The sequence below is a fragment of the Emys orbicularis genome, chromosome 7, assembly GCF_028017835.1.
Source record: "Emys orbicularis isolate rEmyOrb1 chromosome 7, rEmyOrb1.hap1, whole genome shotgun sequence".
In the NCBI taxonomy this organism is placed as follows: domain Eukaryota; kingdom Metazoa; phylum Chordata; order Testudines; family Emydidae; genus Emys; species Emys orbicularis.
The window spans coordinates 19,864,467-19,936,555 of record NC_088689.1 but is presented as its reverse complement, the minus strand read 5'-3'; the positions used below and the strand labels follow the sequence as shown (position 1 = coordinate 19,936,555).

Below are 72,089 nucleotides of genomic sequence, written 5' to 3'. Positions count from 1 at the left end.
TAAGTACATGAAGGTGCACTGAGCTGGCCCATTCTCAGCTTCACACTTCAGACAGGAGCATCTATGCTACAGCTGGTCAACCTCATGTAGAAACTATTTATTTTCTTCTTGACCTGCTGCTTACAAACAGGGAAGAATTGGTAGGGGAAGTAGAAGTGTGTGGCACCTTAGGCAGCAGTGACCATGAGATGGTTGAGTTCAGGATCCTCACACAAGGAAGAAAGGAGAGTAGCAAAATACGGACCCTGGACTTCAGAAAAGCAGACTTTGACTCCCCTAGGGAACTGATGAGCAGGATCCCCTGGGAAGCTAATATGAGGGGGCAAGGAGTCCAGGAGAGCTGGCTGTATTTTAAAGAAGCCTTATTGAGGGCTCAGGAACAAACCATCCTGAAGTGCAGAAAGAATAGCAAATATGGCAGGCGACCAGCTTGGCTTAACAGTGAAATCTTCAATGAGCTTAAACACAAAAAGGAAGCTTACAAGAAGTGGAAACTTGGACAGATGACTAGGGAGGAGTATAAAAATATTGCTTGAGCATGCAGGGGTGTAATCAGGAAGGCCAAGGCACAATTGGAGTTGCAGCTAGCAAGGGATGTGAAGGGTAACAAGAAGGGTTTCTACAGGTATGTTAGCAACAACAAGAAGGTCAGAGAAAATGTGGGACCCTTACTGAATGGGGGAGGCAACATAGTGACAGATGATGTGGAAAAAGCTGAAGTACTCAATGCTTTTTTTGCCTCGGTCTTCACAGACAAGGTCAGCTCCCAGACTGCTGCACTGGGCAACACAGTATGCGGAGGAGGTGAGCAGCCCTCAGTGGTGAAAGAACAAGTTAAGGACTATTTAGAAAAGCTAGATGTGCACAAGTCCATGAGTCCAGATCTAATGCATTCAAGGGTGCTGAGGGAGTTGGCTGATGTGATTACAGAGCCATTGGCCATTATCTTTGAAAATTTGTGGTGATCGGGGGAGGTCCCTGATGATTGGAAAAAGGCAAATAAAGTGCCCATCTTTAAAAAAGGGAAGAAGGAGAACCCAGGGAACTACAGACCGGTCAGCCTCACCTCAGTCCCTGGCAAAATCATGGAGCAGGTCCTCAAGGAATCCATTTTGAAGCACTTGGAGGAGAGGAAGGTGATCAGGAACAGTCAACATGGATTCACCAAGGACAAGTCATGCCTGACCAACCTGATTACCTTCTATGATGAGATAACTGGCTCTGTGGATATGGGGAAAGCAGTGGATGTAATATATCTTGACTTTAGCAAAGCTTTTGATACGGTCTCCCACAGTATTCTTGCCAGCAAGTTAAAAAAGTATGGATGGGATGAATGGACTATAAGGTGGATAGAAAGCTGGCTAGATTGTCAGGCTCAACGGGTAGTGACCAACAGCTCAATGTTTAGTTGGCAGCCGGTATCAAGCAGAGTGCCCTAGGGGTCGGTTCTGGGGCTGGTTTTGTTCAACATCTTTATCAATGATCTGGATGATGGGATTAATTGCACCCTCAGCAAGTTCGCAGATAACACTAAACTGGGGGGAGAGGTAGATACGCTGGAGGGTAGGGATAGGGTCCAGAGTGACCTAGACAAATTGGAGGATTGGGCCAAAAGAAATCTGATGAGGTTCAACAAGGACAAGTGCAGAGTCCTGCACTTAGGAAGGAAGAATCCCATGCACCGCTACAGGCTGGGAACCGACTGGCTAAGCAACAGTTCTGCAGAAAAGGACCTGGGGATTAGTGTGGACGAGAAGCTGGATATGAGTCAGCAGTGTGCCCTTGTTGCCAAGAAGGCCAACAGCATATTGGGCTGTATTAGTAGGAGCATTGCCAGCAGATTGAGGGAAGTAATTATTCCCCTCTCACCGGCACTGGTAAGGCCACACCTGGAGTATTGCATCCAGTTTTGGTCCCCCCACTACAGAAGGGATGTGGACAAATTGAAGAGAGTCCAGTGGAGGGCAACGAAAATGATTAGGGGCTGGGGCACATGACTTATGAGGAGAGGCTGAGGGAACTTGGGTTATATAGTCTGCAGAAGAGAAGAGTGAGGGGGGATTTGATAGCAGCCTTCAACTACCTGAAGGGGGGATCCAAAGAGGATGGAGCTAGGCTGTTCTCAGTGGTGGCAGATGACAGAACAAGAAGTAATGGTCTCAAGTTGCAGTGTGGGAGGTCTAGGTTGGATATTAGGAAACACTATTTCACTAGGAGGGTGGTGAAGCACTGGAATTGGTTACCTAGGGAGATGGTAGAATCTCCATCCTTAGAGGTTTTTAAGGCCTGGCTTGACAAAGCCTTGGCTGAGATGATTTAGTTGGTGCTGGTCCTGCTTTGAGCAGACGACTAGACTAGATGACCTCCTGAGGTCTCTTCCAACCCTAATATTCTATGATTCTGTATTTGCACTAAGCTAAAATGACTCAATACTGAACACAAGATTTGATCCCCCCTCTTCTTTTTCAAGCTTAAGAACTTAATTCATGACGAGGGAATGGGGATTGAATCTACCTAAACTGCATAGACACCTCCTTCTAACCCTTTCCCTACCCAGTCTGGATGAAGTGATCTTTCTTGGAAGAATTCCTTGAACTTCCCCTCCCAGCCTATCACCTGCTATATAAAGACTTGGTCTCACACTCTGGGTTCTAGGTGGTCAGACCCAGTGGCTCCAGCAGTGGTTGAAGCTAGATGTAGGATCAGGACCAGGCCAGGGAAGCACTGGACCCAGGCTCTGGGGACAGACCATGTGTCAGAAGTGGGGTCAGAATCCTTGGACATGCCAAATCACGATTATAGTCAAAGTCAGGAAGCAGCCTAAAGATCAAAGCCAGGTTGGAGTCAATACTGAGGGTCAGAAGGCAGGTTCAGGGCTGGAGTGGGGAAGAGCAGAGACAAGGCTAAAGCAGGCTGGAACACGGCTCAGGCAAGGCTGGGGGCAGGAACAAGAATCAGATCAAGAGCAGGCTGGTAGCCTAGGGAGTCTGTAACAGTGCAAGGCAGCAGGAGGGTTTGTAGTCAAGTAGTGCTATTGCACAGACTGACAGCTCTGGCAGAGAGTCAGTCAAACACCTGTGCTGGGGGAGAAGGGTGGGGGAAGGTCATCTGATCCGGGCCCTGCTCACGGATAGGCTGCTGCAGCAGGCCTGAGTCACTGCAGGCTCTGTTGGAGGGGTGAGTCTTGGCACCTATTGAATTGCCAGGGATGGGCGGGCACAAGCCTGCCCACATCTAAATGTCCCCCCCGCCTAAGGGGAGAAGCCACTGGACCCAGGCATCAAAAGAGTTCGGGGGGGCAACAAATGACAAAACAGGGATGAGAGTGAAGTCACAGGGTCAAAATCAGGGAACCAGAGTGGGATACTGTGCAGAGAACAATGGACAACACCCACTGCTCCTCCAAGGCGTGCAGGGAGCCAGTGGACATGACCCAGAGGAACTCCACCCGGAGATGTGACCTAAGGGAGATTGGAAATAGGCTCCACAGTTGCAGAGCACCTCCCAATCCAGCTTCCTCCTCCTGGTATGGTGGATGGCCACCTTGGCCAGCACCAGGAGGATGTTGAGGAGGAGATCTTGCGACTTTGTGGGGTCACCGATGGGGTGTGCATACAGCACGAAGTGCGGAGAAAAGTGTAGCCAGAACCTGAAGAGAAGGTTTTGGAGAAGCCAGAAACAGGACTGCAACCTGGCACACTCAAGGTAGATGTGCGCCAGGGTCTCCCTCACATCACAGAAGGGGCAGGTGACAGGGAGGGGCTGAACTACACTGGGTACATGCCCATGCTCATGACTCCGTAAAGGAATCACCAACTAATATCCCCGGTGGCCCAGGGTAGATACAGACCCACCCACAGGGCACCTCACCCTCCACTGGTGGTGGGTGGTCCTGCCACATGCTGTTGGGGCGGGACATGAGGTTGAGGAAATGAATGGTATGGAGCATGAATGTGTGCAGTTGTTTCCTAGCCATTGTTCAGAGATGGACTGGCAGCAAATCCGGCAGCTCAGGTGTTACAGAGGGGATGGCCAGGGTGACACAGGAGGCAGGATCCCAAATGTGAGGTCCAGAGAGCCAGAGGTGAGGGGCAGGCGGGCACCCTCCTGCAGGACTTGCTCAAGGAAAGCCCAAGAGGCGGGCAGTAAGGCTACCTTCACCTTCTGGAGTATATGCTGGGGGATACGAGGTGTGGAGAGCCCCATGCAGTGGCCAAGCACCAGGAGGTCTACCCAGTCCCTCTAGTCATAGTCCAGGAAGTCTCTGATCCTGGTGCTACTTGCCAGCACATCAAAGGGTACTCCGCCACCTGCATACCAAGATGTCTCCAAGAGGAGGTTTTCCCCCTCGGCAGCCACCACAGACCTGGTCACCGAGACCAGCTTCCCGGGCCTGAAGAGGTCCTGGTAGAAGTCCGGCAGCTCAGAGTGGTCTTGCGGAAAACCCCTCGGAGATGAAAGAGCTGCCAGTTGTATTGGAGCCCTTGGAGGGAGCAGAGGAAGGCGTGCACCAGTGCACTCCATGCTGGACTACTTGCACCATAAAGGAGTCTCTGCAGGGCCTGGAGGTGGAAGACATGGACCTGATTGTGGAGGCAGAGCGGGCCCTGTTCACCTGCCTCCAGAGGGAGACTCAGGACCTCCGCAGAGACCCAGTGCAGTCCCGTCCAAAAGAATGCAAGAATTTTCTTCTGGAGGTAGGACAGGGCACCCAGGGGTGGGCTCAGGGTGTTGAGCAGTGCCACAGTATGGACAGGACCAACTGATTAAGGACCAGCACCCTTCCCTATAGGGAAAGGCACTGGAACTGTCCCGACCACCTCCCCAGCCGCTCAGACATCCTGCCCTCCAAATCATGACAGTTCTCGGGCAGGGAAGGACAGATGGTGGAAAGGTAGACCTTCTCTCCAATCCACCTCCCTTCTGAGAGCTTTATTAAATGTTACAGGAGAAGAGAAATCTAATATTTGATATATGGAACAACAAATTCATTTTAAAAAAGAAAAGAAACAAATAACCTGTTTCCCCCCTTTTTCGGAAAGAGTCCACATAGGTAGAACAAAAATGCACAAGAATCTCTGTACTGTAAATTCACTGGGTTGGTTTGTTTTATTTTTATGTTGATTTTGGGGAAGATAGGAAACACCATACTGTAAATCAATTTATATGTACAGTGGCAGAGCTCCAACTTTGTCTCCGTGGGTCCCACGCTTCCAGGTGGTTTATGCTAGCCTCAGAGACTCACTGCGACCCTCCACATAGCCCTTCTCTCTCTAGGGCCAGGGTTACAGTCTACTGAGCCCTTTTCATCATAAGCCAGCAAGGAGGTTGGTGAGAGAACTCTCTGTTGTCTCTACGGGCTATTCAAGAACAGTTTAGCCTCCTGTCCTGGCAGGGGCCTGTCTTCCCCTCCCAGGAGGTGTTTCCGTAGAGGCCCGCTCTCTACTCTGGGTTCCAGCCCAGGGACCCTAGTGGCAGTAGCTGTTGGCAGCCAACCTTTCACCGCCAGAGCTGCTACACTTCCCTGGGCCACTTCCCCAAAGCTCTCCTGCTTCTCTCTCCTAACGCCTTCTTCATCCTTATCTTAGGGCTCCCTTCCAGTGGCTTGAGGGTATCTTCATTATCCAGCCTTTCAGGCACACTTCCTTTCCTCTAGCTCCCTTTTCCTTCCCCCGGCCTGACCGGAGTGAGCTCTTTTACAGTATCAGAGGGGTAGCCGTGTTAGTCTGGATCTGTAAAAAGCGACAGAGTCCTGTGGCACCTTATAGACTAATAGATGTATTGGAGCATAAGCTTTCGTGGGTGAATACCCACTTCGTCAGACGCATGTGGTGGAAATTTCCAGAGGCAGGTATAAATATGCAGGCCAGAATCAGTCTGGAGATAACAAGGTCAGTTCAATCAGGGAGGATGAGGCCCTCTTCTAGCAGTTGAAGTGTGAACACCAAGGGAGGAGAAACTGCTTTTGTAGTTGGCTAGCCATTCACAGTTTAATCCTGAGCTGATGGTGTCAAATTTGCAAATGAACTGAAGTTCAGCAGTTTCTCTTTGGAGTCTGGTTCTGAAGTTTTTTTGCTGCAGGATGGCTACCTTTAAATCTGCTATTGTGTGTTCAGGGAGGTTGAAGTGTTCTCCTACAGGTTTTTGTATATTGCCATTCCTAATATCTGACTTGTGTCCATTAATTCTTTTACGTAGGGATTGTCCAGTTTGGCCGATGTACATAGCAGAGGGGCATTGCTGGCACATGATGCATATATTACATTGGTGGATGTGCAGGTGAATGAACCGGTGATGTTGTGGCTGATCTGGTTAGGTCCTGTAATGGTGTCGCTGGTGTAAATATGTGGGCAGAGTTGACATCGAGGTTTGTTGCATGGATTGGTTCCTGAGTTAGAGTTACTATGGTGCGGTGTGTGGTTGTTGGTGAGAATATGCTTGTCTGTGGGCGAGGACTGGCCTGCCTCCCAAGGCCTGTGAAAGCAAGGGGTCGTTGTCCAGGATGGGTTGTAGATCACTGATGATGCGTTTGGAGAGGTTTTAGCTGAGGACCGTGGGTGATGGCCAGTGGAGTTCTGTTGGTTTCTTTTTTGGGCTTGTCTTGCAGCAGGAGGCTTCTGGGTACACCTCTGGCTCTGTTGATTCATTTCCTTATTTCCTCGTGTGGGTATTGTAGTTTTGAGAATGCTTGGTGAAGATCTTGTAGGTGTTGGTCTCTGTCTGAGGGGTTGGAGCAAATGCGGTTGTATCTCAGCGCTTGGCTGTAGACGATGGATCATGTGGTGTGTCCAGGATGGAAGCTGGAGGCATGACTGTAGGCATAGCGGTCGATGGGTTTTCAGTATAGGATGGTGTTAATGTGACCGTCACTTATTTGTACTGTGGTGTCTAGGAAGTGGACCTCCCGTGTAGATTGGTCCAGGCTGAGGTTGATGTTGCGGTGGAAACTGTTGAAATCGTGGTGGAATTCTTCCAGAGTCTCCTTCCCATGGGTCCAGATGATGAAGATGTCATCAATGTAGCATAGGTAGAGAAGGGGCGTGAGTGGATGAGAGCTGAGGAAGCGTTGTTCCAGGTCAGCCATAAAAATGTTGGCATATTGTGGGGCCATGCGGGTGCCCATAGCGGTGCCACTGGAGGTATGTATTTTCACCAAATTTGAAATAATTGTGCGTGAGGATAAAGTTACAGAGCTCAGCAACCAGTTGTGCTGTGGCATCATCAGGGATACTGTTCCTGACAGCTTGTATTCCATCTGTGTGTGGGATGTTTGTGTAGAGAGCCTCCACATTCATGGTGGCTAGAATGGTGTTTTCTGGAAACTCACCAATGCACTGTAGTTTTCTCAGGAAATCAGTGGTGTCACGGAGATAACTGGGAGTGCTGGTGGCGTAGGGTCTGAGTAGAGAGTCCACATATCCGGACAGTCCTTCAGTGAGAGTTTTCACACCTCAACTGCTAGAAGAGGGCCTCATCCTCCCGGATTGAACTGACCTTGTTATCTCCAGACTGATTCTGGCCTGCATATTTATACCTGCCTCTGGAAATTTCCACCACATCCGTCTGACGAAGTGGGTATTCACCCACAAAAGCTTATGCTCCAATACGTCTGTTAGTCTATAAGGTGCCACAGGACTCTTTGTTGCTTTTTACAGCTCTTTTACAGTATCAGAGGGGCCTTAATTAGAGTCAGATGTTTATATTAGCTTAATGGCCTCACCTGACTCTTTTCAGGTTAATTAGTCAGGTGTTCACATTAGCTTAACGACCTCACCTGACTCTTTGCAGGCTAATTGGAGTCATGTGTCCACCCTAGCCTGGAGCAGCCCCCACTCTAGTCAGTCAGGGAACAGAAAACTGCTTATCCAGTGGCCAGTATATCTGCCTTCTACTACACTGCTGTACCCAACTGGCCTGGGTCTATCACACTACTAAGAATTCTGTTTGCTCTCCAGCTTTTCTGCTGGTTGTTATAGCCCTTTTCCTTTTTGGCACTGAAAAGTATTAGGCAAGCAACAGACACCACCAATTTGGTCGACTTAATATACCCTCTCTACCCACATGCATATAATTTCTAGTTAACATCATTATCATCATCTTGTTCATCATTATGATCTCCATCGAGAGTGAGTCAGTTACCAGAGTCTTCACTGCTCTGGCATGAACACAGTTTTGTGCAGGTAACATTGTTTTGAATACAGACACAGTTGATTGTGCAGCAACCCGTAAAGGCACAAATAAGGTCTTGTAGAAAATCAGATGCCATTGGGCCCTTGTAAAATACAGGAAGGAGTTCATAGTCCACATTCTTCCATCCATGTTGCTATGAAGATTGAATATCTGGATTACCTATGTACAAAGACATCCAAATTTTTGTTTGCCAACATTCTCTTTTGACATGTTCTTCAAAACTGTCCTCATATGGTGGGAGTTTAGCCAATGACTTGTCTTTTCTGATGGCTAGATTGAGGCTCAAGCAGTTCAGGTCTCTGTGGGTCTCCATTTTACTTTCTTGCTCTGGCCAGTCAGCACAGCTACCAACCTCTTAGCTGCAGAAATTGCGACTTGTCTGTCACCTCTCCCAATTTGGCAAGATCTTTAAAGCGGTAAGCTCCCTTTGTTTTGACAACATTAAACACAGATTTTTTCCCAGTACCAAATAGAGATGACACAGAGTCACATTCTGTCAATGTGTGTACAGCAGGAAGTATGTTGCAGAAGTCAGGAGTGAGTGTATCGCCAATTGCAAGCACAGGTATGAAATGATGCTTGTCAGATGTCCTGTTGTAATGGTGCCTGTTTAATCCACGTTATCTACGTGTTCCACAGTAATGAATGGCAAGGACCAAAACATATCGATTAGGTGACCTAATTACTATCGTCCCTTTGACACCAAGAGACCCAAATACCATATTGGCATATACAGCATGAAGAAACATCCTGGCGTCCGCTTCCTCTTGAATACCGTACTTTGCTACTTCACCATTGGAAAAGCTTCCAGCAAGAAGGAGAGTTTGTGTTGGGTGTGCTCCTACACTCTCAGGTGCATTTTGAACCACATATTCACAGAGGAATTTTACGAGTGATGGCTTGTTGGATCCAATGTTTAGAAACATTTTCCATGGAAGCACAGGGCAATCACCTGGTATTTCTTGCATCCAACCTTAGATCCTGTCCGGTGCTGTCTTTCTGCAGTTTTCACAGAATTACTGTTGTCATAGCTGTCAAAGAATCCGGTTACAGAATTAGCCTTGTCAAATCCTTAGGATCTGCCTCAAGTGCTCAGCAGCCAATTCTTAGAATGGGTTGAATTTGTTTCCAACAATCATCTGTATGACAGCCACGGCATCTCTGATGTACACGATGGTTTCTTTGTTTCATGCTCTTAGCTCACGGATACTTTCAGTTTGAGCTTCCAGCTGATGCCCTAATTCAGCGTTATCATTCTTCTCATTGTTCCACATGCATGGAAGAGAGACATAGGGACACGTCCTATTGGGTGACTAGGAATCAGTTGCCACTGAAACATCAACTATGCATCTTGTTAAGGAGAGGGCTCTGCGGAAAACAATTTCTGGACTGATAGCTGCTGTGATTGTCACTCTCTTGCCAGACTTAAATTTGGTCTTTTTGGCCATTTCAACAAGTGTTTTGATGCCAGATTTCTGGGCTGAAGAAGCTACCTGCCCCATCAGTATCAAGTGCACCTCTCACAAATATCTCTATGTATTCTTCAGCTACATCTGCTGTTTTCAGTGCAGACTCTTATATCCCTGATGTTACATGCAATCCAGTGGATATGTTGATAAGCACTTCTAGATGTGATGTAATACATTCACTCCTGATTCACAGTCAGATGGGTTTGTCATATTGTTGATGACATGGCTGGTAAGAGCTGTAACATACCCTTCATTCCTCTTCAGTGCAGAAACAAGGACTTGTTTGTGGACTTTGTCTTCACTACTTCTTGTTAGGCCACTTCTTTCTCTCATAGCTTTTCATATTCACTCGGGACGTGTCTTGTGAGGGTCCATCTGACAACAGGTGGCTTCTTTCTTGTCAGTCCTACAATCCCACTGCTGTCCTTTGAGTCTTTGATGACAGTTTTCCTCTGTTCCCATGTCACTCCAATTTCCATTGAAAGAACCAGGAATCTGACACACAGCAATTTTCTCCAATTCCAAGGCACGGTGTACTACTTATGGGAGATTTAACATGACAAGAATGTAGACTGGTATCCACCTGGCGTAGCTGGGCCTGTCCACAGTAAAGAAGTATGGAAGCATGGCACACTGTGTGAGTGTGCAAAGTTTCCAATCATCCTCACGCTGTATGGACATTTAGAAGTAGTGTCTGCATAATCTGCAGAAAATGATCCCATGTATACTCCCGTGTCTGAAATTCCTCCAATGGTGGTAGAATGTGCTGAGTTGCAGAATCATCAAGATCTTTAATAACTCAATGTCTTCAGACTCAAACATCTTTTTAAGTGTCAGCCAACATTTGCTAGGCAACTGATGGAACTACATGAATACTTCCTCCCTGCTCACACCATTTAACAAATAAAGTTTTAGAGTACTTGGGGCCTTAAATGCTAGTGTCATGCTAAGTAGAGCATGGCTGAATTGTTTACAAGCAAACATTTGATCTGCAGTAGAAGCTGAATACACATCAGAATCAACAAGAAGGTCTAGCAATCTTGCATCTCCCCAAAATTTCTCAATACATGCAAGAAAACAGCACAGGGTTTGAAAGCCACCCAGGTAACCATGTTTATTTGGGAGAGTCTGTGTCACTTGCTAAGCAACAGCACACAGCTGCTGATCCACGGTCTGAAATGAATGCTGCTGTCCTACAGATGCTGACATTTCCTTACTATACTATACTATGCATTGTACTATAGACCGTAGCCATATCAGCTGGTTCGGCATCCACAATAGGTGCATATGCAACCGCTGTGTAGCTGCTCTTCTTTGTTGCAGCTTGTGTTGAAACCAGTCCAAAATGGAATCACCTGAGTATAAACAATATCAATATCATTTGGTATTGGTAGGATATAATGAGGTAGTAGTCTTAAAAGACACCAGGAGAGATCTTGGACATCCTTCATTTATAGGTGACAAGAATTTTTTTTCTCAAGTATTTTTTCATGGCCAGAGGGTTCTGGACATGGTCTAAGTTTTTCAAATGCTGCACACTACATAAGAGACTCTGATTGCCTGGGGAGAGTAAATGACTTTTCTTTCCCACGCTTCAGTGATATTTCTTGTGATGCTGGACTATCTGCAGACTGTTCTTGAAATACCACTCTAGCCACTGAATGGAAGGTATTCTATCAATGGCCTCTACGCTGATGTCTATATTATCGTCTCCTTCACTGATGAGATTTCCACCAGCATGAAGTGGTATAATTCCATTTGGAATGGGCACATCTCCCTGGAATCTGCGCATAGGAGTTACTGAATTAAAAAACTAGTTTCTAGAAAATTTCAAAGGCTAGTACTGCATGCACAGAGAATTATTAATTAAAACCTTCTACCAGACTAGATCTACATTGTATGTACAAAAGCTTACAAATGGAGGATCGTTACATTAGGAATTCATGCACATTTATATCTACAGACTGTGCAGTACAAACTCTGGGAGTACAATCTACTGCTACTGCTGCACAACCTTCATTGTCAAGTATAAGAGGGGTAGCCGTGTTAGTCTGAATCTGTAAAAAGCAACAGAGGGTCCTGTGGCACCTTTAAGACTAACAGAAGTATTGGAGCATAAGCTTCCGTGGGTGAATACCCACTTCGTCGGATGCAAGCACCTGCTCCAATACTTCTGTTAGTCTTAAAGGTGCCACAGGACCCTCTCTTGCTTTTTACAACCTTCAGTGTGAGACTGTTCTGGTCAGCAACTTTCAGTTGAAAATAAAGAAAACTATTATAACTTGTGAGATACTTTGACAATTAAGAATATGCAATGCAAAAACATTTCATTTTAGTATATGGCCAAACATTGATATTCATCATTTTTGCCACATGCTAATCAGCTTCATCATTTCTGAAAACAAATACTTGTCCATGCAAAACCAATACAAATCTTTTAATACATTGTTGTTTGGTAGCTTTGACCAATAAATGCCACATTAAGGTGTTGAAATTAACTTAAACAATAAAAACTGTAGTCATAGTCATGTCGCAGTGTTTCTGGAACGGTGTAAAAAATGACACTCAGTTTGGGTACTGTTATTTCACCTCGCCTACAGGCTTAGGGCACTACTTGCATTGGAGGTAACTCATGGATCTTGGAACCAGTACAACTGGAATCTACAGACAAGGAAAATGCTGGAGGTTAAGAAAAAGAAAAAGAAAAAGAAAAAGAAAGAAGATTCGCTGCATCTCACTTGTCCCACTCCAGCCTACCCAAAACTCTGTGTCTCCATTACCTCCTCTCATGTCACCTTGTATGCTTAGAAGTTTTCTATTAGTATTTGTCACTCTCTATCTGTAAATCCACCTATTCCACTAAATGTTCTGCTTTATAGGCTGCTCAGCAATTTGTGACTGCCTTTACAATTGTTAACCTGGAGCCAAACCCTGTTCACCTTAACCACGTGAATTGTCCATTAACTGAAATACAGAAATACTCCTGAATAAGAAAGATGAGTAGGATTTGGCCCTTTATTTGTGTTGTATTGACTCATGACTTTAGCGTACAAGCTCTTTGGCATACGACATTGTTGTAAATCACAGGATGCACCCAGAGCCTCCTCTGTAAGTGGTTCACAAATGGGAGACCTAGAATATTTTATGTTTTTCTAAAAGAGTATTAAATTAGGTTGGTCCTTTCTACACTAGCTAGTCAAACCATTGTTTGATGTTTAGATGGCACAGTATATAACCCTAATCCAAATTTGGGTTTCAAACATGCAGCCTAAACCTCAAGACTGTATTCACATAAGTTGCTCCATTGACTACTACTTAACATGAGTATGGGCTTGGAGGAACTAGTCTTTGTAAAAAGCCTAGTGTAGATAGGGTCCAACAGTCTGGCTTAGGGTTTGAACACAAATGGCTTCTGGAGCTTTGGGAGACTTGTTACTGATTAGATCAGCAAATATGCTTAATCTGTGTTCTACTCTTACCATCAATCTTTCTATTCAAATGCACACATAAATAAAACTAGGATAAAGTATCCCTCTACTCGTTCTCTCTCCAAACAAGGAAATAGACCATAATGGAGTTAAAATCTTCCTAAATGTTTGGAAGCCAGGACATATTTTATATTATGCAGTCCATGTTATCTAGGTTTCCAGTATACAGATGTGAATATTCTGAGCCAAATTCAAACCAGATGTAACAAGATCCATTTCCAGTACCTCAAAACTTAAGATGTTAAATAACTTCTGAGTAGTGTAATTCAGAACAAGATGTTCAGAGGGAGCTTGTTCCTACATCCAGTTTACTATATGGTGATTGATTTCAGCCCATCAGACTCTTTCGCAACAGGTAGAGGGCTAAAGAGAATGTGGTGTTCTAATGATTTTGAAGTATTTGTTGATCATAATAATGAAGGTCCTTCAGTGGCTTTCTTGTACTCTGAATTAATCAAAGAGATGGTTGTGAAGAAGCAGGTCAATATTCAACTATAAAAAGCTTAAATTGAGGAGAATGGTTTGGAATAAGATGGACAATTAGCTTGAAATCCATCGGTGTGAATGAATTGCTTACGTAAGCAGCAACGGAAAGGGCAGAGGAACATAACAAAACTTGTTGACTAGATAAATGCTATTTGGCTCATGATCTTTTTTTTCTTGCTTTGCTCATTTAGTTATCTGTCCCATCAAATATAGTGCATTTCTGCACAGCAATTTCACATCACTAATATACTTACTCTCTAACAATTCACTCTGCCAATTTACAGCACAGTGAAGCTTCTGGCTGTTCATTGCTCCCCTGCTTACCCCAGATGACTCTGAGGGATATGACAAGGTTATTCAGAGAGGGGAGCCAGATCAGACACCTGGCCAATGTAAGGCCAGATGGGTGGATGCCCTGAGACTTTATAAAAAGGGTTGGTTCCAGAAGACAGTCTCTTTCTCTATTTTTCTTCCTCAAGGTGTCAAGTGAAAGAAAGATCTCATGGCTTTCTTATGGCTTATATCTGGAAGGAACCTATGAGATGGCCAAGGATAGATTAGGAGATGGCCAAGGATAGATTAGGAGAGGACAGGAACCTAATTAAGTGGGGCAATCAGGGAGGGAGGAGAGAATAAAGAGGATGAAGAATGGAAACAGATAAAAGAGCTGAAGAAAACAATGGGAGACCTAAAGGAAGCTACTGTAAAGTACAGCCGAGAAGAAGCAAAATGTCCGCAAGGGGAGCTGGAGCAAGGGATTCTAGGGACCTGAAGAGACAGGAGTCAGTAGCAGGATCCACTAAAGGAAGCTGACCAGCAAACTAGATACCATAGGAGGAGCTGGAGGTTTGAAAGAACTGACTTGAAATTATGAGGGATACACATGAGACTTCCTGACAAAAGGTGCGTATGCAGGAGTGTTCTAGTGATAGGGAGCCATATAAGGCACAGGTAGGTTAGAATGGTGGGCAACACAATAAACCCAGAGGAAAGGTCTCCTCCACCTCTTAAAGAAGCAGCAGAAAAAAAAAAGATTACTTTACTCTTAAAGAGGCAGAGCTTCACCTTAATAAATTGACAATTAGAAATGTTGCTCAAACCGCCCACCAAACGTTGCCAAAATTTACAATCTCCATGTAGTCACAATGCAATTTTAAAGCAGTAGTAAATTACACTGGTGCAAGCCACAGATTGTAGTGTTTTTGCCTGTGCCCATCCGGGGTGTGCTCTAGGGCAACTATACCAGTGGCTGAAGTCCCCAGGGTAGATAAGGCTTTAGAAGCCTACCTTTCATGCATGTATACAGAACCTGATCCTGGAAGGTACTAAGTGCCCTTTAACTCCCAGTGACTTGAATAGGAGTTGAGGAGCTTAATACTTGCAGGATCAGTCCCATAGAGGGAGAATAGCTGTGAATGTCCCTTCATTTGGATGCCTACAGAAAGTGCTGTAATACAGATTGTGAAAAATAAAATTTTTGCTGCAGCCACCTACTGTTGTCATTGTAACTCTTGTGAAAAACCTAGATTTATGAATGGAAAATCTATTACTGTTCATTGTCTGTGATAAAGTTTAGAATCTTTTCTCTTGTGCTCCATCTTATCCATAATATTTTGCTAATTTACATTGTATAATATGATCTTCTAGTGTAAGAGATTGATCAGATTTTTCTCAGGTACAAGGCTACAGATGAGCTAGACTAGGTATTATAGGACAGAGTATTGTTGACATACATCAACAGGGCACTAAAACATATTAGAGATCAGAAGGGCAGGATGCTTATGTGCAATGAATGGGAGTAGAGAAAAATTAATAACTTTTGTGGTGGTTTCTCTGCCATGTCTTAGTGCATTAAAAAAAACTTCTAAATGTCATTATGTATAAAACAATCCCATTAAATTGCATTTTGCTATCTGAGGCCTCTGTATAATTTTTAAATGTCTAATATATTTAATAACCTTATTATAGAGCACAGGGTTGACACTTCTTGTTCCAGTGCTGGGTGAGTCTCAGCTCCTGAACCACAGAAGAGAAGCTCACAGCATTGTTTTTTTTTTATTGTTTTTATTTTTTTTTATTCTTTAGCCTTGTAACAAATCTATGGCTTTTTGAGAACTTCACAGATGTTACTATGCTTGGTGCCATGGCCACTTAGGACTGTATAGTGACAGCGGGGACATAATTCAAATTGTCATCTTCCAAAAGCACAAGCCTTTACCACTTGAACCAAAGAAAAATCGCTTTCAGCTGTTACCAGTAAAAGGGGGCCTCATCAGCACACAGCTGAATAGTTCTGATTCTATACCATAGAGGGCAGTGGTAAACATATACAGCCCGTCAGTCCACTGACAAACATATGAGGCTGAGCTGGCAAACCAATTCTCAGAAGACTCGTTTTTACTCAGGTGAGTAGTCTTATTGACTGAGGGATCATTACTGGGACTATCCACAGGAGTAAGGATGCACAGGATTGGATTCATTATGGAACTTGCTTCTTGACACTAAGCAATTTTTGCCTAATGATTTTACCTGAAAAATACTGGAAAATAAAATCAGTCTATCCGTCTGTTGTCATATTCACATTGTAAGATCTTTTGGGGGGAGGGACTGTCTTTTTGTGCTGTGTTTGTACAGCACCTAGTACAATAGGGTCATGGCCCATGATTAGGGCGCTGAGGTGCTACAGTAATAGAAATAAATAATCTCTTTGGGTCAGGGGCTGTCTTTTTTGTTTTGTGTTTTACAGTACCTAGCTCAATAGGGTCCTGGTCGGGGTGAAAATAGGCTGGTACGGCGTACCGGTAAGAAGTGGCCGCCGGTATTGGCCTGTACACAGCCAACGTTAAAGCGCTGCTGCCCCTTTGCCGCCCACCCCCCCATCGGCAGCCCTGCTAGTAGGGACCCTACCGGCAAGGCCGCCAACGGGGGCGGGTGGTAAAAGGGGCCACTGACCCAGGGCCCAGCGATTTAAAAGGGCCCAGGGCTCCCAGCTGCTGCCACTACTGCAGCAGCGGCCGGAGCCCCGGGCCCTTTTAAATAGTCACCAGAGCTCTGGGCGGTGCGGGCCAGGCAGCGCAGCTGGGCTGGCTGGGGGAGGCTGACTCCCAGCCCCACCCCTTGTGCCCAAGGCCCCACCCCTTCCGGGTGCCCAGAGCCAGACCCCCCCATACCAGGAAGTCTTCTATGTTACTTTCATCCTGGTCCTGGTCCATGAGTAGAGCTCCTAGGTGGTCTGGTTATACAAACATTATGTTTTAAAGCATGACATTTAATAGTTTAATTAAATAATTCAGTTAATACACTCAGTATTTTATTGATGAATATATGGTGGTTCCAAAACTTGACTTTACTGGCTTTCAATGTCTGTTTCATGGAATAAATTCTGATTTTGACTGCTTAGTATCTATTAATGGAATTGTTTTTGTCTGAAACATTTAATTAAATTAATTTTGGAAATGCTCTTCTTTAGAAAAAAATAAGAGCATACTAAAAGCAGTCATAAAAACATGTCATTCCTGAGAAGTCAGAAGAACGTTAGGTTAGGAAGCATGATCATCATACTCAGATATTTATGTGGAGAATATATATTTTAGAATAAGCTGACAAAATAATTGGATTATGCACGCACAATTCAGACTTTCAGATAGCAGGGTGCTTTCTGGCTCCTGATTTCTACAGAAAAGTCAGATTTTTTTGTTCATTATTCCTTAAGAGCGTGTACTACTTATTTACATATGAAAAGATAAGTTTATAAAAGAGCTTTCCTATTTTACTACATCTAATAGTTCATAATTTAAATCTGTAGCCATTATCATATAGATTGACACAAATGGCATATGGATCATTCAGGAGATGAGGGTTAGTTTCTTTTAAGAGAGAATTGTTTTAGTTTTTGCAGGAAATTAATCAGGGGAATGGGTTTTGTGGAGCATGTAGCAAATCTAATCTGTCCTTTGTTCAAATTTGCCTTGCTCCAATTCCTAGCAATTGTAGACAACATGCTCTTTTGTTCAGGAGCCACTTGTTACATGCATAATTAGAGACTGCAGTAGTGTGTTTAAAGAAAAACTGTTTTCCAGTGTAATGTGTGATCTTGATAATAGTATTTTCATCAAAGGTAGCAATTACATTCATTAAGCTGGGACTGGCATGGCAGCAAGGAAATTAAGTGGAAGGTGAATAAAAAGCTCCCCATTTCTTTTAAAAATCTCTCTCTCTAAGTTGAAATGCACCATGTTGAGCTGTAACTGGAAAATACATACTGAATATAAAAAAAAATAAAGTCCTTCTTAACCTTTCTGAATAATGATCCAGAAGATATCCTAGGGACAGCTACTATAGATGCACTTTTCAAATTAAAAGGCTTTATTCTACATTAATTTCTTATGCAAGTTTTAAACGAGCTCAACATATGATTCAGGGCTTTAAAGGCTCCAGGGCTCTCTAGGATTAATTCATTGTTCTTTTCACACATTAATTAATTGTTTTGTATTCTCAAAAACTGCAAACAGCCATAAATCAACCTGTTTAGAGGTGAGACAAGACCAATACTTTATTTAAAAAAAGTTACTCCTTAAGTTATCTACTTATACTTTATTATAATATAATTTATTTTAAGGAACTGCTATAAAAGTAGACCACATATTTTATTAATTATAAACAGACTTCTTGAGTATATAAGTAGACATGAGAAATTTAGTTCTGTGAAAGGTAAGTTCTGGAGCTCTGAAAAATCTCTCTCCCAGTACTCTGCATTAGATTATACCCAGTTAATAGTTAGGTTAAATGAGAAACATTTTCAAACAAGTTGGTTTGTAAACCATAAAAAATAGCTTTAAAAATATTATTGAAAGAATGTGAATGGCAGATGGAAAAGTTACAAAAATATTTAGATTTTGTACACTGTTGAATGTGCAGTTAAGTGTAGGTGGATTGTCATTAATGTCTATAATACTTCAGTTTCTGGATCCAGAGTTTATGAGCCTGATCCTTAAGTGTTACACTTTCAATAATGCTCTTAAGTGTTTTCCACTAGGTGGTAAATTTTGTACGCTTATCATAATCTGACAAAATAATGCTGGAAATAGGATTGAAACTGAAAATTAACTTTTAAAAATTGTCAAGATGTAAAAATGCAGTTTTTGGGAACGTACTTAGCTGTCTACAGCAAATCCCTTCCCCTACCCCACCTGTCACCTTACTCCCAAATTAAAAAAAAAAGGAAAAGATCTGTGACTGTAGATCCACAGTAAAGTAGAAAACACATGCTGAATGAACCTTACAAGGATGAAAAGTCACTCTAATCATCTAAATCAATCTAAGCCAAAGAGAAATTATTGTGAAGCTTAAATGCCAACTCAGACATGAAATTCATTTGTGTGTATTTTGGTAAAAGAAAGATTTCCTGAAAGTTTTAAAATTAATATTTGTGTGATTTCTTGTGAGCATGATTTACATTCTAGGCTTGCATGAATGTGTACCTCTGCCCTCTACTGTACAGAATCAGATGTGCTCAGTTTGGGAATGGCTTGCCCTCTAGTGGCTGGCTTGAAATGGGAATAAAAATCTTACTGGAAACAGTTTTTCTTTAAACACACTACTGCAGTCTCTAACTACTGTGTGAACTGTAACTAGTTAACTAACTAGATCTGAATTGCTTGACTTTTTAAATTAATTTGCTTTGGCCATGTTTATGCCTCTTTTGTATTTGCTTTCCACAAATATTCACGCAAGTTTTACCAGCAAAAATGTTTATGGGAAGATGTGTGTGTGGCTATTTGCAGAAAGTGAATTTCAAAAGGTAGAATGTGAATATTCATGCCCAAAGTGCTTAGGTTCATCATACTGAAGAGAGAAACAAAATAACATACATAAGCATGAGGAGGGATGGCTCAGTGGTTTGAGCATTGGCCTGCTAAACCCAGGGTTGTGAGTTCAATCCTTAAGAGGACCACTTACAGCTCTAGGGCAAAATCAGTATTGGTCCTGCTAGTGAAAACAGGGGGCTGGACTCGATGACCTTTTAGGTCCCTTCCAGCTCTATGAGATAGGTATATCTCCATATATAAAGCAATATAGCTTGAATTCAGAATATTGAGGACTGAACATGAGCAGCAAATTATTAAAAGTTCCGAAGGAGGAGGAGAGAAGTATCACAAAAGGCGTCTAAATTCACCTGCAAATAAATTGAAGGAAATTGTGAAATTGCCATGGATATTCCATGAAAAGGATAAATTCATCCAATAAATTGTTCATTGCAAATCATTCGCTCAACTCTGACAACTAACAGAGATTCTGTTAGCTCAAAGATTGTGAATTTTTTCCTCAGGATGCATGAATTGTATTTCCATCCCAGATGTTTAGCTGGGAAGAAGGTCATCTGTATGCATGTGACTGTATAGTCTGATGGCACCCCAGTTACTGGGCTGAACTCCTTTAAATCCAAGAGCTCAGCCTTAATTTCTGGATGAGGACAGAGAACATCTAAAGTTAGCCTATAGTATGTGTATTACAGCACTTTGGTCTTCAACTATGAAGGAAAGAGCAGTCTTCAACCCATGTACAATGTATACTGTAATAATAATCTGATCTATAAGTGATGAAAGCAAGATCAATAGCAACAAGATCTGTATCTAAGGAAAGATCAGTCTCCTTGACAAACAAAGATGGAAAAGAAAAGCTACTCCTGGATACCACCACTACATGGACATTGAGAATCAACCACAGTGGAACAGGAACCTTGACTAAACCTTCATAACAAAAGCAGGTAACTTCCCCTGAATTGAAGGTAGAGATATCAACTTTGCTCTTTCCAACTATTTCCCCCAGTCCACCATCAACCTCTGTTTTATATGGATAGAACTTTAGCTGGCTAGTTTTCCTCCAAGCCCCAAACTCTGCCAGAAAGTTAAAAATCTGAGCAACCACACTAATCTGTTCTGAAGTAATAGAGGAGCAGAGTAATACATATACAAAACGTGGATTAGGCATACTGCAACCAGATGGCATCAATAGCTCCTTTAGGCTTTGTCTACATGAGAAAAATTAGTACCCATTTTTCAGCACTAATGCAGTTGCACTGTTGCTGTCAAAAACAGAAGAAATTTCTTATTATGGCAGCCTCCTTTGTGGCCTCACATATACACTGTACAAGAAGAGCTGCAATACTCTTTCACTACTAGACAGCACTTGGGGCAAAGGAACGGTCACCCACTCTAAACCTCTGGGTCATCTCAGAGAGAACAGAATGGAGCCAATCAAGAGAAATTCCTGCCAGTCTGCCCATGTTCACATCTCTCCATCTCACATCTCTCTCAAAAGCAGTTGACACTTGTTTGGGCAGGTTTTATTTTGACTGATTTTATAACAGAGAATGTTCCCTCCACTCCGTTAATAAATAGGGATGGAAGGGCCTAGGGTTCTGATTTGCAAGAGTAAAAAAAAAAAAAAAACTGGTATAAGATGCCACATTGACTTGGCATCAGTGGCCAGTATGACATTCCAAAACAATTAATGTTAACAGGCCCTCAATTTTGTTGGATACAGAAGCACGGCATTCACTTTTCTGCCCATAAATACCGATTTCCTAGGCAGATGGCCCTGCTTATTTGCCAACATGGCTAAGGATTTTTATTGTCATATTGCAGGTTTTCCTGTTGATGAGTTTTATCTTTTTCTTGTCTCATAGCACTAGGGAAAACCAATAATTGTTCTTTCTTCAGTGTGATCCATCAAGCCCCTTTTAGATGTTTTTGGCCTGATGTTCAATTGCTCAGCACATAGCAACTCCTTCTTTCAATGGGAGAGTGAACCTTCATGGTTCTCACCGGGAGCTGCTGGCGCTAAGAACTTGATAATCGGATCCCTATTTAGTTACTGTACTGTACAGTGGCTTTTCCTTCAGGGCTGAAGAGCCTAGGGCTAGCGAACATTGATTATAAAAGAGCCACAGGTAGGATCAGGTGGTTCCACTCTAGGAGCAACAGGAAGCTGCAGTGAAGAGGGCAGGGCTGAGCTGTGTTGGGTTGGGTCAGGTGAAGTGAAGTGAAGTGTGGTGCTGAAACCGTCAGAGGCTGAAGGCCTGGCAGTAGGCTGTGGACAGAACTCAGGACCACCATAGTAATTGCTATATTGTTTTCACTTTTGGCTTGCTGTACTGGGAAAATGAAAAAGGAACAAAAGTCTGTTAGTTTGGTGTGAATATAGTAAGGGAGCCCTGAGGAGGGGAGGAATTGTTAGCAGGGCACTGCAGTGGCAACCCTGGCCCTGAGGGGGCGCAGATGATCCACTGGGGGTACTTAAACATTTGGAGAAAAAAAATGATTCATTGACTATTGAGGATTTATTTATTTTGCACACCTAGCTCAATATTTTCTGAAGTCACTTTGAGATTAGATACCTGTTTAGCTAGTAGAGCACTCACATGAGGGCCAGTTTCAGAGAGACCCAACAAGTCGTCTACTAATCCATGTAAAGATTTTAAATTCAAAACCTTTATGATTTTATATTTATTTTTTAAAAAAGCTTCATGTAATAATGGAATGTTGCACATACGATGTTCTATTAAACTCTTATATTTTAACAAAAAAATTGAGTCATTAGATTGGTTGCACATTCATACATTTTTTATAATATCTGCTATATATTAAGCAGAGCAGATCAAGTAACATGACAGGTTCCCCTACCCCTGAATCTTTTATTCTGAATACTGCCACTGGGTTGCACTGACCCAGTGGCAATTTGGCTGGTATTCGCAACATACTTGTTACTACCGAGTTAATATATGTGGTCAGAATAGTGTTTAGCGTAGAGAAATGCTGCTTCTCATTGCTAAGACTAATATAACGCCATGATTTTAAAGCAGCCTAATATTACATCTATTATCAAATAGCGAAGTCCCGAGCAGGACCGGCTCCAGGGTTTTGGCCACCCCAAGCAGCCAAAAAAAAAAAAAAAAAGCCGCGATCGCGATCTGCAGTGGCAATTCAGCGGGAGGTCCTTCGCTCCGAGCCGGAGTGAGGGACCGTCCGCCGAATTGCCGCCGAATAGCTGGACCTGCCGCCCCTCTCCGGAGTGGCCGCTCCAAGCACCTGCTTGCCAAGCTGGTGCCTGGAGCCGGCCCTGGTCCCGAGTCAGATATATAGTCACATGAAGCATTTTTATACTGTATAATTTTAGAATTGGCACTTTTCTATTGAAATAGATATTCCAATTCCTTTTTCCTATCTATGTTAGAATGAAACTTCATGTTAGCTTGGCACTGAGCTTCAAAATGTCGTGTGCAGTGCTGTTTAGCCACGTTGGTCTGTGGATATTAGTGAGACAGGGTGGGTGAGGTAATGTCTTTTATTGGGCCAACTTCTGTTGGGGAGAGAGACAAGCTTTCGAGCTACATAGAGTCTGCTTCAGGTCTCGGAAAGGTACTCAGGGTTTGTTTAGTGCCGCTGCGATGCTGTACTTCTTAGGGCATGTCTACACATACAGCAGAGCAGCCAGGGTCAGCCTGAGGGAAAATGCTGCCCTAGGTGAACTTATATTTTGGCACCCATGGCTCCTCTGGGTCCCCCCCCATGACCCTTGGTCCATACAGGCTCCCCACCCCCACTTCGCCCCAATCCCTGGACTCCCCCTCCTGCGCCCCAGCCCCTGCACTCCCCCCTTTCACCCGTAACCCCTGCACCCCGATCCTGCGCCATGTGGGGAAACTGACCTGAATGCATGGAGCAGCTGGCATTGCTGCTCACTCCCCCCAACCCCCCCCAGAACGCTGCTCCTCCACACACCGCTAGGGGGCTGTGAGAGGGGGAGCGAGGAGCAACGCCAGGGCTTCCTGCAACCAGGTCACTTTCCCCACTTGGTCTGCATAAGGGGAGGGGAGGAGAGCAGCAGCTCTTGATGCTCGCTTGACCGCACATACATAGCACGACATAGCACTGTGCACACGAGCACTTACGTTGGTGTAACTTATGTCACACAGGGGGGGTGGTTTGTTCACACCCCTGAGCGACATAAATTATGCCAACATCAGCTGTAGTGTAGACATAATGAACACTACCTGCGCCGACGGGAGGACTTCTCCCATCGGCATAGGTATTCCACCTCCCCGAGAGGACGTTGTCAACGGGAGACACAGTGCTGTTTACACCAGAGAGTAGGTCAGTATAACTACATATGGATTGTCCACATCCCTGAGCAACTTAGTTATACTGACATAAGTTCTGTAGACCAGTCTCACAACTACATGCAAGATGCAACAGATTGTTTAGCATAAATAGTTAACACATATTCTAAGAGGCCATTCCAGGTAAAGTGGCCAATTAGCACCTCTGTAGTCACAGGACAAAAAACGGGGGCTAATGGGTTACAGATTGTTGTAATAAGCCATAAATCCAGTGTCTCTATTCAGTCCATGATTTTTAGTGTCTAGCAAAGTTATGAATTTAAGCTCCCAGGCTTGTCTTTTGAACTCATTGTGCAGGCTTCCTTTCAGGATGAGGACTGAAAGGTCAGATATGGAGTGATAATTTTGTAAAAATGGTTCACCCAGGGGTGATATGGTGTTTGTGTCTTATATTTCTGTGTGAATTCATCTGAGAGTGTACTGATTGTCTGGTTTCCCTCACATAGTTGTTACTGGGCATTTAGTGCACTGGATGAGGAACAACACATATTTGGTGGGATGTGTAGGACCCATGGATCTTGAAAGGTGTGTTGGGGGGGGGGGTAATGATTATCATAGCAGTGGAGATATGTCTGCAGCTTTTACATCTGCTGCTGTGGCAGGGTCTGGTGCTGCTTTGAGTTGGTGTCCTGGTCTGTGGGGAGCTTGCTTTTGATAAGCTTGGTGAGATTGGGGTGTTGTTTGAAGGGCAGAAGAGGGTTTGGGAAAGATATCTTTCAGGATGTGGTCCCGATCAGGTATGGGTTGTAACTGTTTAGTTACACCCCATTTGGGTTCTAGTGTGGGGTGGTAGGTGACAACTAGGTGGGTGTGGTCAGAGGGGTGTGGTATTGAAACAGGTTTTCTCAGGGTATTTGGGTGGCCCTTTTCATGATGTGATCTACTTCTGTGGTGGTGTCCTTGTTTGATGAAGGCGGTTTTAAGTATGTTAAGGTGTGTATCCCTGACACTCTCCTCAGTGCATATTCTATGGTATCTGAGGGCCTGGCTGTAGATGGTGTCTTTGGAGTGGTTACTGTGGTGATCGGGGGGGGGGGGGGGAGGGTTGTATATAGTTGTCTATAGGGTTTTCATTGTTGAAGCTGATCATGCTGTCCCAGGAAGTTGATACTGGTTTGGGAGTGTTCTAGAGAAAGTTTAATGGATGGGTGGTAGTTTTTGAAGTTTTGGTGGAAATCTGAGGATGAAAATATCATTAATATATCTCAGGTATATCATGGGGAGCTTTGTGGTGCATTTGTCCAGAAATTCTTCCTCAAGGTGGCTCATCAAGAGGCTGGCATATTGGGGAACCATCCTGAGGGATGCTGGTGTATAGGGAGGAGACATCCATTGTGGCAAAGATGGTGTTCCGAGGGAGGCTGTTAATGCTGTGGAGTTTCTGGAGGAAGTCGACTTTGTCCTGGAAGAAGCTGGCCCCTTGTGTGGTGAGTGGTTTTAGGACAATTTCTGTGTCCAGATATTCCTTCAGTAAGAATGCCATGGCCAGATATATGTCTGACTGGATTCCCTTGTTTGTGTATCGTGGGAAGCATGCAAAAGGGTCCCTGGGGTGGATTCATGGGGGATAAGGTTGGAGAGTTTCTCTTGGAATTGTTTGGGGAAGGATTTGATATTCTTAAATTCCTGAGTGTATTGTGGTGTGGGGTCATCTTTGAGTTCTTTATAATAGGTGGTGTCAGAGAGTTGTCAGTTGGCCTCGTTGACATAGTCATCATGGTTGAGAACAATGATGGCACTCCCTTTGTCTGCTCTTTTGATCACTAGCTGGTGGTTGGGTTCCAGGGACTATATAGCTGTCCTCTTGGCAGCGGAGAGATTGTGGTGGATGTGATGTTTGTTTTGCCTTTTTTTCCCCTAAAGCAATCATGTAATGGTCAAGTGTGTGGTTTCGTCCACTCAGTCCAATCATTCAGATGATTCTTTTTTCTTCTGACTGTTGATAGTGGTGTCAATGACAGAATTCTTCTAGTTCTCCACATTAATATATCAGGTTCTGTAATGGGGCAGCAGTTCAATCCCTTGGAGGCATATGGGGCCTACACATGAATATCCCAACATGTGGTGTACATCAGCTAGTGGAATAAATGCCCCAATAACAACTACATAGGTGAAACCAGACAATCACTACACTCTCAAACTCATACAGAAAAATAAGACAAAAACACCATATTATCCCTTGGTGAACACTTTTCACAAAACAATCACTCCATACATGACCTCTGAGGCCTCGTCCTCAAAGGAAACCTTCACAACAAGTTCAAAAAAATGAACCTGGGAGCTTAAATTCATACCTTTGCTAAAAATCATGGTCTTAATAAAGCCACCATTGTAATAAGTCATAAATCTATTCTGTAACTCGCCACTTCATCTTGAATAGTTAGTTCCTCTCTGAAACAAAAGTAAACAGGACTTAGTTATTTAAATAGGATTGAGGCATAAACTTGTGAAAAACTAAACAATAAATATTCATAAATTTGTATATAATGTTTGAATCAACTATCTGTATATAATGTTTGAATCAACTATTAGAGTTAGTAGTATGTTTATCTCAGTATAATCTGGATAGTTCATGAACAGGCTTTACAGTATTGGAAACAAGGTCTGTGGTTAGTCATTTACCTTTTGTAAATCCTCCACCCCAGCATGCACACAACTGCAAACGAGGCACACAATATTAATATTTCATGAAATCTTAGACAAATTCAATATAGTCATGGACCTCTGCCATGCCACATCACCTTACTAAATCCAATATAAGGAATTAATCCTACGAGAGAACTGCACAACTCCATCTCTGTAAAATGCTCTGCAGCTACAGTACTTAACCGGATAGATGCGGGAAATGTTACATAATACTTAAGTTATAGAACACTTGAGACTTCTCATAAGCATCTTAAAAAATACACACTTGTCCCCTTCAATTCTTACTCTTACGGACACTTGATGTGTGTCTACTTCAGTTATTCATATCTGACGACTGAAGAAACGGGATCAAAGTTGAGAAGTTTTGGGTATTTGTGCTGGTTATTAAATTTAACTTTTTTTCATGAAAAGAATGCCAGATTAATATAGCAAATATGCCCTGGATTTGAATAAATACATACAAACTGAAAAAACGTTTTAACAGTTAAAGTCAAAAAGCCATAGTTAGCTACTGTAAAACCAGATATTCCATATCTGGAACATTATCATGAGGTGACAGGTTTAATAGCTATGTCAGTTGAAGAAGGACTTTAACCAAAGGACTGCAATATGGAAATTTCATATGTATTTTACACTGTAACTAGAAAAACTATAACAGTCAATATCCTAACACTGAACAATGAGGTCTTCTGTACGAGCAATTTTCTAGAAAATACATACATCAGAAAAATAAAAGTTAAGCTTTGCACTTCTATTGTATCTTCCAACTGAGGATATCAATAAATCCACACCTTCTCAATGCACAATTGATTACTAAAGTACATTCTCAAGCCCTTTATTCATTTAAATGTAATATTATTCAAATAATGGGGCTTCTACTTTAACTAGGAGATTATTCCACAATCTGAGGGTATGTCTACACCCAGCCGCTAGTTCGGCGGCTGGCAATCGAAGTTCTGGGTTCGACTTATCGCGTCTTGTCTGGACGCGATAAGTCGAACCAGGAAGTACTCGCCGTCGACTGCGGTACTCCAGCTAGATGAGAGGAGTACCGCGGAGTCGACGGGGGAGCCTGCCTGCCGCGTATGGACCGAGGTAAGTTCGAACTAAGGTACTTCAAACTTCAGCTACGTTATTCACGTAGCTGAAGTTGTGTACCTTAGTTCGATTTGGGGGTTTAGTGTAGACCAAGCCTAATAGAATTTACTGGTGTAATTTTTCATCATATCAAACCAATTTTTCCTTTTCTTAATTTCATTCCAATACTCTTGCTGCACCTCTTGGACAGAATTAAAAACTATCTAGGTATTTCAAACACATTCAAATCAGGTAGCTGAATGCCAGTTCCTCTCTCTATTTGGTGATCAGACTCTACAAATACTTGTAAATTGTTCAGTAATTATTTGGTCAAGTTAAAGACTCCATCTATATTCAAGAGCAAGTTTCTTTTCAAAATTAATTACTTTGTATTTCACACCAGATTCCTTTAAGACAGTGGATCTATTTGAAACAAATATTTATTTTTGTTCCTTTTTGTGAAGTTCAAAAAGTCATTTTGCAGAAGCAGCACAGAGTCTTGAGATTTGAAGAAAAATATGATTGAGAACAAGAGCATAGAACACATCATATAAAATAGCATATTTGAATATTTTTTCATGTAGAAACCATACCCTAAACTTGATATCTGCCTCAGAACTTTAACAAGAATGAGTAATTAGTGCACAAAAATCTGACCAAAATTTTTCTACTTAGCCTCAATAAAAAAAGTTTCAAATTTAGTAGTTCTGCTATCTTATTAAAAACGAGTTTGTTAGAGACTCTACAACAGATACAAAATATAGGTGCTATATTTAAAGAAATACAGGCACTTTTAAAAAGACAACCTCCATATTTGTTTTTAATCTAGGAAAGCACCGGTGCAACATTCCTGTTATTGAAGATGTGATTTCAGTCCAGTTGTTGAGCTGGGTTGACTGAAGACACAAGGGGGGAATTCATAGGAACACTGAAGCCACTTTACAATAGCATAACAAAGCTAAAAAGCAGCTGTAAGTCCCATCCTCAGGATAGCAGACTTCCCTGATAGGTACAAAGACAGCTCTGCAACGTATCAAAAGAGCTCCGGTGCGGGAGACATGAGGGCCAATCCTATGCCCAGGTTATTTTTCAGTGCTAGTAACAGAGCTAATGCAGAGGTGCAACTCAGGGAAGTCCTGAGGAGTTGCCCTAACCTGGACTGGGGGACAACTCAGTTCCCCGAAGACCTAGGCAAGAAGGCACAACCCACTCAGTTGCTACACCAGAGTCTGCACTGGTGCAGCAATGGAATCTAACTGAAGGAGATTAAATAATTTGGCCCAACATCACACAGTCCGTTTCTTGGGAGACTAGTGTTTAGGACGGTGGTACATAATTTTTTGCAGCAGCAAAGGCTGTAATGGCATCTTGCCGGAAACTCAATAGCTACAATTAATTTACACACAAATTTGTTTAGGTCTTTATAGATAAACACTAAATAAATGTGTATTTCTCTTGGAAAGTGCTCTGTACTTACTTGTATAACTGCACACCGCACTTAAGACAAAACATGTTTTGTGTCTCAGTGTTAATGGAAAGACTGGCACTAATTCTCTGAAATCAACTATCCGATGGCTAGTTGTATTTTCAAGATGACCATATGGATTACAGAAGGCAGATTTGAGGCTGTTAGGCACATTGCAATATTCTGATTTTTCCAAATCACTTTAAGCCAGGGCCGGTGCAAGGAAGTTTCGCGCCCTAGGTGAAACTTCCACCTTGCCCCCCCCCCCCCCCCCAGCCCTGTGGCAGCTCCCCCCCCCCGCCCTGAGGCGCCCCCCCCCTCCGCAGCAGCTGCCCCCCCCCCCCGCCCTGAGGCCCCTCCCCAGGAGCCGTGCGGCAGCTCCCCACCCTAGCTCACCTCTGCTCCACCTCCTCCCGAGCACGCCGCCCCCGCTCTAATTCTCCTCCCCTCCCAGGCTTGCGGCGCCAAACAGCTAATTGGCACTGCAAGCCTGGGAGGCGGGAGAAGTAGAGCAGCGATGGCGTGCTCGGGGAGGGGGCGTAGCAGAGGTGAGCTGGGGTGGGGAACCCTGCGGCAGCTTCCCCCCCCCACCCTGAGGCACCCCCGCGGCAGCTCCCGCCCCCCCCCCCGGGGAGCCGTGCGGCAGCTCCCCACACCAGCTCACCTCTGCTCCGCCTCCTCCCCGAGCACGCCACCCCCGCTCTAATTCTCCTCCCCTCCCAGGCTTGCGGCGCCAAACAGCTGATTGGTGCTGCAAGCCTGGGAGGCGGAAGAAGTGGAGCGGCGACCGCACGCTTGGGGAGGGGGTGTAGGAACGCTGTAAAAAAAAAAAAAAAAAAAAAAAAAAAATTGGGGGCACCGCTTTTCGGAACCCCCAAATCTTGGCGCCCTAGGCAACCGCCTAGTTTGCCTTAATGGTAGCACCGGCCCTGCTTTAAGCAGATCTTTACCAATATGACATACTTCCAGAGAGGTCATACAAAGAGTAGCCCTCTTACACAACCCTTGATATCTGTCCCAAAGCAAGCCTTAATTTGGATCAAGGCACTTGGGGGATTGCCTTCACCGCAGTGTTAGCTTCAGGTACTCCTGTCAACATACAAATCTCTAGCTCAAATACAGTGGTGCTTTAAACTTCAACTAGCTGGCCCATCAGGGAGTGCAGGTTGAAGCTCGAACACTGCTGATGCTCAAGCTAGTAATATAGTGGGGATGCAGCTATAGGCTACAGTTCACCATGTTAGCACAACTCATCAGTTGCTAAGCCAATCGATCTGTGTAGCTCAAGTGTTTCACAGTGTGGATGCTCTCACTCAAGCTAGGCTAGCTGGAGTGGGGTAACTTGAGCTAACTGTTTCAGTTAAGATAAGCCCTAAAATAATCAATTCTGGTTGAACTTTACCCTCAGCTTCTTTTAGTTTAGCTGGAAGTATGTCTGCAAACAACTTGAAATTTGTTTCTCTTGAAAGTCACCAAGTCACTGATCAAATGAATCTTGAAACTTCTTATTCCCTTCAGCAAAGGGACAACTGTCACCCTAATTTAAGCATTTGTTGGAAAAGTCACTCCACTAAAGCAGTCACATTAAAGCTGAAGCTGCAACCACCATAAAGGGAGGAATGGTGCAGGGTTGAAGCACAAATCTTGCGATGATGACGCCCCGAATTCTAATCCTACTGTGATTCCCTTGGCGACCTTGGGCGAGTCACAACAGTGACCTACAAATAACTTTTATAAAAATGGCACTCCACTTTTTGCGTCTTTATGATCATGCAGAAGTCTGCTTGTTTTACCTCATAAATATCAAGAATGTTAAGTCTAGTCTTCTGTAGAACTGGTGAAGTATCTCTTAGGACTCTCAGACTATGTATATCATGACCTCTCATACTGTCATGGAAGAAGCAATGCTTCTGAATCTTTAACAAAAACATCCTTTTTTCAAAATATTTTATAGTTGGTGGAATTAAATGGGTAAAAAACCCAAAGAATTAAAAGCAGTGATTAAATATTCCTCCCCTTTAGTTGCTAAGCTTTCAGTCACTTGGCTCTTGTGCTTAGTTTTACTGATTCTCCAGTCACTAATGAGTCTTTCAGTGTAAGCAAGATCTGTGTCTAATGTAAAAAGAAGCAGACCAAAAAAAAAATTCTGGCTTTTTCAGCCTTTATATTATAAAGAAGAAAAAAGATACAAACTTTTCTCTTTTGCAGAATACCTTTAATTTCCTTCGAGTTTCCCCAAGAGCCATACCCCCTCACCGGGGGGTTGTGAGGATTAATGTTTGTAAAATGCTTTGAACAGGGAAAGTACTATAAGTAATAAGAAAACTATAATGCTTATCAACTAGCTTATGTCATTGTCCTTTTGCAGAACTACCAAGTTTCTCTTAATCTGACCTCTATATATATATATATATATATATATATATATATATATATATATATATATATATGAACGATTCTTTAACGCATTTTACAAAGAATTTAACTTAGCATTAAAAAATATGAAGAGCCTAAATAGCAGAAGAGGGGATGGGGTGGAAGATGGCTATTTGCCACCTTTCAAGATCCCCAATCCAGGGACTGCCAGGGCCCAAACTGCCAGATATAATTTAGAATAGGCTAAGATTGCTCTAAGTTACCTCAACTGTAGCGGCCCCATAGGAATCGCTCACCAGACAAAGGTAGCAAGGAAAGCTGAACTCTCCAAGTCTATCCATTCTCACCACACCAAATGGCATATAGCTGGCTTTACACCAGCCAATGATACCTCTGCCCTGGGGGAATCAGCTGCCTCTTCAGGTGGCTTTGTGCCCTTTTGTGCCAGTAGAGCAGGTTGAGGATTTATCTCCTTTTCGTTTGTTTGTTTACTTTTGTCGATCTCTACAGTCTGAAACAACCTAATCACTTAAATCATTGCACTGTTTTAGAAGTGTTTTCGGGATAAAATTCCATGATTAGGGTTTTTTTTTGTTTTTTGTTTTTTTTTAAACAAACACACAATTTGGAATAAATATGTAACCCTTGATTTCACCAATGAGGCGTGCTGATTCTAAATTTCAGTGTGAACAGTCACGACGTCCTTGCGGTTTTCAGTATTCTTGACCTATGCATTTTGCAATTGTACTCAGCTGGATATTTGAAGTTCCTTCATATATTGTACCTGAAACAAACCAAAGGAAATAAAACTGAACTAAGCATATTAACAGTAATTTAAATCCTTGTTCTAAAGATCCAAATAGAGCTCTAAGACAATAAAGCAAAGATTCATATTAACAACGAGAAGCAGAGCTGATATTCACATAAAATATTAAAGTATTTTACTGTTGACTACAATGAAGCAAACTTTCTTGTTGGTATATAATATCAATAATCAACTTACTTTGGGAGGTAAGAAATTTTCCTGAACAGCAATTTCCACATTTCGAGTCAAATTTGAAAGTATTTACAGTTGACATCAGCCATTAAAGCCAGAAGTCAGTCTAAAACTGTCAAAACTATCAAAGTGACTTAGTACGGGACTTAGAAGCGTAAGTGGCTAAGTAACTTTTGAAAGTGAGACTTGTACCCCTAAGTCACTTTGACACTTTTTAACTCAAACTCTCTCCTCCCTCTTATGGTTTCAATTTTATTTTTAAGTACCTTTGATTCATTTGAACTGAAATTTGGATTGAACAGTAATATTCACACTAAAGCAGTACACACACACTTTTTTTTTTTTTAACACTGAATTAAATATGATAGACAGACTGGCTCATATACCTAGATATTTCTGACCCTTATCAGTGTCATATCTCAGTATTAATTTGCTGAAAGGAAAATATCTCTGACAAATTGGTATCCAGGTAATTGAAACACAACCTTGAAACAATACCAAACCCAAGTCTATATTATATATTCATAAGAAATTGCTGCTTACCAATTTTGCAGTCTCTGTAGTATTTTTCAATTGGATAATCTTTTGTGAATCCAACTCCACCCATCCATTCAATACATTTACTAGTTGTCAGTGCTGCAACCTAAGGAAAATTAGATTCACAATTACCATTCCAGGACACACCTTTGCCAAGAAGTCAGTCAATGTCATTGTTCCATCTAATTTCAGAAAAACAAAGCAATAATTAAAGCAGCAATTGGAGGGAAAAGGAAAGAATGGAGATTTTAGCCACCTATCCTGTGCAAACTTTGTAAGAATGTTGTTTGTGCACCAATTTAAAGTTCATTCCCACTTCACCCACCTGATGACATGAAGAAGTCAGAATAGTTATTTGCAATAGTCCCTTCCCTACCAAGAAAGAGACTTTAATTGCTGTATTGGCTACCATTGCAAGTGAAAAGGACGTGATTCTATGCCCATAGACATTTTTGGATCTTATATGCTGAACTATCATTATGACTGGGAGAGGCATTCTTGACCAGAGATTAATTCCCCTCTACCTTACCACAGCAGTGAATCCTGAGGTGATGGAATCTTTCAGAACATCTCCTTGTGGGTGATTGCTAGTATTTGAGGTTTTATTGAGTGGATAAATAATACTACACTTCCTTTCTTTAATTCTGCTGTTTGAGAATTTTTTGAATTTTATTTAAGGGGGTATACTGTTTATCCCTCAGTTGTCCTACTTTCATCCCATCTGAAAACTGCATGTTGGAAACAAGAGAAAACTATGCTCAATTTACAAAGAAAACAAGTTATTAAAAAACATATTTAGCAAAAATATGGCTTTAAAACTAACAGCAAGTGAACTAAATGTACCAAATAAAGCAATTTTTGGTTACCTCTGCAGCATAATACTTGGCCATGCTTGCCTCTTTTCTGAATGGCCTTCCTGCTTCTACGAGTCGGGCTGCATTATAGGTCAGCAACCTTGCAGCTTCCAGCTGGGTGGCCACTTGAGCTATCTGATGTTGCATTCCCTATAATAAGCAGGCCTGACGTTAGACAGAACTTAAAACACATCTAATATTCTTAAAAGTATTATCCAGCTGCCTAACTTCAATATGCAGCAAAATGTGTATTGCTTTTCAAAGCTTTAAACCTACATTCTGAAATAAAATATGATTACACATGGATTAGTAAAAGGTCATCCCCTCCCACCTCCTTTTTGCACTTTCAGAGGTGGTGAGACTTTATCTGGGCCAACAGGAGAAAGAAAAATCTGGGCCCCTTGAAAAATTGCACCTGCCTTTTTTCTTCCCTTCCTCCTGGATACTCAGCTTCATGTGGTTGAGGAGGGAGCTCCTTGGCTGATTGGCTGGATAGAAGGTTGCACTATAAGGCTATTGGCTCCTGGGTACTCAAGAGTGGACTAATAAGCTTTTTTCCCTGCCCGGACCCCAATCTACATGCTGATCAAAACTTCCCTCCCCTCACAATCGGAGAAGAATTGGATTTTGGGGCCTTGCTGTGGGCATCACACTAACAGACTTTTGGGGGCTAGGAATGAATACCTCTCTCACTGCCTGATTGATCTGAGCATTCATTCCCTCCCCACTTCTCCTCCCCCCAAGCCAACCTTCCTCACAGCAACACAGGGACCCAATGGGCACATTAGGTTGTAAAATTTGTTACAACTTGGTAAGTTGAAGTCAAAATATTAAGATGGGTGAACTCAAGTGCCTAGTATTAAATGAGGATATTGATACAATAAGCAACACAGAAACTTGGTGGACCAACGATAATCAATGGGACACAGTAATATCAGGATACAAACTAAAGAGGAATAAGAGTAGGTTGTGCTGGTGGGAGAGAGTGGCACTATATATGCAAGAAAGCATAAAGTCAAATATAATCAAACTGTACTATAGAATCTCTATGGATAGAAATTCCATGCTTGAATAATAAGAGTATAGCAGTAAGAATATACTACTGACCACCTGATCCAGATAGTGATGGTGACTGTGAAATGCTCAGGGAGATTAGAGAGGCTACAAAAACAGAAAACCCAATAACAATGGGAGATTTCAACTATTGCCCTATTGACTGGGTACATATTGCCTTAGGACAGGATGCAAAGATAAAATTTCTAGGCACCATTAGTGACTACTTGTTGGAGCAGCTAGTCTTGGAACACACAATTCTTGATTTAGTCCTAAGTAGAGCAAAGGATCTGGTCCAAGAGGTGAATATGGCTGAACCATTCAGTAATAGTGACTCCAACGCCATTCCCCACCTTAAGGATATGACGTCTTCTAATGTACTTCCAATTCTGGAATAGCAGTGAATCATGCCTCCACTGAATGAGTACTTGCACTAGGCACTTAAGAACATAAGAATGACCACACTGGGTCAGACCAATGGTCCATCTAGTCCAGTATCCTGTCAGGTGTTAACTAACATATAAAATAGATGCACAAACAGATACACTATTAGATCTGCAGAGCATATATGCCAAATTAAGGCTTATCTGAATTTCTTTTCAATTTGCCATTCACAGACATTGAGAAGGGGAGACATTAAATAACACGAGGGCACTATAGTTATTCAATCAAATGACTCATTCCTGACATTTTCTATTATGATTACTTCTCTTTTAAGTAGACAGCTTTTAATATATACACTGATGAATACCTGAAAATCAAATATGCTTTTCCCAAACTGGACTCTCTCCTTTACATATGGAATAGTGTGGTCAAAACATCCCTGTGCCAATCCCAACATCTGTGAATGAACAGAGAAACAAAGATTACACTGAGTAAACAATTTGTACATTTAATGTACCCAACGGAGGTAATAATTACAGTAATTCTTTTTCTGGGCAGATGGTGTGCCTTTTTAATTTTTCGGCATTCAAGGAGATGAGCTTAGTTTTTCTCTGTAAAAAGAAATACGCTCTGTGTAGTATCAGAAATAATGAAACCAAAGATGACGTAAATACAAAATATAATAAAACAATTCTAATCAGAACCTTAGTCGAGGTTTTACTACTGTTAGAATTCTTGTCCAGGTGAGTCATGATAAAGAGTCTGCATGAAGAATAAACCTATTCCATAACCATCTGGATGTACAGTAAAGTCCTGTAAATCAAGGCAAGATATTAGTGAAAATGATGTAGTGAACTTTTTCTGTAAAATTCAGAGGCGTCAAAGGATGGCCCAAGTAATCTTTTCTAATCTCAGTATATGATTCTGTGAAAAGCCCTAACTGCTTTAGACAGGAAAATCACTGTATACTAAACAGTGAATAAATATAAATATATATACTACCTATAGAAACTCAATTCCAATCAAATTATTTTGCTGTTATGAAGGTGCCAGATTGACAGCATACAAAATTAGAGTACTTCATCTACAGAACTGGTACAGAGGAGGTGGCAGTAGCGCAAGCTTCCTTATAATGTTCTGGAGAGACCACCTTTAGAGGACAGTTTTAGGAGACCTGATGCCTATTCAACCTTTAGCAGCTCTACTTAAGCTACCAAAAGGGCAGCCAGTTGTGATGTGGATGCCTGTTTACTAGCAACTGGAGTAATAGTAACAATTAACTTCATATAGGCTGCCCAAGAGCCATACAGCAAAACTTTGAATCATCACCTATCTAGCTAGGCTGGATGAAAATTAGTGACCTAGAAATTGAAAGTACTGCAATACAAATCCCCTGAGCCTTTGATTCCCTGAACATGCTGTCTCAAATATCTAACATGTTAGATTAACTCATTTAAACTCTTACTCCTACCTAACGACTCAAAACTGAATGTCATAGGATACAGGTACACGTTTTTCCTTAACACCAGCTTGGACCACAAATTGAATATGAGCCAAGAATGTGATGAAGTTGCAAAAAAAGGAAGAAAAAAAAAAAAGTTATTATTCTGGAGAGTATTGACAGGCGTGTTTTACATAAGATGTGGAAGGTAATTTTTCTGCTCTACTCGGCACTGGTGAGGCCTCTCCTGGATTATTGTGTTCAGTTTGGGGCACCACATTTCAAGAAGGATGGGGATAAAGTCCAAAGGAGAGAAATAAAAATTATAAAAGATTTAGAAAACCTGACCTATGAGGAAAGGTTAAAAAATGGCCTTTAGTCTTGAGAAAAAAAAGACAACTGAGGGGGGACCTGAGAAGTCTTCAAATATGTCAACGGCTTTTATAAACATGATGGTGATCAGTTGTTCTCCATGTCCAGTGAAAGCAGGACAAGTAGCTATCAGCTTAATCTGCAGCAAGGGATTTGTGTTAGACATTAGGAAAAAAGATAGTTAAGTACTGAAATAGGTTACTGTGAGGGTTTACGCCCCTCCTTACAGGGCAGCACGGCCTAGTGGCCAGAGTCCATAGGATAAACCCTTGTCGCAGGGTAGCACGGCCTAATGGCCCAAGTCCATATAAGCGCCCCTTGTCGCAGGGTAGCACGGCCTAATGGCCAGAGTCCATATAAGCGCCCCTGGTTGCAGGGTAGCACGGCCTAATGGCCCAAGTCCATATAAGCGCCCCTGGTTGCAGGGCAGCACGGCCTAGTGGCCCAAGTCCATGTAAGCACCCCTGGTTGCAGGGCCGTAGGACCTTACTACTACTGGCTCAGCGAGGGGGTCCTACCGAAACACACTGAGGCTTACCGGGGTCAAGGTACCAGTCCGTCACCTCCCCCGGGTCGCTCCCTACCGGCTGGGGAGTTGGGGTCTCCCACGGATCCCAGGGCTCTCCATGAGTCTCCGGATCCGTCGCCTCCTCTGGTTCCTCCCGCAGTAGGGGTTCGTGCCGGCCGATAAAAGCCTCTGTTCCTGACAGCTCAAAGAGCGTCGGCTGGTCCTCTGCAGGAGCTTCCCAGTTAGGTCCTTCCCCTGCGGCCGCCAGCCCCGACTGAGCTGAGTTCCCTCCTTTTATACTCAGTGAGCATCTGGAGCATGCCCAGTACGAACGGGGCGGGACTTCCTCTGTCAGAGCTACTGGTCTGACGTCGCTGGGGCCAGTGCGGGGCGGAGCTGCCCCGTCACAGTTACCAAGAGAGGTTGTGGAATCAGTCATTGGAGGTTTTTAAGAACTGGTTAGACAAACACCTGTCAAGGATGGTCTAGGTATACCTCTGTCATGCCTTAGCATGGAGGGAATGGACCTCTTGAGGTTCCCTCCAGCCCTACATTTCTGTGATTCCACAGCCTTCTACTAATGCTAATGGGAGTTAAACAAGCATCAAAAATAGATGTAATTGGCGAAGGTGATATATTGAGCTCCAGGGCCAGCTGTGTCTGAGCATACCACAAGGCTGCCACATATCATGATCCCTATTTACTATTTGGGGGGAAAACTGAAATCTCCTATAAAAAACACACTTTTAAAAACAGCATTTATGCCTGTCCCAGCTTCTGACAGACTGGTCTGAGCAAGGATGATCAAGCAAAGATTTTTCAGGTCTGGATAGAAGATTAATATTCATGAAGAATATTTTATTGCAAAGAAGATCATGAAGAAAAGATCCCACAAGCTCTCGTAGCTCTTCTTACAAGAGAGGGAATATTACGGAATCCATTAATAATAGTGAGACAATATGGGTGAAATAATATCTTTCACTGGACCAACTTCTGTTGGTGGGAGAAACAAGCTTTTGCGCTACACAGAGCTCTTCTTCTGGTATGGGAAAGGTACTCGGAGTGTCACAGTTAAATAAAAGGTTGAACAGTTAGTTTAGCATAAGTAGTTAGCACATATTCTAAGGGTACATTCAAGGTGAAGTGGCCCGTTAACATCCCTGAAGTCATAGGACAAAAAGGGGAGTTAGTGAGTTATAGATTGTTGTAATAAGCCATAAATTCAGTGTCTTTATTAAGGCCATGTTTTTTAATGTCTAGCAAAGTTATGAATTTACTAATGAGAGTCAGATGCACAATTAAACCAATTAGGATCCTAGCTGGTTTAATTCTGTATCCAGCTACAAATATAAAAGTCTCCTTTCTGCTGCTCCTAATAGGAGCAAAGAAAAAGACAGAAAATGAAACAAACAAGCAGGGCTTTGGAGCAGAGCCTGGAGCTGGAGCGCGGAGCAGCTCCGGAGCAGTGGAGCTGCAGGTCTTTGCCTGCAGCTGGAACGGAGCCGGAGCACAGCTCCAAAGCCCTCCAAACAAGAGGCACATACAACAAAAAATAGAGACTGAAAGGGAGACAGACAAGAGACATGTACAGATGGTAAGAAAGCAGAATTAACAGTGATGATCCTGAAACTGGAATCTCACAAAAATACAACCCCCCCCCCCCCCAAAAAAAAAGACAACCAAACAAAAACAGCACCTTTTCCACAGAGAATTATCTGGGCTACTAGAGTATAAAGGTGGGCTACCAGAATTTGGTAGCCAACTATTTGATCAGTTTAACTATGTTACTTAACTTTTATATGGTGCTCAAAAGTGTGTTATTTTACAGACCCTTAGGAAGACAGGTCCTTGACTGAAAGCCAAGTGCCCCAATGAGAGAAGACAAGCGCCTTTCCAGTAATAAAAGGGGGGGGGGAAAGAGAGTATTTTTCAAACATGAATACAAGGGGGTGGGGAAAGACTGTATACATAGGCCAGAGCTATATAGGACAGATTACAAGGGTTATGTTATCCCAGATTCCATAGATGCTTCCCCCAGAGACACTGGAACTCAAACAACCATTTATCCTCTACTCACTCTTAAAATTCTGGAGGAACACAGTACAAAATAAAATAAAAATAGAGAAAGGGTAGAAGAAAATATAGCTGTAGTACATTCTTAATTAGCTTCAGTATATGCTACTAGATTCCATTGCACCATTGTATATCTGAAGACAAACAAATTAGCACATGTAACATCACATATAACTATTTTACGTTAAAATTATTTGAAACTGTTTTCATAGCAACAATCACGTTTATAAGACATTCATTACCTTCTAAACTATTACTGCTGCAAAACTAAACTCAATTCTACAGGGTTTTTAGAATTACTGTTCTTCATTCAGGCATTTCTCTTCATTTGAAGGTGCCAAAAACAAAGTATTAGCTGAGATATAACAAATACCCATCTTAACTTTTAATTAGGTTACAACAGTAACTTGCAGTAATTAGATTAAGACCTTGACAGTGTACTTTACTGCCAGAAGAGCTATGTTATTTATATCTCTGAGAACAACAGGAGCCAGTGCTCTAGATTTTTTTTAAGGCCATACCTGACAAAATTTTACCACAGATAATCTTTAAAAATGATGGAAAAGCCAACCCTATTTAGTATCATGCTACATTACCATGTGGAAAGCATGCATTTAGGCATCACCTATTACTCCTGGTCTGTCTGCCAGCAGTTGGAAAAGGAATAAGGAAGAATGACAGCCTCCAAAATGATAGGGACAGACACATCACCTCTACTTGCATCACAAAAATAATATGTTTTTGCATTAATTAGATTTCCCTTTAAAAGCATAGGTTGAATGATAAAAAACAGCCACAAAACCAAATCAATTTTTATAGGGCTGGACTCTGTTCCCAATTAAATCAATTAGAATTTCAGGATCTGAATCAGGCTCATAACAAAACAACACATACTTTAAATAATCCAGAAATTCGATTGACATTTTGGTCCAAGTGCCCTAACGTACATTTTTTTAAGTACATCGCCACAAACTTAGCAGACTTCCATTAGAACATATCAATTTTGTTCTGGGACTTTTTCATGATTAAGATAAAAAGATAATATCAAATGTCATTTGCTAAGCATGCAATCAATATTGTAAGCACTAAATATTACTCTTTATTCTTACACTATTTCTATTATATGCAGTATTTGTCAAATAGCTGAATTCGTTTTTTGAAAAATTAATGCACATGATGGAAGATATGCACTATTGTTGTAGCCATGTCGGTCCCAGGATATTAGAGAGACAAGGTGGGTGAGGTAATATCTTTTATTGGACCAACTTCTGTTGGTGAGAGAGAGTTAGGTCAGCGCCAGGCAGCTTATGTCAATCTATGTAAGTGTTTACACTAAAAGTTTGCTCCCACCAATTAAACTGCCCTGCTACGCCAGCTTAATAACTCCACTTCCATGAGAGGCATAGAGTCAATGTCAATGTAGTTAGGTCAACACAGTGTCAGTGTAGACATTGCATTGCTTACAGTGATTGCTACTGCATGATGCACCCACTGACACAAGCTTTCCTGGTGAGAACGCGCACTGCCGACACAAGGAGCATAGTGTGGACACACCAAAGCGATTTAATGACTGCAGCAGCTGTATGCCAATGTAACTTAGATCAACATAATTCTGTAGCGTACACATGCCCCGAGAGACAAGCTTTTGAGCTACACAGAACTCTTCTTCTGGTCTGGGCATGGTACTCAATGTCATAGCTAAATACAATATGGAACAGATAGTTTAGTAGAAATAGTTAGCGCACATTCTAATAGACCATTCAAGGTAACGTGGCCCGTTAATGCCCCTGTAGTCATAGGACTAAAAGGAGGGGCTAGTGGGTTACAGATTGTTGTAATAAGCGATAAATCCAGTGTCTTCATTAAGACCACGATTTTTAGTGTCTAGCAAAATTATTAATTTCAGTTCTTAGGCTTGTCTTTTGAAAGTGTTGTGCAGGTTTCCTTTAAGGATAAGGACTGAACAGCCAGATATAGAGTGATTGTTTTGTGAAAAGTTTTTGCCCACAGATGATATGGTGTTTTTGTCTTTTATCATTTTCCTGTGTGAGTTCATTCGAGACCATAGTGATTGTCTGGTTTCACCCACAAAGTTGATATTGGGTCATTTAGTGCACTGGATGAAGTACACCACATGTTGGGATAGGCATGTATAGGACCAATGGATCTAGAAAGGTATGTTAATCATTATAGCAGTGGAGATATGTCTGCAGGTTTTGCATCTGTTGTTCTGGCAGGGTTTGGTGCTGCTTTGATTTGGTGTGTCCTGATCTGTGGGGAGCTTGTTTCTGATGATGCACTTGAAGAGGTTGTCGGGGGTGTGGGTGGGAGGAGGGGTTGTTTGAAGGTTGGAAGAAGGGGTTCAGGAAAGATTTCTTTCAGTATGAAATGGTACTTTAGAATATAGAATCATAGGACTGGAAGGGACCTCGAGAGGTCATCTCATGGCAGGACTAAGTATTATCTAGACCATTCCTGACAGGTGTTTGTCTAACCTGCTCTTAAAAACCTCCAGTGATGGAGATTCCACAACCTCCCTAGGCAACTTATTCCAGTGTTTAACCACCCTGACAGTTAGGAAGTTTTTCCTAACGTCCAACCTAAAGCTCCCTTGCTGCAATTTAAGCCCATTGCTTCTTGTCCTATCCTCAGAGGTTAAGAAGAACAATTCTCCTCCCTCCTCCTTGTAACAACCTTTTATGTACTTGAAAACTGTTATGTCCCCTCTCAGTCTTCTCTTCTCCAGACTAAACAAACCCAATCTTTTCAATGTTCCCTCATAGGTCATGTTTTCTACACTTTTAATCATTTTTGTTGCTCTTCTCTGGACTTTCTCCAATTTGTCCACATCTTTCCTGAAATGCAGTGCCCAGAAAAGGACACAATACTCCAGTTGGGGCCTAATCAGCATGGAGTGCAGCAGAAGAATTACTTCTCGTGTCTTGCTTACAACACTCCTGCTAATATACCCCAGAATGATGTTTGCTTTTTTTGCAACGGTGTTATACTGTTGACTCATATTTAGCTTGTTGTCCACTATGACCCCCAGATCCCTTTCCGCAGTACTCCTTCCTAGGCAGTCATTTCACATTTTGCATGTGTGCAACTGATTGTTCCTTCCCAAATGGAGTACTTTACATTTTTCCTTATTGAATTTCATTCTATTTACTTCAGACCATTTCTCCAGTTCGTCCAGATCATTTTGAATTTAAATCTTATCCTCCAAAGCACTTGCAACCCCTTCCAGCTTGGCATCTTCCTCAAACTTTGTAAGTGTACTCTCTATATCATTACCTAAATCAGACCCAGAACTGATCCCTGCAGTACCCCACTCATTATGCCCTTCCAACATGACTGTGAACCACTGATTACTGCTCTCTGGGAATGGTTTTCCAACCAGTTTTGCACCCACCTTATAGTAGCTCCATCTAGGTTGCATTTCCGTAGTTTGTTTATGAGAAGGTCATGCGAGACAGTATCAAAAGCTTTACTAAAGTCAAGATATACTATGTCTACAGTTTCTCCCCTATCCACAAGGCTTGTTATCCTGTCAAACAAAGCTATCAGGTTGGTTTGACAGGATTTGTTCTTGACAAATCCATGCTGTTACTTATCACCTTATTATCTTCTAGATGTTTGCAAATTGAGTGCTTAATTATTTGTTCCATTATCTTTCCGGGTACAGAAGTTAAGCTGACTGGTCTGTAATTCCCCAGGTTGTCCTTATTTACCTTTTTATAGATGGGCAAATATAGTGCCATTTTCCAGTCTTCTGGAATCTCTCCCGTCTTCCATGACTTTACAAAGATAATTGCTAATGGCTCAGATATCTCCTCAGTCAGCTCCTTGAGTATTCTAGGATGCACTTCATCAGGCCCTGGTGACTTGAAGACATCTAATTTGTCTAAGTAATTTTTAACTTGTTCTGTTCCTATTTTAGCCTCTGATCCTACCTCATTTTCACTGACATTCACTATGTTAGATGTTCAATCACCACCAACCTTCTTGGTGAAAACTGAAACAAAGAAGTCATTAAGCACCTCTGCCATTACCACATTTTCTTTTATTATTCCTCCCCACCCCCCCGCCCCTCGTTGAGTAACGGGCTTACCCTGTCTTTGGTCTTCCCCTTGCTTCTAATGTATTTGTAGAATATTTTCTTGTTACCCTTTATGTCTCTAGCTAGTTTGATCTCGTTTTGTGCCTTGGCCTTTCTAATTTTGTCCCTACATACTTATTTGTTTATATTCATCCTTTGCACTTTGACTTAATTTCTACTTTTTGTAGGACTCTTTTTTGATTTTTAGATCATTGAAAATCTCCTGGTTAAGCCAGGGTGGTCTCTTGCCATACTTCCTATCTTTCCTATGCAGTGGGATAGTTTGCTCTTGTGCTCCTTAATAATGTCTCTTTGAAAAAACTGCCAACTGTCTTCAATTGTTTTTCCCCTTAGACTTGCTTCCCATGGGATCTTACCTACCAACTCCCTGAGTTTGCTAAAGTCTGCCTCTTGAAATCTATTGTCTTTATTTTGCTGTTCTCCCTCCTACCATTCCTTAGAATCAAGAACTCTATCATTTCATGATCACTTTCACCCAAGCTGCCTTCCACTTTCAAATTCTCAACCAGTTCCTCACTATTTGTCAAAATCAAATCTAGAGCAGTCCTTCCTGGAACAGCATCCCGTGGTCAAGGAAGCCGAGGCCCTCCTGACGACACCATCTTCGCAGCCAGGTGTTCACCTCTAGGATGCATCTGTCTCTGCCTGGGCCCCTACCCTTGACCAGAAGGATCGAAGAGAACAGCACCTGCGTTCCCAACTCCTTCACCTTTATTCCCAGAGCCCTGTAGTCACTTCTGATCTGCTGAGGGTCATACCTCACAGTATCATTAGTGCCCACACGGATGAGTAGCATGGGGTAGTAGCATACCTCCCGGGACACCATGTCAGGGCGACAGATGAGTGCCTCAGAAGAGGGTCCCCAATCACCACTACCCTATGTTTCCTCCTGGGAGCAGTGGCTGCGATCCTCCCAACCTTGGGGGTACATGGCTTCTCCTCCTCCCCCTTTGGGGGTGATTCCTCATCGCTTGTTGCCAGGGCAGCATATCGGTTTTCCATCACCACGGTGGGTGGGTTGGAAGCAGGGGTGGAGCACGGCCTGCTGCCAGAAGCAACCAGCAGCCAGTGTCCTCCCTGTGACAGAGCCATATCCTCCTCCCCCGGTGGTGTGACAGCAGTCCTCTGTAGCTGGATAGCTTCCTCAGCCTTGGATGTCTCCATATGAATACTTTCAAGGAATTCCTCATGGGCATGGGTGCTCCTCAGCCTAGCCACCTCCTCCGTAGCTCTCCCACCTGCTTCCTGAGAGATTCCACCAGCAGGCATCTTTCACACTGGATGTGCTAACTACTTATGCTCAATTATCTGTTTGATCTTGTATTTAGCTGTGACACTCTGAGTACCTTTCCCAGACCTGAAGAAGAGCTCTATATAGCTTGAAAGCTTGTCTCTCTCACCAACAGAAGTCGGTCCTATAAAAGATATTATCTCACCCACCTTGTCTCTCTAATGATGAAGATGACATTTTAGATATATTTGAAAATTAATAAATTAATCATTGGAGATTAACTACTGTTTGCTCTAATAAATTTGTTAGTCTCTAAGGTGCCACAAGTACTCCTGTTCTTTTTGCGGATACAGACTAACACGGCTGCTACTCTGAAACCTGACTACTGTTTCTCAAAATAGACTATTACAATGAAAACAGTATTGCTTTTAATAATGCAAAATTCTATGTACAATAATCAGTATTATGTATAGTCCTATACCAAACATTATTTCATCTTACATAAAAGAAGAGTGACATCTAGTGGCAACACAGATTCTTTTCATAAGGTATTTCCTTAATTTTCCGTTACCAACTTCTTTCTTATAATATCTTAAAGGTTTCAATCCAAATTCAAACTACAGAATTATCACATTAAATATTAAACAGTGTTACTCACCTGTGCAGCAATTCCTATTCTGCCCACATTTAGCGTTCCAATTGCATACTTATAGCCTTCTCCAAGCAGTCCCAGGATATTGGTCTTAGGAACCTAAAGAATAAAACCACTCAATTATTCCTTCTTTTCTGTTCTGTAACTGCTAGTACCGCTCACAGCTGTACATGTTTTATTTAACATGTCTCATAACTGAAGGCAGCAATATAAAATGGGCACCGGATTCCCATAATACTTTTGTAGAAACCTCCCCAACACACACGGGACTACAAGAAGGACAACAGACAAAATTATTCAGAATTGGACCACTAATGAAAACTTGTATCACTGAGATGTCAAGTGAGTAATCCAAGTCCCTTAAGTCCTGATTTTCAGGTATGCTGGGTAGCCACAGCTACCCCCAAAAATTCAGCATCTGTGAAAATCAAGTCCTTACCAAGTCTTCTGTCCTAATCCTGTATCATACTCAAGATGCATGCAAGTTACACTTAACAAGGTTACTAAATTTCTGCCGAAACCTCTAGAACACTTACTGTACCTTAACATTTTCGAAAGTTACTGGGCACGTAGAAGTTGCTCTGATTCCCAGTTTATCTTCCTTTTTCCCTACATGTAGGCCCTCTGTGCCACGATCTACTATGAAGCATGTTATTCCCTTGTATCCCTAAGCAATGGATAAAAAACAAAGAACTGACTTTTAAGATAAAACCAAATGGGCTTTGAATATTTGATTTCTATATTGCAATATAAACCTGTTAAATACTATATTAATATACAAAATGTGGAACCATCATCTATTTTATTTCCCCCAGCTATATCTTTTGCAATTGCAATAATTTAACAAAGGCCAAGTCATCCCTTTCTGTAGAAAAAATAACAGAGAAAAAAGCACATTTAAAACAGTCTGAGTGGCTCTCTTAGCCATATCAACCATATGGTGAGGAGGATAGCTTCAAATAAAGGGGGAAGGATAGGGTCTGTAATACCTATATAGAATGCAAAGCAGTTGGAAATTCTGGCCCAATCCTGCAGGCCTCATGCAACTGAAGTTCCTCCTCTGTGCTCCTTTGAGATCACTTTACCCGACAGCAAATCCCGTTTTTGCGCTGTGCTCTCATTGGCTCTCCTACTAAAGCCGCTAACTTCTACTCTGTGAGGTGGAAGAATTAGCATTGCTCTCTGAAGCATCACACCATCTTATTATGTAAATCTGTGGCCTTTCCCATGAAATCATGCTGTTCAGAGTGGCTGTTTCCCGTGCTTCACCCCATTTCCAGCAACCAGAACCCAATTTCAGCAGAGCCCCAAAGGCTTGATCCTTTGAAGTACCATCAATTTCCATTGATATCAGAGGGACCAGGGGAGTTTAGCACCTTCACAAGCCTTAACAGTATGGCATTCATGTGGTGAGGCTGCAGACAGCTATTATATATATGACAGATGGGGATGTACATGGCGTTAGGCACCATTCTCTTGCCCATTTCCACGTACAATTTTCTCCTTCAATGCTGTAAAATACAATCTTACTCCTGGGGAAATTCTGTGCCACTGCTTACATGCAGAATTCATGTCCAGCGCAGAAATTTTTTTCTGTGAAGAAAATACATTCTGCCCAAGAAATGCTGCAGTTCCACCTTTTGCCCACCAGAGGCCACTGTGATGCCAGAACATACAGCAGCAGCTTACTGGTAGTAATACCCTGCAGCCTGCTGGGTTCATCACAGCACCCTGCCTGCGGAGCCAGGTTCGGAGGCATGGGCGGAGGATAGACAGAGTGGGGCACACAGGGAGCCTGCTGTGGGGTCATGGACTGGGGTTCAGAAGGGCTACTGGGGGGGCAGACTAGGGCGGGGGCTCAGGAGCTAGTGGGGTGACAGCATTGAGCCGGGGCTGAATGGGAAGAGGTGCAGGACCACAAGGGCATGGGGGTAAAGTGCCTGACTGAATGGGAGAGGCTAGGGGCCAGTCAGGGCCTGCATGGTGGAGACTCCCCAACTCCCTATCCCTCCCCCGAAAATCTGTTCCATACTTCTGCCACGCACACCCAACAATCCTCCAGGTTCACTCCCAGGCTCCGTCCCTCTCCCTCAGCTCCTCCGTTAGCCCTAACTCCCCCAAACCTTTCTACTACTTCTGAGGGATGCAGGAAATACGTTTCTGTATTATAGTTTAAATGAATTACTCAAAGTTCTGTATTAATTTGCCGAGTAAGGAATCTATTTGTCAAAAAAAATATTCTGAATTTTTTTGTCTGTATTATTACAGACATACTTGCTAACAGTTATTTTGAAATAAATTACCAAAATAATTGAAATTGGTTGATTATATTGTGTTATTTTGACATATAAAATATGCAGAATTTTAAAATATCACGCACAGAATTTTTAATTTTTTGGTGCAGAATTCCCCTAAGACTAAATAGTGGGGAGCATCTAGTTGAATATTAACTTGAAGTCTAAGCTAATAAATAACTATATTCTTCCATAATGGTTTAATTTTTACTTGTGTATGTTAATTTAAAAATGTAAATAATTTAAAGGTTTCTTTCACAGAAACATGATTAAAAAAATAGCTGTTGTCTATTATCACATAATGCTTATTTAATATTAATCGCAATGATCAAAAATTAATATTCATCAAGACTGTAAAAGAGAAAAAAATATGTAACAAGGTTCTTGAGTCTTTTCAGTGTTCATTTGTAAATAGCGTTCCTGCAACATCATTGAAAGATATTTCCCAGTTTCTGTAATGTTATTTTCTATTTCATATTATGTAACACTGTTTAATTTGTGTCATTCTCCAATCCCCAGGATTCGTTTACACATTTTTCATACTGATAAAATCCACTACAAAAAGTCTGAAGTATTGAATTTGATAATTTATCAATTTATTATTATTGATAGCTCTTACTAGTACGTCTGGTATTTTATGCCATTTCTAAATCTGGTTAAACATGTATTTCCTAACAGAAGTTACCTTAAATACTTGAACCCAACATAATCAGAGTTACCTAGAAAACAAAAAAAGTTAATATGCCTTTTTTAGTATTACACCTAAAGCATCAAGGTGAGTCACAAGACTTATTATACGTGGATATGGTAGTAGTGCCAATAATTAAGGTTTTCAGACACATCCCATTAGAAGACCCTCTTTTCAATTGCTTATAACAGCTTTGCCAAACTTTAACTGTTCAGGCAAAAATTTTCCATGCTGGCTGTTAGGCTCATGGGGGGAGGAGGGAGCAGCGGAATTTCAGCAAACATGTTTCAGCCATTTTCAAGATTAAGAAAAATACATATTCCCCCTGGTAAAATACTTCTTAGCACCACTTCATTGAGAATCCCTAAAGCCTCCAGGCTGTGGTGCAGGGATTTAAAATTTAGCATGGCAGTAGCTTTTCTTGTCCCCATGAAAATCTGCCCAAATTATAAGCTTTTGAAAGATCTCAGTTCACACATGATCAGTACAGATGTGTTAGTTTGGCACCTAAATTCTCTAGAGATTCCACCCCCACTGAGGATGCTTCATTCCCAGATTGTATATGCTCCTCCCATCTGCCAGGTGCTGCTGTGACAGCGGACACAGAGAAGGAGAGCAGGAAAAACATCTCTTTTGTGCTCTAAGAGCCTGGGGAGACTGGAGCAGAGAGGCATTGTGGGGACTGAGACGGTAAGGAGCCTGGGAGAGAGTGACTGGAGAGACTGGAAGGTGGAGGGAAGACTCTGACTTAGACAAGGAGACCAGAGGGAAAGATTTAGATTTCATTTTCTTCTTTATCCCCCATACATCCCCAGGTGCATAGAGCATCCACCTAGTTTCCACCATTTATTTAGGTCTTGTGCTGCTCTGTTCAGGCTTCTGAGTCATGTTGATGGATTTAGCTTCTTTCTCTATTGCTCTGCATCATGTTTCTCTAGGTCACCCTTTTTTCCCTCTTCCCAGGTGGTGTCCATGTTATTGCTTGACGTGGAAGTCATGTTGGTAGTATCATTAATAGCGTGTCCTAAATATATCCATCACTCTCTTCTTACCATGTTTATGCTTTAGGTTGGTTTGCTCTATACAGAATTTCTGATGTTGCAAGAAACTTTTTCCAATGGACTTTGAAGATCTTCCACAGGCATTTACTTTGGAATGAGTTGATCTTACAATTTCTGTTATAGATTTCCATGACTCTGCTCCATAAAGGAGGACAGACATGATGCCAGTGTTAAAAATTCGTATTTTTGTGTGAGTGCCAATCATACTACTTTTTCAAATCTTTTCAAGTTTGTGACAGCTGTTTGCTGTTTTTGATATTTGTTGCTTGACATGTAGCATGGTGTCACTATCACTGCACATCTGACTCCCTAAACAGGTAAAATTACTTCTTCCTAGTGTTTCTAAGTCTACTCTAACGGTTGCTTTTGCATCACCAATAGTCATGTATATTGACCTCCCCTTGTTTATCAACAAACCAACGTGTTTTGCTGTCTCTGCCAAAAGCTGGATTTTTTTTTTCTATTAAATGAGGTGTCAAACTAAGGAGGACAGTGCCATCAGCAAAAACAAGGTCACCCAACTGTGCTTTATCCACTTGACTGGCTAGGCAAAAAGACTGGAATTGGATTAGGAGCCTGGGGAGGGGCGTGGAGACTGGGATTGATTAGGCAAGGAAACAGACTGGGACAAGGAGCCTGGGGAAAGGCAGAGACTGGTTTATGGAGTTAGAACTGGGGAGAGACAGGACTATTAGACAGACAGTCTGTCTGGAGGAGACAAAGGCAGAATGGGTCAGGTCTTGTGGATACAGAAAGAGGGACAGAAGAGTTTGATCACTTAGAGCATACACCCAAGAGAACCTAGAAATAACTTAAAATTCCTCTGCTGTCAGCGACTATTTGTGAAACCCAATGGCAAAGTGTTTCTCTCATGCACCTCTAATGGCTAGTCCCCATAAAGGAGGACAAGCTATGACTGCTATCAGTTACCAAGTTAGCTCAAGCAGATCTATGCAGAGGATCTAAAGGTTCCAACCCTGTGGATGACACACACAGAGGTCAGTATAATTCCACATGAGGGAATTTCTATTTTTCAGTTTGCAACCTTGACGTATTTTTTGTGTATAATTTCCTAGTTTTTTTTTTAAAAGCAATCAAAAATTAGGATAAGCCCAAATTAAGATTGCCCATTAATACTATTTTTTCTACAGCACACACCTAACTTTTTCAATATGCAGAATGGACTTGGCATGGGATAAATCAGGACTGTGCAGTGAAAGAGAGTGATCTGTAGGATACCTGCTTCATTTGTTGCAGAAGCTGGAAGGTGTGCAGTGAATGCAGCGGGTTGCAAGAAGAGAAAGTGTGGTCTCACAGTTAAGGCAGTTGACCACTATCCTGGAGAATTGGTTTCTAACCCTGCCTCTATCACAGAGTTTCTATGTGATGCGAGGTAAATCACAACCTAAACTTTTCGCAAATGTCCACTAAATTGTGTGTTCCTCATTTTATGAATATCAAAATAAGACCCCTGGAGCTGAGCACTCACAGCTGCTACTGAAGTTACTGGAAACTGTGTTTTGAACATTTAAAGGGCTATATAAAATACCAAGTATTCTGAAAAAATCAGGTCCTACGTGATTCAAATTGGCACACCCAAAATTAGTGGACACTTTTGACTTTAATCACTCTGTGCTTCAGCTCCCCCATCTATAAAATGGGGGTAATACTACTACCTCACAGCACAGTGGAATTGGGAAAATAAATTAGTTAACATTAGTGAAGCATTCAGTTGCTACAGTATCACAGAAAAGTCCAAGAGGAAATTAATTCTGTATTCAGATCAGAGTTTTAATAGTATGCAGTAAATAAGGCATGTGGCAATAAACATGGATTGCATGAGCAACCTTAATCCTGGCATATGCTAAATTTTGGCTACTTCACTTTGCAACCTTAATATTCTCTTAGCATAATATCTGGCTGTAATATTTATAAGCTTTGTGTAAAATACAGGCTACATGATATTTCAGTGTATAATTCTTTATCGGTCTATTCTCACATAGCACATATGTAATTCCCATTTACAGTAATGGCAGTTGCACACAAATGGCAGGAGGATGAACAGATTCCACCGTTAGCTGAAATTAGTGTTTGTGCGAGACTTATCCCATTCATTAACTATTGCACTTCACTTTATAGTTTGAAATTGTCTGTTTGTTGACACAGAAATACATTGTTTCCCTGAATTAATAATTTGCCTCAAAATTTCAGTGTTCATGAAGGAGATTAAAAATAGGACTTAGTTGAACTTCAGTGTATCTAATATTATGGAACTTTTTCTTAATTTGTCTACCTATTTATGAATGAAGAAATTACATAAATAAATAAATAAATAAATAAATAAATAAATATAGACCTGGACTGGAAATGACATGATTTTCAACTAAAAAGTCAGCTCTTCACTGATGGAACTTAAAAACCCTTTTGATCAGTTGAAACTTAAACTTAAATAATAACATTTTATAAATATTTTCAAGTTAGGCTTTTTTTTGGATGGGACACGGCAAAACAATTCTAATAAATAAACATAACACCTTTGCTAATAATTAAGTTTTGCAGCTGCTCAGTTTTCACCTTTCAATTGCACCATCTTTTTTAGTTAACTGGTGGAAATGTTTTTACATTTTAAACTATGTAGTTTAGGATTTTTTTGTCTTTACCTTACTTATATCTAAACTGATAAATGAAAAAACATGGCATGTCTCTTTTCAAATGTGCTTTGTCACATGGGCATATTTTAATATTGTACTAACTTTTCCTTTCCATTGCATATAGGCCTAGTTCTATTGCACTTTTAATCACAGTATCCTGCCAATACAAAAACATTAAAAGATACAACAGAAGTGCCATTAAGATTCAGAATGTCTATTCTTTGATGAGACAGGATGTGTCAATATTTGCTGGGTCCCTCATTTGGGCAGTTACTATTTTGACATTTTTATTTTCCCAGGTGTGTGAAGAAATTTGTTAAAATACTCACCAGGTTCTCCATTTTTGTCATATAGATGATTCAGGGAAAATATGACTAATTTGTAAAAATCAATTTTTAGTAGGAGCAAGATGCAAAGAATTTACACCACATTACATCAGTATCATATTATCAACAGCCACAGGAAATAGCCACAATTGTTCCTTAGCAACTTACCAAAGAAGGATTTGCATTTGCCATCACGAAAAACACTCCTGCCTGTTCTGCAAAGCTTATCCACATCTTTGAGCCATTGATAACATAGTAGTCTCCCTTCTTATCAGCACGAGTCTTCAAAGAAAATGCATCACTGCCAGATCCAACCTCTGAAAGGCAGAAACTGCCTGTCTATCAATTGAAGGGAAAACTACATGAAAGGTTTTATTTAAAATATATGCACTGCATGCAACATTAATATAAGACTTGAAAGGAAAGTAAGTATAAAGTTGTTAAATATTTCAACCATTCTTAACCTATATATTGTGGGTAGTATCAGTTAGGTTTATAAGTGTGAAGACAGGGTTGTCTAGAGGTTAGAGCCAGGGAGAACGAAGTCATGACTTCTTCAACATTTTCCCTGCTCTCCCAAACTTATTCATGGCGTAACCCTCTGTGCCTCAGTTAGCCAACCAGTAGTCTGGGCCTAATACTTCATATACTTCCTTCCTACCTCATAAGGTTTTGTGAGGATTAATATTGGTATAGTAGTGATCCTTGGATAAAAGCATGTCCTCTGGAATGGTGGCCGAAGCATGAAGGGGAATATGAACGTTTAGCATATCTGGCACGTAAATACCTTGCAACGCCGGCTACAAAAGTGCCAGGCTATTTTTTTTACATATATGTAACCCAAATTGAAGCCCATGGGAGTAGTGTTCAAAAGGACTGCAGAATCAGCCCCAAATTACTGAAAAACGTGCAACAGACTTTTCATTTTTCCCCTTCACCCCCCAGATGAAGGGGATATATCTGTGTACATGGAATGACAGATTTCAGTTCTCAAATAGCATTCCAATGTTTGCATATGAAGATATTGCCTTAGAATGCAATGCATAATTTAATTCCCTAAATGGACACTAACATTATGAAATCATATAAAATTTTATGTAATTTAGTAAAGGACATACTTAACTCACCAAATCTTTAGCCAGTCTGGGCAAATAAGTTCTCTTTTGTTCTTCTGTTCCATATGTAATAAACAATTTATTAGTAATTGTGTTCTGGAGTTCACACAGAAGAGCTACAGCTGGGTCAACCTTGGCTAATTCCTCTACCACCAGTATGGTAGAAAAAAATGAAGATCCAGTTCCTCCATACTCTGGTCCAAGCTCAATACTCATTAGCTAAAAGGGAGAGAATGTAAATACAACTGTTCTGGGGAGATCATCACAGACAGTAATTTAGGCTGACAAGATTTTAAAATATTTTCACTACTGGAAAAAAAATTACTTACAGGTAATAAGCAATTAAAATACTTTTGTGCAAGTCAGAGAATGTAAAATCTCTTCAGATCCCTCTGCAATGCCTACAATAAATTAACAAGCTGATAATCACTGCATAGGGGTCAAGATAGGGTTATTTACTCATACAAAAAACAAAATACAGAGCTATTAACACATATGCGATTCATCACCATGACCACTCTGATCTTGTTTTGTTAGAATTTAAATGTCAGAATGAAACACAACATTTAAACTTTTCTAACTGTAATTTCTCACTAAACATCAATTTAGGGTTGAAAACAGAAAAGACTAACATCCATTCAAACTACTTAATCTAAAAGAAAAAAAAGTTGCACAACTGGCAGTAACATTTAATAATAATGTAACCCTTGAATTAAAGTAATAAAATATGCAGACCCCTTGTTCAAATAGTCCTTGCAGTACAGATTCATCCATTTCCGCATTTGCATCCATTGTTTTTACCAAAGGTGCAATTCGGTCTTGAGCAAATTTTTTCACTATAATGAAAAAAAAGAAAGGACATAAGTATTCTAGCCAATTCTTTAAATAATATCAGAGTCAGCGATTTAGTATTTGTATCAAGGTATACGTATCCCAGTGCAGGGAGATCCCACAGATATGCAACACCCTAACCCAGTGGTGTCCCAGGAAGGAAGATCAAGTGTTCCCGAGAACAATATGGGTGTTTTGGGTTAATTCCCAGCAAGAGGTTTAATAGTTTTAGCTAGATGCAAGTCCCTGTGCTGATGCAAGTGGGCATTGCCTATTTACATCTCAGACCCTTTTTAAATTTCTGAGAGTTCGCATGCAAGAGCACTTTGCTGACCAGAAGTCAGGTCAGAAACCCCTGGAGACATAAGAGCTCTCCTGTTTAGTTTGTCTGGTATTCATATTAGGGTGTTTGTGTGTTTGTTTGTTTTTAAAAAGAGTTTACAGACTTAAAAATGCTTTCAGTGAATGTGGCCAGATACCTTGCTGGTGTGTATTATTTTGGTTGAACAAGAACTCTGTAAATGATAAACTGGAAAAAGTTTTTTTGCTTAATCTAGTTCTTCTATTTACTCTCTCAAGCTGATCAGGCCGTGGCCCAATTAGAACTGCTTTGATCCAATTCCTAGTGGATAGTTATCCATATCACAGCTTGGGGGCAACTTTCGCTCTGCCCTCAAGCCTCCACCAACCATTGCCCCAATTTCTGTCCCCCTTTGAAAATAAGCCCCAATGACTCCATAGTGATCCCTGCACTGCTCCTGTACGCTCTGCCTAGTCCTCAATCTGTGGGGCCACTGCTTAGCCCTGCCATTCCATAGGACGGAGGGCTGACAAGGGAGAATCAGGTTGTTCTGGACAGAGAGATGGGGGATGAGATGATCATGGACAGTTCAGGGACTAACATGCATCCAGTGCCCTCTGCGGCCAAGGAAATCATTTCCAAGGAGCCAGTGGCAGTGAAGAGGGAAAACTGGGCTTTGGACAAGAGGGTAATGAGAAATCATTTTAGAACCGCCCCAAAAACAAACCAAACAAACAAATCCCAAACCCCACTGCTCAAAAACTTAACGCAAAGTTCAGATTGCTCAGTGGTGCCTCGTGACCTTCCAGGATGTTGAGTTCACTATGCTCAATACTCCGAAAATAATGAAATATAGAGTCAAGGTACAAATAATCCCTGCAGTGCAATTTTTAACGCCGCCCTCTGTGTGATGCCCCAACACACTAACACCACACATAACAGTTGTTATCTTGTTCCTTGATAATCATAACAAGCCATGAAGTTTGAGAATGAATTTGGTGACGCAGACTCTTATACGGGGTGGGCAAACTTTTTGGCCTGAGGGCCGCATCGGGTTTCGGAAATTGTAGGGAGGGCCGGTTAGGGGAGGGGTCATGGCCCGCCCCCCTGGGACTCCTGCCTCATCCAACAACCCCAGAGCCGTAGTTTGCCCACCTCTGCTCTTACAGGATCCTTTGTAAGGGCTTGATGCAAGTTGTCAAATCTGAAAAGCATCACTTTCCTTACAATATTACATTCAAAAGCATGGTCAGGTGTTAAAGCCTGAACCCCACATAACTTCCAGAGTCGTACCTTGGTCTCATCTCTATTGATTTTTATTCCTGCAGTGTGCCCTGTATACATACTAGTACTCTACCCTTACAGATATCTACACTACAACTGGGAGGTGTGATTTCCAACATGGTAGATAGACTCACATTAGCTTTGCTTGAACTAGCATGCTAAAAATAGCAGAGCAGAAATTGTGGCAAAGGCTAGTCACCTGAGTCACTTATGACCTAAACAGAATTTGAAATCAAGTTTTCACATAAACTTGGATCAACACACTGGTCTCAAAATTTAGCTATGAATAAGGAATAAAAAGCAACATTTTACAAATATTTAACACTGAATTTTTGATGACGACATCTAGTCATAAATGGCTCCATTTTAAGAGTTTGAACAGCAAATTACCCATTTCTTTCATCATTATTTCTTCTTCTGTAAGTGTGTCAAGGGGAGCACACACTACCCCCTCATTGGCTGGGTTTACCATAGCTTCTGATTTGGATGATTTAAAGACACTAGGAGGAGCCTTCCAAGAAGCCAAGTAGATTGGCATGTTTCTTCTTAGCTGTTGACGAATAATAATAAAGAAAGTTATAAAAACTAATTTTGATGCACAGAAAACATTGTTCAAGTATTTATAAACAGGAATATACATTTTCACCCACTGTTTTTATTCTCTATTCAGTAACTGAAAAGGAAATACAATTACATATAATTCATTATTTTCAGTGCTACTAATTTCAAGTTTTTGAGCACTTGGAGCAAAGGGGCTCGACCAATTTGATTTCCTTTCAACCTGTGTCTATCAATCCTAAAAAATACTTTCTTCTCCTGTCAGTTTTCTATCTCTTGGTAAGTATATTGTTATTCTGACAACGATTCAAAAATATTAATGTTTTTAAAATGAGAATAGTTTTGAGAATTGCAGCTACCAGCTAGAATCTGTTTTCAGTACTGCAAATATTAGAAGCTTGCTGGAATGTTCACATTAATAGCTGTACATTTTAATAGATTTTATCTCCATTCAAAACATAATTGTATTAAATTCTAATAAGTTTCTTTACATTAATAGTCCTATTCACTATTTTCAGTGTGTCTTCGCCTTGAGACCAATCAACTAGTAATGCTAGCAACTACATGGACTGTTGTACAAATACTCTATTTTTATTTTATTTTTGTTCTTGTTGCTAAGTGTTCTGCAGCCCCAGCGTCCAAATCATTCAGCTACAATGCATATTATATTATTAAACGTGTGACTAAAATAATTTTAGAATTTATGGCACAACTGTGATATCATAGAGGAACTTGTCAAAATAAACTGTAATCTAACATTTTATAACTTTAAGAGAGAGTACGCACTTCAGAGAAGATGCAATGATATAAAAACATGTTTCTATTTAATGATTTTAAATCCCAGAGTTGATGTAATGAAAATGACGATAAGCAGCAGACTGCCAACTGTCAATAAGCCTTAACTGACTGATTATTTTTAAATGTCAAAAAGCGATACAGCACCAAGAGCTGAAATTAGGAAATTCACGTAAAGGTTCTGCAAACATTCTTATCTTTCAGAGTGGTAGCCACGTTAGTCTGTATCAGCAAAAACAACAAGGAGTACTTGTGGCACCTTAGAGACTAATAAATGTATTTGGGCAGCCCACGAAAGCTTATAAAACACACTTCATCAGATGTATGGAGTGGAAAATACAGTAGGCAGGTATAAATACACAGTACATGAAAAGATGGGAGTTGCCTTACCAAGTGGGGGGTCAGTGCTAACGAGCCAATTCAATTAAGGTGGAAGTGGGCTATTCTCAACAGTAGAATACCAAGGGAGGAAAAATCACTTTTGTAATGGTAATGAGGCCAATGTAATCAGGGTAGCCCATTTCAAACAGTTGATAAGAAGGTGTGAGTATCAGTAGGGGGCAGTGGTGATCTAGCTGCTGGAGGGTAGGGGAGGTACACTGAGTTCTTTTTTATATAATGGAGTGGTGCATTTGAAATAGTGTCTGTGGAATGTAAGTGGAAAAAACTGACATTAACAGCCAGCTAAATGTTAACAGGTAGCTGAAGCAAAGAATGGGTTGTGCATACAGCCTCTATCATGGCTCTGAAGTAGTTTGTAGGTTTACATTTACAATATGGTAGTCAAAGGACTGTAGTCCATATAGAAAGTGTGCATAAGATATGGTATTTTGACAGCATCATAGACAGATGCAAAGAAATTGTTGGTGGGTAAGTAGAGGATGGGAGATAATTACAGCATAAATTAGTTAAGGCTATTTGGAGAAATATGAATTCTTTAGCATTCAAAGATTTTTTTAAAAAATAGCTGCAACATTCTAATAATGTTTCTTTTGGAAAATAACAGATTTTAGTTTCAAATGTTGATGGAGTTATTAAAATCTGAAGAATGTTCGAGAATGCCCATAACATATAAATATTTATTTACTTATTAACGTTCCTATGGAACACTAGATTAACGATAGCATGCTACGCGTGTTCCAGGCTCGCTTTATTAGCAGGATTGAAAGTTAAACTCTTTAACCATTAATGAAGCTAGGGTGACCAGGTGTCCAGTTTTCGACCGGAACACCCAGTCGAAAAGGGACCCTGGAGGCTCCAGTCAGCACCGTCAACCGGGCCATTAAAAGTCTGGTCGGCGGTGCTACGGAGCCTAGGCAGGCTAGTCCTAGGGCACCGCGCTGCGCCTCGGAAGCGGCCAGCAGGTCCGGCTCTTAGGCGAGGGGGTCACAGGGCTCCGCGCATTGCCCCCACCCCAAGCACCAACTCTGCACTCCCATTGGCCGGTTCCCAGCAAATGGGAGCGGAAGGGGGCAGTGCCTGCCAGCAAGAGCAGCACGCATCACAGAGCCTGCTGCCCCCGCCTAGGAGCCGGACCTGCTGGCCGCTTCCGGGGCACAGCACAGTGCCCCAGGATTATACAGGGCTTTGGAGCGGAGCCCGGAGCAGCTCTGGAGCAGTGGAGCTGCAGGTTTTTGCCTGGAGCGGAACGGGAGCACAGCTCCAAAGCCCTGCCAGGATAGACAGGCAACCTGCCTTAGGTAAGCCCAACCCCCTGCCCCAGCCCTGAATTCCCTCCTTCACACCAAACCCCTCATCCCCAGCCCAGACCCCACACCACCTCCTGCACCCCAACCCCAGAGCCCCCTTCTGAATCCCAGAGCCTGCACCCCCCCTACCCCAGCCCAGAGCCCCCTCCCACACCTTGAACCCCTCATCCCTGGCCCCATCACAGAGCCCTCACCCCCCTCCTGCACCCCAAACCCTTCATCCCTGGCCCCAGCCCAGAGCCATCACCCCTCCCATAGCCCAACCCCCTGACTTAATCTGCAGCCCCCTCCCACATCTAGAATCCTTCAACCCCAGCCTAGATCCCCTTCCTGTACCCCAAGCCCCTCATCCCCAGCCCAGAGCCTGCACCAGCCCGGAGTCCCCTCCCACAGCCTGAACCCCTCATGTCTGGCCCCACCCCCATTTAGAGCCCTCAACCGCTCCCACACCCCAGCCCAGTGAAAGTGAGGGAGGGGGAATGTAGTGAGCAGGGGGCGGGGCCGCAGGGAAGGGGCGGGGCTACAGTTGGGGTTTTGTGCCCACAGAAAGTTGACAACCCTACTCCGGGCGCGGACAGGCTCGGGGCAGAGGGGCGCACTCCGAAGCGCCTCCTTGGTGAAGGGGGCTCCCGGCCCCCGAGGCGAGCGGGGCAGAGGCAGCCCGACCCCTTCAGGTTCACGATTCACCTTCGTGCAGCTCCGCCACAGCGCCGCTGCCACCATGTTCGCTGCTGCGGCTGCCGACTCCCCTTCGCCCGCGGCGAACCCAGCGACCCCTCCGCGGCTCGGGCTCGCAGCAGCTACTGCCCAGCGCCACGGCCAAAGTGCGCGGACTGCGCCTGCACGGGGCGCGCGCTAGTCTCGCGAGGTGGGAGGAACGGGGCGGGCGGGGCTACTACTACGGGAGACACTCACAACAAACATGGCGGCTGCGGTGGGTGTTGGGAGCGGTGGGGTGCAGGGGAGGTGAGTGATGCTCCCGCCCCGTAGCTCAGGAGCCGGGCTATGGGGGTGGGTGAGAGCCGCCCAGTGCCCTCATCCCCCAGGGGCCGCCGTCGCCTGTGACTAGCCCCCTTGTCTTCTCCACCCAGGGCCGAGGCCCTGTCATCGGGGAGCAGGAGGTTGCAGTGGGGCTGGGGCCGAGGGCGGAAGCAGTGACACCTCCCCGCCCTGCAGAGGTGGACCCTGGGGGGCAGTGGGTCTTCTCTTCTCCCTCCAGGTGAGTGGGGGACTTTCCTTGCCCTCTGTCTGGCTCCCAGGTGAGTGGGTGGGATGTCTGCCTGCCCCAGGCGGATGAGGGTGCCACTCGCTCCCAGACTTAAGGAGGGATGCCCACGAGGGTTTCTCCCTTCTCTAGAAATGGGGTGGCCGTTTCTTTCTCTTGCACCGCTCCACACGGGAGACAGATGGCAAGGGCGGATAGCCGACAGATGCACCTGGCGCGGTTCCAAACGTGGTGTTCTAATTTTTAACAAAACTTAAACAGACACAAACCAGGGGTATTGAATGTGAGATGGGTGTGAGAGAACAGTCTCGAGGAAGTGCTTTCTCTGGCCTGGAGCTCATAGCACACCCTTGGGAATGGATATGTATCTGCTATAAGTTTTCTGTAAATCAGGCGCAATTTGCTTAACAGAATTCTGCAGTGGTAGTGTTGTTTTCCTCCCATGTTTGGCTCCTACCAGGCAATTGGTGTGGGAAGCAGTGCTCTGAATGGGGTGTGGAGAGTCTGGTTCTTGGCCTTTGTATGAAGACTCATTTGTGTCATAGACTTTGAAGAGTGCCAGGTGGGAGCTCTTTGAAAAGTTGTTAGTAACTTTTTGTGAGGAATTAACTGTTTAAAACCTTGAGCATTATGCGGGACTGCTTTAGATCCTGATTCTTCCCCCCCCCCCCCCCCCCCCATGTACTCCTCGGGCAGAAAGTAATAGAACAAGTCAAATGACAGTTACGGAGGTTCAGAGGTGTTTGGTTCTTCCCTTTATGAAATAATCCCTTCATTCTGAGATACCAAGTCAGTGGTTTCAGAGAGACTTTTGAGACTTCCTTGAGGAAAAATGTGACACTTCATATATATGTTTGCTTGCTGTCAAAGGTTTCAAACTGCTTGTCTGTGTCACAGCTATTTCAGAGCCATGGTATCTGAAGTGTAGGAGCAAACCAGAAGGCTCAGGAGTGCTTGTGTGTGAATTTTTTCTTCAAGAGAACTGTAGAAGACTTCAGTAATATTTTACATAAGTCTTTCATATTAAAGCATTATATAGCATTATATAGAATATATGCATACAGCACTGCTGAATTGCAGCTAGCTTTGGGGTGAATGGGAGTACCCAGGCAGACAACCAGTGCCCAGCACTCTACACAACAGTGAAGTATAGGATGGAAAATTTTGCCCAAGAGCAATGAATTAAACAAACCCCCTATTCTTAAAGAATGTGTTATAGAATTCTCTGTGACACTTGTAGTAGGCAGAATCTTAGATTATTATATACAGCCTGTCAAAATTATCATGAAAACTTACTAGTTAAGGTACAAAATCTATTACCCCTCCATTTTCAATGATGCTTGGTGGTGCATTTAAAAAAATTATATTCCCCACATGAGTAGAATTTCATATGAGTAGTTTGAGGTGTCATCCAAAAATTATACACTAAAATATATAGTTTAATTTATTCTGTTCAGGTACCCATAGCCATGTCATGAGCAACTTTAGTATGTGATATGACTAGTATCTGTCACTTGTGGGGGTTTTTCTCTCTCTCTCTTCTCTCTAGGATTTTGTGAATTTTTTTTTTAAATGCATGATATGCTATTTGTTAATTTAAGCAAGGTCACAGAAATGTTCCTTGCACGTGAAACAGAAAATGGTGAGGTTTGAGTTAGTTCTTAGATCCTGTTGGGAATTTACGTTAATCAGAAGGATGAAGGGCTTCTGAAATTCAAAACTATAGTACCAGAGACTGGAGTTAATTTAAACATGATGGGCAGACCACTAAATCATGTCTTCTGTCTTTCCCCAGTTCCACTTTTCAGTATTCATTCGTCTGTGAGAATTTTTCAGACTGAAATGTTACTGTATTAATTACCACATGAATCAATTTCTCCCTTGAAGTAAAGAGTATCACTACAGACTCTTTGGTGAAAATATAGTTCTTTTTAATGTTGATTCCTGTTGAGCCATCCCAAAACTCAATTTTCTAATATTCATTGTTGAACGGTTTAGTCTAGTGGTGCACAAACTTTTCCAGTCACAGCCCCCCTTACCATTCACAGAATTTGTCACCCTTCCTCCAATACTTGTGATCTGAAACTGTTTTTCATGCCAGAAGGTGGAGGGGAAAAATAGAGATGACTGTTCATTCATTTGGTTTAGTGTTATAGCATCTGACTCACTTGAGAGGTCCCAGGCGCTCAACTATTATTTTATGTGTTGCTGGTTTATGTCTTTTAATATCAATTATTAATCATTAAATGAGTTTTAAAATTAGAGAATCAAAATTAATTTTAAAGGCATCAGAGGCCTACTGTAGTTATGAAACTTAAATTGTTGAAAATAAGCCAACGTGCTTTTATTTGTATGGTTTTTTAAAAAAGGGTGAAAGGCTGAAGTTTCTTCACCCCCCCCCCCCATCTCTTCCCCTCCCCCTTCCGAACCTCTGGCACCCCCCAGTTTGTGCACCACTGGTTTAATCCCTATATTTGACATGCTTTAAAGTTATAACTTGGTGAGACGGCCTCTGGAATCTAAACTACTTTCTTCCCCCTCCCCCCTTTTAATGTATGAGCTGGTATCTTTGTCTTACTGCAGGAGCCACCACCAAACGGAACACAAGTTAAATTAAACCTAGAGGAAGCTGATGACATCTGAAAGAGGATAGGCAAAAAGGATTGCTCAGAGTTAACTTACAGTGATTAGAAGAGAGGATAGTGGACCATATTCAGCCCTGCCATAAAAGGGCACCACTCCTTGGAAGCCAATAGAGTGGCACTGTTGTATTAATTTAGATGGAATAAATGATCTAAAGGCGGTGACATAACCCAGTCATTGTCTAATATTAAACAGAGTTATGCAAGGCCTGGAGCTTGATATACAGAGATCTCAGCCTGCTTAGCACCAGGGCAAACACATAATTAAAAATCTTTTTAACCTTTTATTAAAGATACAGAAAAGAATGAAAAATAATTAAAACCTTTGAAATGCAAAGTATTAAATAAGGCTTTCATTGTAACAGTATTTTTTGTTCCCTTTCCCTTTAGGAGAGTGTTTTTAAAAGGAGAAACCCCCTGTTGTTAGTGTCTTAGATGGTATCAAAAGATCGTAATAACTGTCGTTTTGGGGAAAAGAGAAGTAGTTAGTTGAGATGGGCTGGAGATGGTGTTGCAGCTGTTGTTTTTTAAAGTCCAGTCTTAGAAGGAAAAGCCCCCTTGTTTGACAGTCTCTTACATGGTATCAAAGATGGTAATAACTATCATCCCAGGTGATGTTTGGGATTCAGCTGGAGATGGTAGGGGTGGCGATGTCATCTGGGCTCCTCTCTCTGGCCTGTTCTGGTCAGGACACCTCTCAGGATCAGGATGATGAAGGCTGAGGGTCCCAGGAAACTGGGGTTTGGCAACCATGATATTGACACTCGCCCCAGTAGCCTCTATCTGTTCTCTCCATATGTCCTTTTTGTTTTCATACTTTCTCCACAAAATCTTTCTTTTAAGGGCCCAAAAAGGGAATAGCCCATCCCCTCATTATTTTGTCCACCAATTGGGCCTAATATTCGACATACCAATCTTGGTTTATTACCTTCTGGCTCCACATCTCCTGTTTTTAACAAGTGTAATTTTAACAGTCCTTGAGTCATACCAACTTGGCCTTTTTATTTAGACTAATTCAGTTATTCTGTCTTCCATTTGGACTTTTATCCATCAACCTTTGTTGTTACAGATTACTGTAACATTTTATTAATGTATACATACTTTTTACCATTGAGCTCACATTTTGGGTAAATTTGTAGGCCCAATTGTCACAACAGCACCTACTTACTCCAGGGCTGAATTTCAGCTGCTGTATCAGATTCCAAAAATAGCAAATAAAGCCTGTTTAAGAAACCTCCACTGGTTAACCCCATTCCAAGAATTATTTAGACACAATTGATACCAATAATCAATGTTGATAAACAAGGAAATAAATAACCCATTGGAATGTTGGCTTGTGTGGAGCAAGGGAGAAAGGAAAATGGAGAAATCCTGTTTAACGAATGAAAAAAGATGTCAAATAGGGAAACCCCTTTGACTTATTTGCAAACCAAGGGTACCTGGGGATCTTCCTTGCCTATCAATTTGATTTTGTTGTGGTTTTACCTTCAGGTGGTTTTAGTGTGACAGTTGTTAGAAAGTATATTTGTTATACAGTTTGGAGTACTAGGAATGTCTTGATTTTGTTTCTCACTGTAGACTGTGGGACTTTACATATTTTATTAAAATTATCTCTGTATGTATGGGGGATATACTACCAGAGTGGTTTTCTGCCTTTGTATTTCAGCAGTTGGGGGTGGAGCCTACTACTGATTCCTGAAGTGGTGGGTTTTGTTCAAACACTTCTGTTCTGGAAGGGCTTCCTAGAGAACAGATTTTCAATTTGTATTTTAATAGAAATTTTCTTAGTACAGTTGCCCTCAAGGACCACAGGTTGCATACCACTGTAGTAAATTGGTATAGGAGACACTCCCTATTCTAGGAGCTTAGCGTGTTGACACTGAAAAGTTTCCAGCTGTTACTAGACGAGTAGCAAGGGACTTAACTGGTGTATAAAACTGGGATCAGCAGTACAGTACCATGTTGCATTAATACTATATTGTTTAATACAAAGCATAATTGTGAAAGAAAGGTTCATATAGACATCTCTCTAAAGATAGTCTGCAGAAAACCAGTAACTAGTGGTATGTGCTGAATTAGGCCTCTTAGGTGACTTTAACAAGTTATTTAACCTGGTGTTAGTGAAGCGCATTGAAAATGCAAAGCACTATGTAAGTGCCTAGTAGTGATCTGGAGTTTGGTACTGGACACCTGCAGATCATCTAATGAAACTCTGGTCACTCTGTAAAATGAAAGGATTTGCCAATTGAAAATGTAGATGTTAATGATTTCTGTGATAATTTGCAGCAATTGAAATGTCTGATTGAAACTGTCCCCTTTTCAGACTGAATCTTATCTTCCATCTTAAACTCATTGCAAGTCAAAGTTCTAGGAAAGTCTGGTCATTTACAATGGTGATATTGGAAAAGAGTGACAAATGGTGATTTTTTTATTATTATTATTGAAAGATAATGCAGTCTAACAAAACCCCATGTCTTATACAAAATATTAAACTCAAATTCTGTGGCTGGGAGCACAGAATTATGCAGCACTGCCCCTGCAAGCCTTCTTCCCATAACTACTAATCAACACTATTACAGAGTGTGTTTTCCAGTTGCCTGTCCTACAGAAAAGTGGTTCCCTAGTTCTGTGGATCACTACTAGTTGTCTGCAGAATGAAATATTTGAGAGCTCCATACAGCTTGATGGATGAGGAGTGGCTGGGGTCCATGAAAGGATCTCCTCCTGGAAATGTAGTTCATGTAATGAAATAATTGAACTATTGCTATGAATTTTATTTGTTGCAGTTTATTTGAGCCTCTCTTCTGAAGGTTAAGCAAGAAGCCAAAAAAGATTTGATTAAGAAATCAGAAAACATAAATTTGACAGACTAATTTTTTTATTTATCTTTTGTTCCAGGGAAAGTGGGGCAGCTGTGCTCCCTTGCTTTCTGTCTGACCTACTGGGAGTACAGGTTGGAGTATGTTTGCTACTTAGCAGGAAACTGAAATTCAGGTACAATTCATGTAGACCTTTAAAAAACAAAAACCCAGGGAAAAACTAAAGAACTTAGCTAAAAATAGCTGGAGAAATCTCCTGCTGTATTCTTGTGTCTGGCTGCAGCTCTGATTTTCCTGTCGTGATATGCGTCATTCAGCTCTGTTTCCTACTGGAATAATCAATAAAATGGTAGCCTCAGGCATCGCCAAGCTGCTCAGTTCATGACAGTGAAGATTTTTCAAGTCTTTTCAAGTATTTTTACATATAGACTTAATTTCTTTAATATACATTAAATGAATTTTTTAGTTATCTAATGCAGTAAAATAATCAGTTCTCTTTAGTTTCATAAAACCACTAATGTAGGTAGGGTTTTTATGTCCAATTTACAGATGAGTAGATTGGTAGAGTCACTTACTTCAATTCATATTGTTGGTAAGAGGCATGAGCTTTACAATTGGATGTGAAATGGGTTTCTTTACAAAAAAGTAAAATGGGTTTCTTTACCAAAAAAAAGTAAAATGTATCCAAGTTATTTGAAACTTTGAGAAAGTGATGGTACTGTAATAGTATCAGTACCACTTTGAAATCTGTGATTTTAAGATTAAATGTTGTTTTGTAATTAACTCTTTTTAATGAATGAGTTCCTGCTATAATTTATACGATTTTATAACACTAACTCAAAATATGCATCAAAAATGCATTGCTTTGAACACCGAATTTGACGCTTGAAAACTTGGAATTTCTCATCCTCTGAAATCTGTTCCCCTCAGTTGCTGATTTGAAACTTGAATAAATAAAAATATAACTTTCCTTACCAGATGGTAATTAACATTCTTGACAATCTTGAATGTACTGTGATGCATAGTTATGGTTCATTATTTCATGAATCATAACTGTGCATGTGCCTAACTTTAAGTCCATGAGCAATATTATTTCTGAACATAAAATTCTAAGTTACAGAACAATTACAGTATAAAATTGTCTCTTCTTTACAATAAATTTCCTTCCATGCTAAGATTTCAAATCTCAGCATTTAAGAAATCTGGAATTTCAAAAAATGTTCTCTTTTGAATCTAAACCTTTGTAAAGATTATTTAATAAATATTTCCGAACTGAATGGTAAGGTTAGATTGAATTTTATTCTCGTGTCTGCATAGTCAACTAAACTTTCACTTTTATTAATCCCTTTATTAAATTTTAAAAAGTATTTATAATACTGTTGCTGAGAACCATCTTCCCAACTGTGACTATCTGAAAACTTTAAATAGCATTGAGCTGCTGTAAAGATTTCAACAATATTCTTATGATTGTCTGTTCATGTGTATTTTACTTTTGACCATATGCATTTTATTTAACAAGACTATAGGGATGTAATCTTTGATTTACATTGGTAAATGATTGGTAAATGATTGGTACATTGATTTACATCTGTAATTGTGAATTCTTTTGTTTCAAATTCAGTGAAATGTGCTCTGATTCTGATTGATTTTTCTAGGCACAAGTTATTGTAAACTCAAAGTGTGAATATGGGTGAAAAGAAACCGGAGCCTCTGGATTTCGTAAAAGATTTTCAGGAATATCTTACTCAACAGACACACCATGTAAATATGATTTCTGGATCTGTTAGTGGGGACAATGAAGCAGATGCCCTTCAGGGAGGTAGGCTCTCTTCAGTGCTGTCAAGTATTCTAGTTTTTTGGGGGGATGACTGTGCTGATGTTGGCATTTTAACATGCTTATTATGAAGGCTACTCTACTAGTCTGTAAAGCTGTAGAACCTTTTGGGGGGAAGTCTTCTAAAAAACATCTTTTTCATCAAAACTTATTTCTCATTAGTTTATTTTTGTGTGGGGGCTAAGGGAATAAGGAGCTAACAAGTTTGGACTAGTGTCACTGTAACAAAGCAACAACCCAGTGATTCTCAGTCAGAATCTCTACTGCATTTACTGTTTATAGCTGGGGCAGATGGTGATCAGAATGGACTAGATCATCCTTCTGTTGAAGTTTCACTGGATGAAAACTCAGGAATGTTAGTGGATGGGTTTGAAAGGACATTTGATGGAAAGCTGAAGTGTCGATATTGCAACTATGCCAGCAAAGGAACAGCACGGCTTATAGAGCATATCAGAATTCACACAGGTATGAAGGATTCTACAAGTACTTTGCTGTGGGGCAGCGTTTCAGTACCTTTGTATTCTATGCTCAGTGTATATGGAACTAACTCACTCATAGGCTTTGCAGATGTGTGCATGTATCTTCAAGCAGTGTCCTAGTGATGACTGCTTACAATTGAGGAAAGTTAAGTCTGTGGGGGTTTTTAAAGATTTTTCTTTAAGTTTTTAAAAGGTGAGATACTGTATTTTCATAATACTTGTTTAGGCCCCAATCTTATAAGCACTTATGTGTGTGCTTAGCTTTACTATCATGAGTTGTTGCATTGATTTCAATGGGACTAGACCTGGTGGTAAAGTTTTAGCATATGCGTAAATGTTGGCAGGATTTTGAATCTTAGAGAATAGCTCTTTTTATTGTGAGGGTCTCAATCACAAACTACTTATAAACCAAGAAACTGAGTAAATATTATGCTTACACTAGTACATGAAATTATATTTTATTACTAGGAGATAATGTTGAAATATCTGCCTGTAGGCCAATTACACAAGAAAAGCATGGTGGCTAAAATTATAATGAAGGCATTTTTGAACACTAAAGATCAGTTAGTAAACTGAAAAATCCATTCTCCAAAAAGTACAAGTTATAATAGAGCCCCACTCCCTTCCACCATGCTTCCATTTCATAGTGGTACCTCCCCTAACTCTTACTTTAAAGCTGTTTAAATTACCTTTCAGGGGTGGCGTTCCAGTACTCAGTGTCCCCTCCTGTCTTTATATGATTGTTTGCTTAATCTTGGTATAAATTGTATGCTTATTACAGAGATATCAAGTCCCAGTTGGCGGACACATGCCAACCTCTGAAAAGATAGTACAAAAGTACCTTGCATCAAGGGCTGCTGCTGCTTTTTCTTTCACTTCTCTTCTGAAGCTGGTGGTATAGGCAGGTCTGGCTAGAAGAAAGACTCACAATTGAGTGTCTCAAGCTGCGATACTAAGCAATAAGATGCCTGTCACTGGAAAGTTTCCCAGTTTTTCTATATCAGGATCTACCAGTCCTGCTTGAGCAAATACTGGTTTGAACTCTGGCAGAAAACCAACTAAATATCCCCTGGGAGAAACATGAACATAAAAATTCTCATCTGGGAGGGTTTGACAGCTCAACAGCAGATGCATGCATCCTACAATCTTATATCAATGCGAGATCAACGGTAGATGCCTGCAGACACGTAACTCCTTTTGGAAGTCAGTTTGGGAACCTGCTATGTGGTGGAAACTTCTTTAGAGAGAAGGTTAAGGCTGTTCTCCCCAGTGCTAAGGAGAGAGGTCAGACCTGTTATACCCTGGAGTCTGTTATACCCTTTTTGTAGAAGAATTAATGGAGCAGCATCTGCATGGAAGCTGGTCTATAATTCTAGTTATGAAGTTAGCGATATCAGTAGCATCAGCAGGGCATTAAGCCTCTTTACCAGCATAAATCTGGAGTTTCAATTCCCAGAACACAAAGCACTAAAACCTTTGGGCTTTTAAAACATTCTGGATCAAATGAATAGGCTTCCTCTAAACAACTCTGAAGGATCTCTCTATCTTAAAGGAAGATCATAGGCGCCGACTGTACTGTTATGAATGTGTTTCCTGTAATCGTGTTTGAAAAGTGTTGTTCAAACACTTTAAATGCATTAGTGAGGATAGAGCCTAAATGATATCTGGTATTCTACCACAGCTCAGGTGGCAACATTAAAAAACCAAAATCGATCTCCAGCCTCCTGAATACAGAACCTCCCCAGACAGTGTAACCAGTGCAGTTCCACTCCATGATGGTGGGAGCTGGATGTTAGGGGTGTCTCGAGAATTGCATCTCCATGACACAGCACTTAGTTCTCCGGGGGCATAGTTTACCTTTTTTTTATTTTATTTTTTTTAAATTAACCAGAGGGTCCTAAAAACCTGTCCTTATATTTTTTTCTTAAATTTGAAAGCCATCTGGGTGTTTGCAAAAAGGCAGACTGATAACACTGCAAACTTCAGTCTGAAGCATAGTTATTCATAAAACAAATAAAGCTATGGCAGGTAACTGAACAAGCTTTGCCATGCTGTCTTGCCTAAATACCTCAAACGCATTTTGGACAAAGCACCTCTAGAGGTGTGAGAGTATTATTCAGACTACATACCATTCATATCTTGGCACCATGCCAACCAGGGTCTCAGTTAGTGCCAATTGTAGTAATAGTGGTGGCTTTTCTAATGTTTACACTTGCCTACTGAAACACCTTGCAACCTTCCATTAGCAGTGAGTTGGACTGGATTTGAACTGTTGATTAAAAAGTGAAATGCTCTATTCAATTAGTAGCCCCCACAACCATTCACTCTCTTTCATGTTCTGTTAGGCCGCTTTGCGCATATATACATAAATTGTTACACTATAATTTTCTCTCTTTCAGGTGAAAAGCCACACAGATGCCATCTATGTCCATTTGCATCAGCCTATGAACGTCATCTGGAAGCGCACATGCGATCACATACTGGTGAAAAACCATATAAATGCGAATTGTGTTCCTTCCGCTGCAGTGACAGAAGTAACCTGTCTCATCATCGTAGACGCAAGCATAAAATGGTACCTATAAAAGGTACTAGGTCTTCCCTAAGCAGCAAGAAAATGTGGGGGGTTTTGCAGAAGAAGACCAGCAATCTGGGATACAGCAGAAGATCATTAATTAATTTGAGCCCGCCTTCCATGGTGGTTCAGAAACCAGACTACCTTAATGATTTCACCCATGAAATCCCAAATATTCAGACTGAAGCATATGAAAGCATGACAAAAACAACACAGACTGGTGGCCTGCCGAGAGATCCACAAGACCTTAAGATAGACAATCCATTAAATCAGCTATCAACATTAGCAGGACAGTTGTCTAGCTTGCCACCTGAAAACCAAAACCCAGCATCTCCTGATGTTGTACCATGCCAAGATGAAAAGCCTTTTATAATACAGCAGCCTGCTGCACCAGCAGTAGTTTCATCTGTGTCAACAAATATTCCTCAAAGTTCATCTCCTACTAGCCCAGATCCTCGTCCCCCACACAGTCAAAGGAACTACAGTCCAGTGGCAGGTCCAAGCAGTGATCGCAGCGTCCATACTAGTACTCCTAGCATAAGTAACAGTCAGCCAAGTACTCCAGCTCCAACCCTTCCAGTTCAGGATCCTCAGCTTCTGCATCACTGCCAGCACTGTGACATGTATTTTGCAGACAATATCCTTTATACTATTCACATGGGATGTCATGGGTTTGAAAATCCGTTTCAGTGCAACATATGTGGGTGCAAATGTAAAAATAAGTATGACTTTGCTTGCCATTTTGCAAGAGGTCAACATAACCAACATTGACTGACAACATGCTTTCATTTAGTTTTTTTTAACATATGTTTCATACTTGCTGAAAGAGACCTTGCTCATCCCCAACAAGAAGTCCAATAAACAACTTGACAATGGAGGCAAAATTCTTTCCATGTTGTCATATAATATGCCAGGGATGTTTGAGTCATGGAGGTGGTAGTTTTTTGTCACTGTTTAAAATAAAAAGTTATGAGGATTGGCGTGCAGTAACATGTTTTATGTTTGTTACACTAAAGTTATTTGCACATAAGATCCAGAAAAACATTCTACAAATGCCAATCCAGGTTGTGTCCTTAAACATAGGTTGCAATTCATCAGACTAGATAATGTTTTCACCCCTCAGCTCACAGAGAGCCGAGATATTAAACAAGATAAGAGGTCTTGGTACCTAAAATATAGTAAAAGTTGTTAATACAGTGAAATGTATGGTTCATATGAAAACCATAGTTCTGCTTATAAACTAACTGCTTACCAAACTGAATAAAATCTTTGCTGTGAGTTAAAGAATAAACTTTCATGCATACAA

General features: G+C 41.6%; 2 protein-coding genes across 3 annotated transcripts; one reads left to right on the top strand and one right to left on the bottom strand.

The window, feature by feature from the left end:
* Positions 1-31,440: 31,440 nt before the first annotated feature.
* Positions 31,441-59,947, bottom strand: ACADSB (acyl-CoA dehydrogenase short/branched chain). Of its 2 annotated transcripts, none has more exons than XM_065407742.1 (11): positions 59,900-59,947; positions 56,541-56,700; positions 54,470-54,570; positions 53,747-53,953; positions 52,788-52,958; positions 46,141-46,266; positions 45,606-45,698; positions 35,570-35,659; positions 33,778-33,915; positions 32,918-33,017; positions 31,441-32,161 (listed from the first exon to the last, which is right to left on the bottom strand). In XM_065407742.1, the coding sequence occupies exons 1-11, from the start codon at positions 59,933-59,935 to the stop codon at positions 32,091-32,093; spliced, it is 1,293 nt and encodes a 430-aa protein (XP_065263814.1). In that variant the 5' UTR covers positions 59,936-59,947; the 3' UTR covers positions 31,441-32,090. The 2 variants fall into 2 exon arrangements, with proteins under 2 accessions (XP_065263814.1, XP_065263815.1); XM_065407743.1 differs by having other exon boundaries at positions 54,536-54,570.
* Positions 59,948-65,999: 6,052 nt separating this feature from the next.
* IKZF5 (IKAROS family zinc finger 5) lies at positions 66,000-71,759 on the top strand. The gene is made up of 4 exons (XM_065408026.1): positions 66,000-66,073; positions 67,554-67,717; positions 68,015-68,197; positions 70,611-71,759. The coding sequence occupies exons 2-4, from the start codon at positions 67,585-67,587 to the stop codon at positions 71,552-71,554; spliced, it is 1,260 nt and encodes a 419-aa protein (XP_065264098.1). The 5' UTR covers positions 66,000-66,073; positions 67,554-67,584; the 3' UTR covers positions 71,555-71,759.
* Positions 71,760-72,089: the final 330 nt, after the last annotated feature.

Excerpts from the sequence above, each read along its gene's own strand:
- ACADSB (XM_065407742.1), bottom strand. The coding sequence starts at position 59,935 with ATGGTGGCAGCGGCGCTGTGGCGGAGCTGCACGAAG. Across the intron at positions 56,701-59,899 it reads TGTGGCGGAGCTGCACGAAG|CTAAGAAGAAACATGCCAAT; the intron begins GTGAATCGTGAA and ends ATTCGTCAACAG. Across the intron at positions 46,267-52,787 it reads CAAATGCAAATCCTTCTTTG|GGATACAAGGGAATAACATG; the intron begins GTAAGTTGCTAA and ends TCCATTGCTTAG.
- IKZF5 (XM_065408026.1), top strand. The coding sequence starts at position 67,585 with ATGGGTGAAAAGAAACCGGAGCCTCTGGATTTCGTAAAAGATTTTCAG. Across the intron at positions 67,718-68,014 it reads AGCAGATGCCCTTCAGGGAG|CTGGGGCAGATGGTGATCAG; the intron begins GTAGGCTCTCTT and ends TACTGTTTATAG. Across the intron at positions 68,198-70,610 it reads GCATATCAGAATTCACACAG|GTGAAAAGCCACACAGATGC; the intron begins GTATGAAGGATT and ends TCTCTCTTTCAG.